General features: G+C 39.2%; 3 protein-coding genes across 6 annotated transcripts; 1 reads left to right on the top strand and 2 right to left on the bottom strand.

Annotated features, from left to right (window-relative positions):
* The first annotated feature begins 31,828 nt into the window (after positions 1–31,828).
* On the top strand, positions 31,829–34,707 carry LOC137194604 (frizzled-8-like). The gene has a single exon (XM_067606660.1). The coding sequence runs from the start codon at positions 32,067–32,069 to the stop codon at positions 33,810–33,812; it is 1,746 nt and encodes a 581-aa protein (XP_067462761.1). The 5' UTR covers positions 31,829–32,066; the 3' UTR covers positions 33,813–34,707.
* Positions 34,708–40,006: 5,299 nt separating this feature from the next.
* On the bottom strand, positions 40,007–44,855 carry LOC137194603 (gap junction delta-4 protein-like). Of its 2 annotated transcripts, XM_067606659.1 has the most exons (3): positions 43,016–44,855; positions 42,349–42,578; positions 40,007–41,670 (listed from the first exon to the last, which is right to left on the bottom strand). In XM_067606659.1, exons 2-3 carry the CDS (start codon positions 42,401–42,403, stop codon positions 40,517–40,519), a joined length of 1,209 nt encoding a protein of 402 aa, XP_067462760.1. In that variant the 5' UTR covers positions 42,404–42,578; positions 43,016–44,855; the 3' UTR covers positions 40,007–40,516. The 2 variants fall into 2 exon arrangements, with proteins under 2 accessions (XP_067462760.1, XP_067462759.1); XM_067606658.1 differs by having other exon boundaries at positions 42,349–44,855.
* Positions 44,856–45,316: 461 nt separating this feature from the next.
* On the bottom strand, positions 45,317–70,318 carry LOC137194601 (cyclin-Y-like). Of its 3 annotated transcripts, XM_067606656.1 has the most exons (12): positions 69,851–70,316; positions 69,562–69,733; positions 54,367–54,441; positions 53,154–53,171; positions 52,826–52,860; positions 52,410–52,504; positions 52,255–52,290; positions 51,853–51,910; positions 51,313–51,432; positions 50,512–50,678; positions 49,582–49,744; positions 45,317–48,222 (listed from the first exon to the last, which is right to left on the bottom strand). In XM_067606656.1, the coding sequence occupies exons 2-12, from the start codon at positions 69,713–69,715 to the stop codon at positions 48,106–48,108; spliced, it is 1,038 nt and encodes a 345-aa protein (XP_067462757.1). In that variant the 5' UTR covers positions 69,716–69,733; positions 69,851–70,316; the 3' UTR covers positions 45,317–48,105. The 3 variants fall into 3 exon arrangements, with proteins under 3 accessions (XP_067462757.1, XP_067462756.1, XP_067462758.1); XM_067606655.1 differs by having other exon boundaries at positions 69,562–70,316; XM_067606657.1 differs by lacking the exon at positions 53,154–53,171 and having other exon boundaries at positions 69,562–70,318.
* Between the last annotated feature and the right edge of the window lie 1,771 nt (positions 70,319–72,089).

Below are 72,089 nucleotides of genomic sequence, written 5' to 3'. Positions count from 1 at the left end.
TATCTTTGTCATAGTTTTCGTTAGTGACATTTTTTCAGTGACGAAAACAAGACAATAACTAAATAAAAACTAATTTATGACGACAAAAACTATGAGAAAATCTATCGATACGAAAGAGAGGGAGAGACGAGTTGGGAAGACATCAGACATGTGAGTAAATTTCACTTTTGAAAACAAGACCCTTTGTAAACCATGTGGAGCAACAAACACAATGAACTTGAAGTGAAATTTGCAGATGAGTCATCCTGAAACTCATGCAAGGGTAAGCACATTTAAATGTTTTTTTTCAAGCTAACTCTATCATATCAGCTAACCTGGGCTGGTGTGTTTTTGCATATTCTTGTCATACAATACAAGCTAAAAGAAACCACCGCTATCCCGTACTGATTAGAGAAGTGAATGACCCAGAGTTGCTAATCTTAGATCATAAATTAAAAGACTGCTTGACACGCTAAATGTTAGACATACGACGGGAGAAAGGAGTAGAAACAACTTGGAGCTGTGTGTGCGCACATGTGTGTGAATGAGAGAGGGGAGAGGGGTGGGTGAGAGAGATAAAAATCAGACCTTGATTTTTTTTTTTTTCCCTCCTCTATTCAACCTCACAGATACAGAAGACTTCCCATGACAAGGATGGGCCACTGAATGCATGCGAATAAAACTAGTGCATCCCAGCAGAATATTTCAACAGCTCTTCTAAATGCTTCTAGGTACAAAAGTGAGTCTAAAGAACAACAAACCAAGGAGGAGGAAATAGCAAAATGGATCGGGCACACAGGATTACTGGTCACAATGACTGAAGATGAGGATTTTGCTCTAATGATGGAGACAGTAGAGTATATCTAATTATTCAGGGAGAGTAGGTCTAATGCTCATTGGTGTTATTTTGTTATTGTCTAAGAGGGTCCTCTGTGAAAAAGCAAGGCCATGTTCTTGTTTCTTTTATATGAGGCTTGGTTTTATTTGTATTTGATTTAAAGATGAATAAAGACATGTTTCATATCACAACAAACTGTGTCCGTAATGCATGTTCAAATATTAATACCATTCTATAATAACAAGTTAATAGATGTTTCCTCTGGGAATCTATAATGAGCTTGTAGAGCAATCTGTGTATATGAGAAAAATTAATTGGAAATTCTAGAGAAACGTTCAAATAATGTATTACACTTTAACTAAACAAAATCGACTGTAGATATAGTTGTTTAAAATCTTAAGATATTTAGTCAGCTAAAACCAGACTAAACCCTAAAACAATTCAGGTGACTGAAATATGAGTAAAACTAAATGGCATTTTAGTCAAAACACTATGACTAAAACTAAATCAAAATTTAGTATCAAAATGAACACTGGTTAAAACAGTAAAACCCTTTTGGCTTGCCTTGTCATGACATTCTATATTCATGTCCTTTGGCTTCTTTTGCAGCCTTGTTATGCAAAGCCACCATGTCTTGACTTGACTTGACTTAGCCTCTGAATGAATCGTGGCCCAGCTGTTGACTAATAGTCCACATTCACCACTAAAAAAACACCATGTCACCACTCCTTGTGTCCAGAGTGTGGGTGGTGGGAGCAGGGAGGGGCTGGCTGAGTAAATAGGATGGGGGTTGGGGGCAAAGCAGGAGTTGTAGCATTGTATTGTTTGACTGACAGTGGGACAGCGAGGGGGAACGGGTGGTCCCGGCCCCTGAGACAATGCCTGAGAACATGCAGCCTCTCGGCTAAGCCCCCCTTTGTGTGGCAGAGTGGGAAACCCCTTACAAATAGCCGTCACCATCATGATTCATACCTTTATCATGACTTGGGAATCTGCTCTGTGGATGAGATGTCATGTTGTTGTGCACACAGAAGTCAGAAGTACTAACTAAGCATTTTATATTATTGGCTCGGAGGGGATGTTGCAGCATCATGTTGCAAACTGGGGTTATTAATACACAGCAAAAAAAAAAATCCCTTCTACAAAACAAGTTAAACATGCTATAATCTACAAGTTTGCTAGTATCAAACAAATAAAAATCTGCTAATGGGGTAAACAAATTGAATTTGTAAGATTTCTTGACACTAGCGTAAAAATATTTCTGCTACAAAACACTGTCTGACCTTAACACTAGTGAAAAAGACTTGATGTAAGCAATGAAACTCCAAAAGTTAAAGATAAACATGCTTGATTATTTATCCCTTATTCCGACTCAAAACATTGTTTGCAGTGGTGTGTTTGTCTTGAAGCTCTTCCTGTTGTGTTGCCATGTTGGGTTTGCATAGTTCTTAAGATTGGTGTGATTCTTGAGCTAAACAAAGCCAGCTGGTTTTGTTTAATTGATATTTGAGACATTATCAAGAAACCAAAACCTAGTATATGGCTGGACTGTGTATGAAACGCTTCAGTCCTTTTAATTTGAAACAACACATACAGGAAGTGGCGACCAAGCCCCCAGAATATACGCAGGGCTTTGAATGAAGCCAACTGGCTGTGTTCAGAATCGTATATATTAACATACTGCCTACTACATACTCAAATGAACGTCTACTAAATGAACGATTAAGTATGCCATTACCAGTGACTGCATCACATGACTGTATTGATTACAACAGGTGTTATTTGGATAAAATTACCACATGTTGGGAATCTAAATCTAAAAAAATATTAAAATTTAATAAAGTGACATATTAACAGTCCTACAGTAAAAATTACAACAGCCTTATCTCCACCATTGCTGCCAGTTGGTGCAAAATGCATTCTGGGATACTTAGCTAAGTAGCCATACAGATGTGTTTGTAGGTCTGGCTCCGGTGCTGCGGTTGAGCCAAAAAGTCATGACCAGTTACTCTGAAACAAGTTGAATAATCTAATGCAAATGTTTGACAAAAGGGTTTGTCTTTTGATAAGGGGAAAAAAAGGATTTAATAATCTTTAAATGAGATAAGACTTTTTCAAATTGTCCATTTTTCTGTGTAAAGGTGGTTCAGGGATTTGGGGCTTAATGAAGGCCATCAGCTTTATAAAGTTAAAGTGAGGGAAGTAGGAAATGTGTAAGTGTGCCCTGCTAACTGTTCACAATTTGCAACAATTAGGCTTTAAATTAACAAACACAAATAAAGGCATTTCTTTGTCAGATTTGTATTGAAATGTGCAACTGTGTGCATTTGTAGTGACAACATTTTCTGGGGTACAAATTTTTCTTGAAGTTGGACATCACTTAACTTTTACATAATATCCTTTCACTTTTTAACTGTGTCTGTTTCCATCCAAATGGTCAGTGCAGAATTGCTATCTTTGTCGTAAAAGCTCCAATAAACAAACTGTTCACCTATTTTTTGTTAACTTCACTGCTAACCACTGTTCACAATGAGAAACTCAATGCTGGCTTTAGGAGGAACACGCCTCCTGAAGTTGAGGCTGTTTATTCAGGAGCTTAGGATTGTATTCAGTGAGGAGCAGCGAGGTGGGGGAAAAACACATCAGAGTATCTGCTTACATTCGGCCCAATTAACAATACAATGGTGCAAGGATTTGCAAAGAATCAAGTTGGCCTATTTGTCAGCATACATCTGTTAATTATTTGTGTAAATTAGGTCCCAAACAATAATTATCACCTACAATTAGATCAGGGGAAGAGGAGAAGGAACTGTCATTAATTGTGTTTAAAATGCTGACAACACCAATTAGCCGCTAAGTTCGTCCCTGCTGCTGCCACCCAAAGACCGCTCTCCCTGTTGTGGGGATGAAACTCATTACGCTTCCTCCAATACACAGTGTGCCCAGTCATACTGGTTCAGCTAGTCAGCCATTCAGCTCCAGCACATAGGAGCACACAGAGCTGTAATGTAATCTGGCATGAGGTCATGAAATTTGTGGGCAAATCGTTCTCAGCATGGAAAATGATACAGAGAGGGACAGGCACTGTTGGAGAGCCTGTGAGAAAACAGAATAAGCAGATGACCACTGAGTGTTGATATGAAGTAGCTGTCTTGCTCCAGCAAACTTTTTAGCTGTTGAGTTCATGAATGTCGGTCAGATACGGCCGTAAAAAAAGAACAAAAACATATGCACATATATAAACAACAGATGCAGATTAAAATTTTAAAACCATGATGAGCAGCCCACTTAAACACATCACCTGTGTTTTGGTTCTCATAAACTTACACACCTTGGCAGCAGATAAGAGTGTGCAAACACACTAAATAATCATGTTCCTGAATGGGAGTGCCTGTAAAATATAAGGCAGGCCGAGCTCAAGAAGTTTCAGCATAAGTTGACTTGGTAACACTTAATAATACAGCCCACATTTTACGGTGTAACTTCCTTGTATGAATCCGCACATATAAAATATTTTCCGGTTCTTACTGGTACTTAAATGTAGGTACAGCGGAAGAAAACAAAACAACGAGAAACAAGGGAGTAACAATTGGGGTTTTTAAGTGTAACTTCCCAACATTTACCATGTAACTTGGTGTAACTTCCTCGTATGAATCAGTATGTTACATGTGTATATGTGTATTAAAATCAAATGTTTTTGCTCATGGCAGGTGAGAAAAAATAAATAAATAAAAGATATAACATCTCCTAAGATAAAAAACATATTCTTTTATTACACATATTAAAAGTGGAATACATGAGCAATAAAACACACCTTCAATACTCTCAAGAGTTCTGCTGCTAGAGCCTTACATAGTCTAGTATGACCAAGGTGGATATTTTTAGCAAATGTTAGCAAGCTTCAGATAGATATTGCTGCAAACTAACATTTCAAAGTGACTTTTCTGACTTAATGACTACTTCCTATCTTTAAACTGCATTAATTGATTGTTTTTGGCCACATGGAGGCAGCTCAACAAGCTGTAACACAATGTTATCAACTTATAAAGTTATTATAGCCAACATGTTAGCAACCCCTCGCCTATTTACACACCCAGCAGACACTGTAACATTATTATTCACTTGAAGTCATTTTTCTGGCCAACTGGAGAATGTAAGTCCAATATTCACTCTCCTTTTAGCTCTGTTTTTGTCTCCACCACCTAATAAGGGAAATATCTGGTTCATCAGCTAGCCACTGACTTTGTCTGTCTACCATTTGGTGTTGGGCAAGATGAACTTTTGGTGTCAAGTATGCCCACTAATCAATATTAAATTTAAAAATGTATGAAGTCAATTTTCAAAATAGAAACCCCAGAATCTTAAGTGCAGTCGGTGTACACACACTGTCAAAAATAAACCTTTCACATACAGCATTTCCACCATCTTGATTCAAACATCTAGTCTGGTTGGTAAGCATGACCTCTATGTGTGTAGTTTACACCTCACACGCTACAGGATGTTTCTTGGAGAAGAAGATTTACTGTTGAATACTGTCAACTGTAATGATGTGAAGTAATGCACCTCTAACCTCTTTTGTTTAGCTTGGCAGACACGTGAATGCCTTAGTGAAGGACATTGCAGAAGTTGCAACTAAGGAGGAGAATGTGTTTCCTGTTGACTTTCCACACCCAGATTTTCCTAGCCCGTTTGCAGGTTTGTACTTGTGACATTAACCTGTAAAGTTTACCTTCACAGATGTTAGTGTTGTTATTAGCTGCTTTGCTTCCCAACAACATTTGTCACGCTTGTGATCTTGACATTTTAGTAGCCTATATGTTACGTCATTAAATGTCCTGTCCATTTTTATATGCAAACCGCTGCTCATTTATGGAGAAACTTACCGTTGGTTTTCCTAAACACACAGATGAGTCAAAGCAAAGAACCTCATGAGTCACAACTTAAGTAACTATGTGTAATACTCTTAATTGCATCATAATGTATGAGTCATTTTTTTTATAGTTTTTGAATGAAACACCTCTATGAGGTTATTATAATTATGGCCTTTTATCATATTTCATATATTACAAGGCAGCACTGTCAATGCTTTCGTATTGAGGAAACCCAATACATGTTTCCAAAACCTCACTACAAGTACAGATTTGGTCATTTGCAGGCCAAATGACCAGATATTACAGTTACATATAACTGTTGTTCAATCGCCATTTTAATTACTATATTTCAGTGTGAATCAGGTCTGAACTACATGTTGTAAATACAGTCATTTAAAAGCTGAAAAAACATCTAAAAGCTATTCATTTTTTAAACAAATGTAGCTAATTTCTAACCCAAACATCTCAACGTCTTTTTACCTGCAAATCACCAAATCAAGGCTTACATAGTATTACAAGATGATCCAGAAGATGAGCTGCAAATTTAGTTTGCTTATGCTCAATGTTAAAATTATTGCTTGCTGTATGACCTTCATTTTTTTTCCTGCAGTCGAGGTGCCACCCAGTACAAGCTTCCTCTACCGCTCAGCACTGAGTGGATCCTCTACAACAGCTCTTCACCAAAATACATTATGAATACATAAAGGTTTTCCAGCGTTAAAGGCAAGATTCTGCACCAACAAAAACACTCTTCCAAAAGAAAAGAAAGGCACAACTTTGATCCCAGCAGCTGATTGAACATTAAAAACAATGAACGATAAATGATTCAACATTTGGATCGATATCCAACAACCTCCAACAATGCAACAGAAAATCCATTCTTTGTCACAATACTCTAAAAAAAAAAGTGGGGAAAAAATCCACACAATTATACATGTATAATACCTACAGGCATATCAGTCATTGAGCTACACTGAAGAAAAAAAAAACAAAATAATTGAAACAATGGACTAAATTGGATATCACTCCATTTAACAGATGCAGCTAATTCAACAAATTAACAAATGAGCCAAAACACGGCGCAATAATGTGAACAGAGTTAATTTTCATTAAATGATAACACATTCCAGCCAATTCAGGTTTTTTTTTATTTTTTTTTATTTGCGTATTCATAAATTCCGGGCACGGTCGCATGAACCTCAACCTTTGTTAATATGAATATATTGTGAGACATTTGCATAATCCACTTCATAATCCACTGCAGCACTCGGCGGTAACAAAGATAAGGAGGGGTAGCCACTGTTTCTCCTGGGAACGCTACACAGATAAACGGAGGAAAAGAGACCCACTTTCTGCTCCTATTATGAGATAAAAAAAAAAAAAAAAAAAAAGAGGAAAGCTTTGCAAAGTTTTCACTTTCCAGTGCATTTCCCTTTTAGAGACAAACGGTGGTGGAATATTATTTGTATGTTTTTTTTTATTTTTTTTATTTCACAGACACTGAAATTTACTGAATTTCCACAGAGACGAGATGCATGGGTTATTTATGTATCCGCCACAGACACAGCATGCTGATTTCATTACCCCGCTGCTGCTTCACTGAGACGGTGAAATATGCTTCTTGCAGAAAATGTTTTTCACACAAAAATTTAAAAAACTCCAGTGTGTAGCGGGAAGGAATCACAGGGCGACAAATGAGCAAACAGAAAGCAAACTCCCGGCTCGTCCTGAACATCACTAATGAGATCCTGTTTAGCTTCAATATGGTGAAAAAGTGTGCGTGTGTGCCTGCACCTGTGTGTGTGCACGGCGTTGTGAGTGCATGAATGTGTGTGTGTGTGTCGTGACTGAGGCAGTGAAAAGCTCTCTTAAGTCCCCCAATCTTTCCAAATTGGCCTCTGGGATGACGCCACCACACAACTACATCCATCCCCGCTGTGCTGCATGCATTCCTGGTGTGTGTGTGTGTGTGTGTGAGTGTGTGTGTGTGTGTGTGTGTGTTTGGACAATGGCAACACTTCCTTTTTGGCCTAATAGGCAGGGAGCCCCAGCCATTGTGGCCTGATTAGGGCTCCCATTCAAGCTCTCTGGGATTTCTAATTGCGAGGCCTTGTGCGTCAAACTCCCCCTCACTTCCCACCCCGCTACACTCCCCTCACGACTACTGTAAGACTTAATGAGACACAATTACTGGCCCCTAGGAGTCCTAGAGCGAGCCAATCACAAAGAGAGACAGAGACCCCCAGTGAATGGCCACTCAGTGGAGAAAGAGACAGAGAGAGGGAGCAGGAGGGAGGGGAGAATCACAAGCCCTCATTGTCCAGAGAAAGCACAGAGAGAAGCCTTTTTTTGGAGAAATATAAATGTTTTTATTTAATGCCGGCTCATAATTAGGCCCCTGAGAGGGAAAGGGAGAGCCAAAGGAGTGGAGAGGGCGGGGAGTTCAATAGGGAAAAAGGCCCGTAGGTACAAAAGACGAAGAATGACATGTTAGACGTGCAGAGGAGGAGGAGGAGAGGGGAGGAGGTGGAGGAGGGAGGGGAAAGGAGAAAAGAAAAGGGACAAATAGATACTGAGGTGAAAAAACATAGAGGCAGAAAAAGAGAACAAAACCAAGTGGAAAAACTTGACAGGACTTTCTTCTTTTCTTTTCTTTTTCTTTTTCTTTTCTTTTTTTTTTTTTTACCTTTCTAAGCCTATTTGGCGTGGGAAATGGCCTGACATTGAATGATGCATGCCAGGCAGAGTGAAAAGCCGCTGCAGTCGCTATGTTTCGCAGGTTTGGCACTTCACGTTTGGCTCAAGAGGTGAAATATTCCTCGATGTGAGGAGCCTTTCTGCCAAAACTGTGTGGGAGGCAATATAACAGAGACTACGAGAGTTTGGATTTAGAAAGAGCCGCAATAAAAGAAGAGAAAGGCACGATTTGCAGGCAGTTCTTGACTGTATGGGAACATTATCGTATTATTCCTCTCGAATAGTACAGATATTGTTCCAAGCAGTCATGTCTGGGGATTTTGAAGCCTTCTCATGGAAAAGAGAGTTTATTGCGAAAGCTGAGCCTCGGTATGATGTTCACAGACGAGGAATATCTGAGACAACAGATATTGCTGACCAAATAAAAGCCTTTATGTCAATGAGATTTCTTGAGAAATGCTGCATTAATTCATTATGCAGTACAATAGTCACCCAGCAGGAGAGATGGCAGGTGTGACCTGACACACACACACAAAAAAAAAGAATAAATAATAAAAAAATAAAAGGCTTTTAAAGATGTCTGAATTGATTTTCTTAAGATGCACTTCTAGACAGAAAGCACTGCATAACATTCTCCGGCAGTGGAAAAACCTACTTGGACGATCTTTGTCTTTTGGCAAGAATTTTATCAATGAAAATCTCAGTCACAAGTCTTGCTCTCGGCTAAACTAAACAGTCAGACAACAATGTCAGTGCATGTTCAGCCTGCACGCACACACACACACACACACACAAACAAACAGACTCACGCATATATCCGACTACCACTGAAAAACACCCCTGAAACAACCTGAATACATTTTTTGTCAGAAATTTCTTAATAGCAGAAATCATTTTATTGGTCATGTTTATAAAAGGATGGAGCCAAAGTATGCAAACAAGTGTGAATTAAGTGCATCAATTAAGGAAAGAGAGACCACTAATATAATGGTTGCATCTCATTTTAGCTTCATTTTCATATCTTCTTGATTGTCCATCTTTAAAGCAACACAAAAATTCAACATCAACACACCTGTAGCTATTGTTTTCTATGAAAGTTTGCACATAAACGGCAACGAGATGAATGTCAGGATTCACCGCTGCCCTATTTTCAGTGTGTCTTGTGAGAGGCAGCGATTCTATCTCCTTTGCTCCCTGAGTCACATATCCAGCTATCATTAGACTACTTATTCTGTATGTCTGATGCAGCCGTTTCTGAGACCCAGAAATTGATTGGGGTTGCCTATCAAGATGGCATCTAGTTCCCTTAATTCTGTATGGATACACATCTTCATTTAAAATCTGTTTTGCATATGAAAAATAGCTTTATGTGTCGACAGGAAGTGTATAGCAATGACATATAAGTCTGACTTCTCCTCTCCATATAGCTCTATAGTTGTCAGCTGTGTCTTAAAAAGATCACATACAGTCTTAGAAATGATTATGGTACCTGCAAGTGATTGGATGCTGCACGTGATTGGGCTGCGTTGTTATGTGTGACCTGTTATGAGACAGCAAAAGACACTACGGAGCAGTTAAACTGTTCCAGTAGTGTAGCCGTCATTAGAAACTCATGTTGCTTTTGAGAGGGAAGGACGGCTCATTTCACTAAATGTTTCCTGGATTCCACTTTCTTCACATCTCTTCCTCAAGTCTGTTGAGGATCTAAGATGTTGAGGAAAAGTCATTTAAGACAAATGAGACACACATTTTTCTCCTGGAAAAGGTTTGTTGAATTAAACCTCCAACCTGTAACATGTTCACCCTCTCTCTCACTCACTCACTCACTCACTCACACAAACACACACTCACACACACACACACACACACACTGCATTGGCCCCATGTTCCTTTCAGTGTGTGCAGCCTCTCAGCTAGTGACTGAACCCCCTTTGTTCAGCAGTGACCCTCTTAAGCGCAGGTTGAAGCCTGCAGCCATTCCACTTTGGATTTGGACCCTATCGCGTGTCACACAGCTAAGTCGACCAGGACCGGGCCTCTTCACTCAGACACACGGCAACAAGTATCCATTCACATTACAATGAATGCTGCAGCAGGGTTTAAGCTAAAATAACTACATCACCAAAATTACAATTGACCATAGAGGCGTCCAGAGGTGAAAACTGCAGCACCCTGTGTAAAGATGCAATAAAAATCAGTTTCTCATCTTATCTTTTGTGTAACAAGTAATTTTCCACAATATAACAATGAGCTTCAGTCATGTTTTTTCCTTGAGTCACAGTAAATATGATATTGTGAAGTCTGACTCATGAATGCATTGTTCGAAATGAGCAACTCGAAGTGAAAAAAAAAATCCATTTACAAACATGAACACATCTTAAAACAGCTGCACATTTTTTAATTAAGTTGTCTTTAATGAAAACTTCACTAATTAGCTGCTAATGTAAGATATGCTTCTGTAACTAAAAGTAAACATAAATGCACAGTTTAACAAGTGAGCTAATGCTGCGTTAGCATTTCCAACTAAATGCAATTAAGGTCTTTTTCCAAGAAGCTTAGATATATCTATTTTGTTACAAAATAGTGCAAAAGTACTGAAAATGAAGCACAAATTGACTCCTCATCATCATAAAGCCTAATTTGATCCTATTTTACACATTTTAGCTCCACACCACCAGTGCAAAGCTAGATAACTGTAACATAGCTCATACATTGTGCATTTTTAGAAACTGTCTTGCAAGTGACATCTTGAGATGTCAAAGATGAGACATCCTCCAAGTGGGTGGCGTTCCCAGTGCTAACATGACTTGAGTGTGGCCAAGAGGAGACACGGTGGCCAAGTTAGCCGATCATTAATCTGATTGCTCTTGGATAAAACCACTTTCCAAAGTGAGTTAATGTTTCTTTTTAAACCAGATGGTGAAGAGGAAAATGTCTTTGTTGGCAGCATCGGGTATGATAAAACAAGCTCATAAACATAAAAAACATGATATGACATCACTTACTGTTGCTGCTTTTGGATTTATGGAGTTTGTATGGAGTAATGGAGTAACTGCTGTTGCTATGCTGCGGATTCGTGCGTGGTGAATTCATTGAAAAAGAGTCAAATAAATCAAGAAAGTTTGAAAAATAGTTTGCCGCACTGACTAATCTGTCAGAAATATGCAGATCGCTGCTCAGGTGTCAAGATGATGCCACATGATGCAACGCGGTTCTTGATTCAAGTTCATTTGCGCTGGAAACAAGAGAACTTATCTCTCCTCATTGGGAGAATTTGTAAAGACTGAGTATCAAAGATCTGTTGAGATGGTTTATTTTTGGAGCTGCCTTCATATAACTGTCAGCCTGTTGCTGCTGGAACAACACTGTCTGACACGTACAAAGTGGAATGTGTCTTTGTCAGTTTCAAGTGGCTCTCTGTTGGTTTCATCAGCTTAATCAGGTCCAACTGTGACTTAGATTGACAGGTCATATGTCACACTTGGATGTTTCACAAAGCAGCACATATTTCCTGATGTAGCTTTTCAACCTTTCTTTATTTATCCAGGAAAAGTTTACTAATCCCTCATGCTTTTTTTTTTTTTTTTTTTTTCTCATTGCCCTGATTTTCGTTCTTTCAGCTTCACATATTCATATCTGGGAGCAGCTCAGTGTCGCTACAGTCTTCTACTGTTGGCCTTTTAAATGTATTTTTTACTTTTTTTCATTTTAGATATTTTTTTCACTTCTTAAGTGCATCCATACACATTTTATAGGTTCTACATAACGATTGCATTAAAATATGTCCAGTTTTATTGTAATCATTGACTTTAAGTGTTTCATTGTGTGACTTTTTAAATACAATTGTAAATCACAGTGGCACTTCACCGATTTTACACATCGAGATAAGTTAACTTGTAATGGCTGAGAAAATAACACCGATGATGTCATTTAGGTTATCTCGACTTGGACTTGGAGACTACTATTTTTTAATAGAAACCCTGCGTCACAAACTTCAAGTGAGGAAGTCTGAGAGATATCGGCTCTTACCAGGCTCGGCGAGTTTGACAAAGATTGGCCACCGTGCTGCATTTTGGGAAGTGTAGAACCTGACGTTTATGGAGTTTGGTCCCATATAGGGTTTAAAAGTCAAGATATTTCAGCCGATTTTGAGTTTTATTTTCGAAACCGTCTCTATTTAGTCCCAACTTTATGAAAGTGCAATACTAAATCTCTGGAGCACTCACGTCTTTTCAATATTACAGGAAAAAGGAAAGGGTGGGAAAAATGAGAGTGAGAACACACTTACAACAACAAACAACTTTGACTCGGGAGAAGTTACAAAAAAAATTTAAATTTATAATTGTAAATCGTAACACAAACGCACACAGTGTAGCAGGTGCTGACAGGACGGTGTATTTCATGCTGCTCCAGGAGCCGTATCCATGAGGGGTGCAAACTGGAAAAAGAAGCATCTCCCATCTTCTTTTTTCTTCCAAGTCACAAACATATCCATGCTCGAGCATAAATGTATCAGGCAGGGCCGTTTTCAAGTGCTGAATTGAAGTTAGCTGAAATTGTTTGGAAACATAATGACAGTGATTGAGAAGGAAAAAAAGTAGGAAAGTGGAGTGGAAAGTAGAAAACCTAGATTAGAGTGATTACAGAATGCTTTGAGCGAGGACCAGATGTTGCTGCTACTCTAATCACATATTCGGATTCAAACCAGTGAGTTTTCAACACCAGCTTCCATCTCCAGGCCCTCAGGCTTGACTTCATACTTGCAGGTGCACCGTCCAAAGATTCTTTAGACAGTAGATAGTTCGAAAAAATATTTTTTTTTTTAGAATTTTCTTCTATTTTCACACAGTATCAGATTATTAAAATGTTAATCCTCCGTATTCCTTTTATGAATTATATCTCAATCTTTGTTGCTAAGCGCTTGTGGCTATGGTGTTTCCTGCACGGCACGTCCCACAGATCACCTGTCAGTCAAACAGTGTGGGCGCAAATGTGTCATAGTTTTCTTTATATTTTCTGTTATTGAAGTTTTGAGTGTCTGTCTGTGTTTTAAGGGGGTTTTTTAAGCAAAAGCACAGGTGTAACTAATAACAACGTTGCTTGCTATTTTCCAGTCAAATGTCCCAGGAAGTCATGCCATTGAGCCATCATGGGCCATGGCGCTGACACACTGGACTAGAACGCAGCCACATTTATTTTTATTAGTTGCACCTGTGTTTGATGAGTCAAATTCTTATCCAAACAAACCAGAGACATGAGACACACAATCTTCTTTTCTCAAAAGTATTTTTCCGATTTTACAAGTAATACGTGCTGAAATAAACGGACCATGCAGGTTGACAAAAGAGACATTTCTCTGTATGCAAAATGTCAGATTATTTTTTATTTTATGCACCAATTACATAAATACTGCTAGAAAAATCAATTCTTGTTGCTATTTCTGTATGCACACGGTCACATTGCTGTTGTTTTCTATACTGTCAAAAAACCCAGAATACTACAGTCGTCTTCTGTCTTTGATCCTTGCCGACTACAGTCAGCCAAGTGTAATGTAGTAAACACCGCTAGTAAACATTAACAACTCCAACATGATAAATGATTACATGTCAATAAAGATTATCCAGAACACTATTATCAGTATCAGTATGGTTTCGTAGGTTGAGAGGCTCTCAGGTCACATGGTGCAATTACATGCATTATTTTATTCATGTGGTGAGTTCAGATACAAGCAAAATGTAAAGTTTAACACCTTATTACGATTGCAACCACTTTTAATTGAAGGTTTCCATGGCAGAAGACCAATTAACTCCATGCAAAACCAGTGCTACATTTTCAAAAAGTCAGAGGCTATCAGTTTAAAAAATATGGGCGTTTTTTCATGATTTCTCCTTGTTCATCTTCATGAGGATACAAAGGTTTTTAATCTGACAGCAGCAAAAAAAAAAAAAAAAAGGCCTGGAGCCAATCTGAGGATCAATCTTCACTTTGACTGAGAGTGATGTCCTTTATACAGACAGATGCAGCAGGCCTACATGTGACAAAACGTTATTGTCACATGTCACTTTCTGTCACTTTGGCTCCAACAGTTTCGACAGCAACACAGGAAACACTTTATGAAATGGTTTTATTCCAAAATTTAATGTTCAACAGCTGAAAAGAATGACTGATATCTCTTGCAAAATAAATGATACAAGTACAAAAACAAAAAAAAAAGTAAAAAAAACCTGATATGAGAAGGATAATCAAGTGTTATCTTAAAAAAAAACTAACACTCCTCATTAAAGCCACCATGGTGTCGAAGAGTTCAGAGCAGACTGCCCTTTGCTAATCATTACCCAACGTTTTAAATCTTTAAATCCCAGTCCGGTCAGACATTACCGTCACTGGGAGCGCTGCCAGTACAAAAAGTGTCAAACATTTACCAGACAATCCAGTGCTTCCTGCAACCCAAGCAATACAAGAGATGATAAAGACTTCTGATTTCTAATATGACATTCACACCTTCTATTGTGGCTAAATCAGAAAGATAAGACATTAATAATATTAAGATAACATGTTTGTAATTTTTTATTAAGTTATGCTCCCGGTGCTTTAATGATGTGTTTTTTTATCACCTTCCTCGATGCAAAATCTTTCAGGGTTGAGCTCATATAATCTATTAATATAAACATGAATTGCTTTGTCCCTGGAATGAAGGATCTTGGCTGAGAAAGCGCTCCACACTTCACACTTGATATAATTGACTGTCAAAGTGCAGGAAACAAATATGCCCCTATAAATGTGGGTTTATTATAGTTTACACCTTCAGACACATGATGTGATACTTATTGCTCCGGTGCAGGTTGAGTCATGCACCTCTTACAGTCCAAACCACATTGCAAAAGTGTGTTAATCGTCTGTGAATGCTATACTTGAACTGTTAACATGCAAACTTTCAGCTTTAGTCTTGAATAAAATATTTTTTTCTGGGGTCAGAAAAGAGCAAAATGTGACAGATGTTGGTATTTTAACTTGTGCTGTACTTGATTTCAAGATAGGCTACTGTACAGTACAAATACCATATACCTATTAAAACAACATATTGAAATTATTGTTTGCAGTGTGCAAGATTCAAACTGTGCTTTCAGCCAATAGCCTTGCTCGGTGGAATCTTACTGGTACAAAGGTCATAAAAATACAACACTGTTCTCCCTCTAATACTGGTTCAAAGGTCTTGTCATGACCCTCTTTGCCTCACAGTTTTTATGCTAGTGGACATTGTTTCAGCACTCCTTGTGTACTCTGTGTAATGCTGAGTGAAAGTTTTCAGTTCATAGGCAATCCGAATGTGGTATATTGGTTTAATAGCCTTCAGTTTCATTTGGATACACTTTTATCTCTTGAGTGAGACAAATGACATCAAACTGAACTGTTAAGTTGCTCTCCACCACGCTAGAAATGTTTGATCTCTTAAAAGGTTGATGAACGCGTGCAACTCATGTCTTTTTATTGTCATGTGGAGCGGTGATGGCCGAGTGATTAAGGTTTTGGAATCCAACGGAGACTCCCTGTGCAGGTTCAAATCCTGCTCACGGCATGGAAAGTTTCCATAAAGTGGTTAACCTGATCAACATCTACGGCATCAGCTGTTTGTTCAAATGTTTAAAACAGCTCAAATGTTCTGTTTCCTGACAAGTGGCCTCTTATGGTCGTTCAAGTATTAACTGTAATCTCTCAGTAGCAAAGGTGGGAGTAGTGAGAGGTTGTTGAAACCTCTTAGAGACGTGGTTGGAGTGGATGGTTGGGTTAACGTTCACATCGAGTCTTATAACAACCAGCTTTGGTTTCTTTTTAAACATGAAGCCAATAACCTGAACCTACTTTGTTCACAATACAAAAAAAAACAGAAGCAGGTACCACAACTTCAAGGTATATTATGAAAAAGTATTTTTTTCCCCAGCAAGTGTCACATGTCAACTTTTCCACTTCTTTTGCGATATTTTGTTTTTTTCATGATTTCTCACATTTCCACTCAGGCTTTTCACACACAAACAGGTGGATGGAAATGTACCAACCTCTCTCCTTCTTCCCCTCCTTTCTGTATACAATTTACTCTACGCATCTTCTGTCTTCATTGCCTCTCACTTCCTCTCATTTCCTCTCTCTCCCCCTTGCTTATTTTCCCTTCCTTCTTCCTATCAGCCACATTCCCTCCTCTGTATCTCTTCCACTCCCTCTCTTGTTCACCTTTCTCCCCCCCCGCCCCCCCATCTTTCCCTGTTCTTCTCTCTGCCCCCCCCCCTTTCTCTACCCTCCCCCGCCTCCCTCTTGCCTCTTTCTCTCCCCCTCCTTCATTTGGCTGAAGCTAAATGTCTTGTGTGAGATAACATCGCAGTAGGAAATTCCGCCTGTGTTGCCAGACTGCTCAGTTTTCTCCCCAGGGCTGGCAACAATGTGCGTCCTTCATAAGTGCCTCTGCAGCGCTCAGGATCTCCACTCATCCCCTGTGAGCCCAGTCAAAGACCCGCCGGCGAAACCCAACGCCGCGCTCCCAGTTCCACGCCAGACCCATGCAGCTAGCCAACGGGATTACTGCAAAGACACTGAAAAGTCCGGCCTATAATCTCACATTTACTTACAAGACTCCCCACAATGCAAAAGCACCATTAGCAGAGGTCATCATTTTCAATGATTATGTGTGTGTGATAAGTATCAGCCATCTGTTAGTCATCCAAAATCTCTGCTCAAAATATGAATGGAGTGGATTCCATTTACCATTTGTGATTTTCCATTGAAAGTTTTCTTTTAACAATGTTCCTCTAGACTAGAAAGACAGAAGTCTCCTGCATAACTTAACAATACCACAGATACTGTATATATGTTTTAATCATTTCAACTTTGTTTCTGAGACGTGGTCGTTTTTTGTCAGTTTGGTATAACGGGTGGCTTATAAATCCTTCAGCACCTATGAGCCGTGCAATCCACGACTGTGACAAATTCAGAATGCTTCATCGTTGCAACTGCAAAGACAGTTGTTGCCAAATTTGGGGGAAAAAAAAGTTGAATCAGGAAGTAAACTGATGGCAAAATCTTTAACGTCAACTCACTGTTAGCTGCAAACGTGACACAATTTGAAGCTCAGTGATTGGATGTTTCTTGCAAAAATGCATTTTGGGACTTTTTATTCTTGTTTGCACAGGCTTGTATCTTTGACTTCCAAAGAACCAGATATGTTCTAATGCAGATGCTCATTTTTTTCTCTTGAAAGCGCACCGACATTGACAGAACTCTTACATCTGGACCGCAGGCCACATGAAGTAACTCCTGCCACGTCCGACTGTATACAGAACCAAAAACTAAAACCTTTAGAGATTAGAATAAGATACATAGTTGTCTTTAAATCTGTGATTGTGTTAATGGTGTTTACCAAGTTTTTTTGTTTGTTTTTTCAGTCAAATGTGTTGTATTTGAATCATATGTCATCTATCTGCTTTGATTCAATGGCTTAAATGGGCATTTTCAGTAAAAAGATTACAAAAGCAGCTCTTTGGTGTCAACCTTCTGCAGTGTTTTCCTACTTTCAGCAGGTATAGGAGAGTCAAAAAGGACAAAAAGTAGAAAAATGTTTTTTAAACACTTGCCTGCAGAAGTGAAATCTCCAGAGACAAATTCTCTTGTTTGTTTTGCTTTGTAAGACACCCCTGAGTATTAAAACCCACAGCATTGCTGGCAAATGCACAGAAGCTGCAGATGCTCAAAGACATGGAAGTGCTATCCTGTAAGTCTTCAATTGTGTTTTAAGAGAGAGAGAGGCTAAAGCTGGTGTTCAGTATGCTCAGCAAGCAAAAAAAAAGATTTATGTAATGGCTATGCTATATAGCATACCATAAGAGCATATAGTGCAATGGTCAGTTTGCCTTCCAGATGGCTTCCACAGTGACCGTCGTCCATGACGGGCCAACAAAGCTCTGGGCCTACATCATTTTAACGGGCTGTGTCAAATAGTATTTATCTATTTCCTGCTATGTAAATACTGATTTAAATCCCTAAGTCTTTATATAGCCCTCACTATGGAGCACCACAACACACAGGGTTACCCCGGTAACTAAATAGTTACCTTCAGCTTGCCCAGATTAGTGGGTTGTTGTCTGGGCAGGATGAGATGTTTGCGCGCCGTATGGTATAAAAGGCTTTATGTATTTAGGGTTGTGTCTCTAAATTTGGAGCGTCGGTGCCATAAGCACTTGAGGCTCTTTGACGAAAAGGAAAGGAGTGTCTTGCTGTGTCAACGTCTGTGACCTTTGGAGCCGAGTTCATTGGCCGACCTCTGTTCTTTACACTGCAAATAAAAAAACAAGTCCACCAAAAGGCAGCAGAAAGTTTGAAGAAAAACAGGAAGACCAACACATGAAGCCTTCCCATCCAATCGCAGTGCTCTACAGATGATTGACAACCTGGAATAAATCCCTCTCGACAATGTGTTCACAAACAGAATTATCAAGCTCAACCACCAATAGATTTAGCCTAGATAGCAAGTGGAAAAGTACACCAGAAAGTGGATAAAATCATATTTCCAACCCACCCAAATAATATCTTTCAATAGAATTCAGTCAATCAAGTTGTTATCTTGAAACAAAGCAAATTAGATCAAAATATTTGAAGTGTTTTAGTTGAACTGCAGTCAAGTAAAATTACCACCCTCATTTGCAGACTAAATGCCATTAGTCAGTACAGATTGACATTTTTATGGGCGTCTGAACATTCGCAGACATCTCTCCTCGGGTTGGCTAGCCTTTGACAGTGCTATCTCACAAATGAGGGCTCTTGCCGCCGCAATCCTTGTCGACTGCTGCACTAAACGCACCTGTTGTCAGACTTATTTGAGGTGAGATAAGGTTAATTACGCTGTGGTGCGTACTTTATCATCGCTCAGAGACATACCTGGAGTTTGTACGGGGGCTGCACTTCCAGGGCTTCAGGAATGTCATTTAGGAGATTTAGGGTTCTTTTAGAGATAACTGAATTGTCATAAAAACATGCTTCATGTTCACCTGTTGTATAATTCTTTAATCTCAGCCAGCAGCACGAGTCAAAATATAGATTGTGTTAGTTAAAGTTATAGTAGTAGCAGTAGTAGTAGTAGTAGTAGTAGTAAAACATAAGTACATACTGGAGTTTCAGTACGTCTCTCAGTAGCAGCAGTGGTGCCAACAACCAAAGTAGTAATACCAGTTGCTGGCAGTTGCTGTAGTTATAGAGGTAGTAAATGTCAGGTTTTAATCATGTTATGACTAGTAGTGATTTTAAAAGTGGTAGGAGTAGCAGTATTACAGAAACAACTGAGTTGGAATATGATGACATTTACTTAAGTACAACATTAGATATTTTTAAGTTACTGATACTGAATATTTTCTTAACCTGGAGAGGAGCCTAGCAATTGTTCATCTGGTCTGAAAGCATGAAAATTCTTAAAGCTGGAGACGTGGGGATTGTCATTATTCTATTAAAGGATTTTCATTACAATATAACACTGTGACTGGGACCATTCCACACAATTAGTACTTTTACGGTTGTGCAAATACTTGTTAACATTCTTGCATTCTTGGAGTAAGAATGCAAAAAAAAAACTATTTTTACATTGTGGTATTCCTACTTTAACTTATTTAACTACTTGTTCCACACTGGTTAGCATGATAAGTATTAAACCTCTTTCACAGCAGGGTCTAAAGGATAGAGGATGTTGCGAGGCAAATTTGTGATTTGTGGTATGGGTCTCTACAAATAAAATGACTTGCCTTGACATTTGGACTTGTTATTGCAGGAAAAAGTACAGGTGTACCTTATAAAAATAACAATGACTAAATTCTAGTGAAGTATACCAGGAAGCCATTCCAGTGAATCACCATGTACAAAACCACAGACTGGGAAATGGGGTGGAATTTAGCCATCATCAGTGTTGTGTAGAGCCAAATTCGACTATGAAAATCAGATGGCTGAGAATTGAATTATTAAAATACTTCTGTTTATTATTACTGGAATAATGTATTTGATGTGTAGATAGTGGATTATTTGCTTTTAAAGTATGCATATATTGAGACTTTGTTGTTGCACAGTGCTAGCAGAGTGAAAACGTAGGCTAAACTTAAGACTGCATAACAACATATAACCAATATTTCAAAATGTTGACTTTTAGAGAGAAGCTCAGTAGGATTTACTGTGTGGATGGAAATGGAATAAACCAGATCAGAATCCCTGCCTTTTCATTGGATGTGTGAGTTTGATGTATTACTGAATATTGAAATACAGGTCAAAACGTTCTCCTGAGTGGCTGACTAAGGGGTTAAGTTTTAATTTTGCCCCAACAAAGTTATTAATTTCACCTGTGCTTTCCCTGATATGATATGTAAACAGGTGGTAAATGGCATTGCTAGCAAATCTAGCTGTGTTCCAATTTTTGCTGATTAAATCCAATACTTTGAATTATATTTAATGGCATGGATCTTATTTAAATTATACTGAATATCCTCTTGTTTATGTCTGACTTAGCTGCTATGTCACTGGTTTAACCCCTCCCTCGCTACCTCCATCAGTGTTCCCCATCTTCTCCTTTTCTTCTCAACACCGTCTCATCCATCTCACCCTCCCTCCTCGCTGCCACATCGACCCACGTTCACCCCAATAATTCACTCCTGTCTGTTTGGGTGAAGCGTTGGCACTCTCAGTTTACTGTGAGCCTGTCAGCGTGTGTGTGTGTGTGTGTGTGTGTGTGTGTGTGTGTGTGTGTGTGTGTGGACTACAGGGTTTACATTGACAATTGGCGTGGGCGGGTCGACAGAGTGGGTGGAAGGTTTTGCCAGGTTTCGTCTGGGTCAAGGTCGACTCATCACCTTCCTGTGGAATGTGTCGATCCTCCAGGTACAAATACATGTATGTACACTGCTTTCAGAAAGCAGCCAACACCCTCCGCTTTGTCCACATTTTGAGAGAGGAATGGGAGAAATTCCCAAAATCCAGATTGGCTGCACTGTTACAGACACAAATCACAAAGACTTAAAGCTTCAAATGTTGTCACGGGTGTGCATTAGATCGATTCAAGTATTTTCATATTTTATGACTTTGTAGACACACATGATCTATGAGACCAAATTACTCATATTAACCTTTAAATTGTCATAAAGCATTTGCTTGCACTGGTATCTGAACACACACACACACATGCGGCCTATGTAAACGCAGGGGAAAGCTGTTACTTAAGAGGCTAATATGGGTAAATATTAGCAAGGAGCAGTTAGTGTGCATGTGTGTCTGACTGTTTACCCTCCGTGCAGATGTGCGTATGTGTGTGTGGGATGTCCTTCTGAGTGTGCGTCTTTCCCGACTGTGGGTGTATGCGTGTGAGTGTTTATTAACCTGTCTATACAAATGTGTATGTTACTCAGATTTTTACCAAATGAGTAAAACGAGGCCACTTAAAACCTTCAGGAAATAAGCCAGGCCTTCAGACTCACACGCTGCGTACATGTTATTTTAAGCCCAAGTTACACATCATCTGATATCCGTCCTAAATGGCTTTTCCAGCTTCACTGCTCCAACTATTCTGAGGTAGAAGGACAGCGGTGAAAAGGGGCCACCAGGTTTACCAGCTGTATAAAGAGGAAAAAAAAAAAAAAAAAGACAAGGCCAGCTCCACTAAGAGAAGGGAAACCTGCCAAATCCCCAATTCCCTGAGAAGGAGAGGGCAAGGCCCAGGCACCACAAAGATGCTAGGCTACTTATCTCTTTTTAAAAAAAAAAAACATTTACACTCACAGCCTCACTACTTCAGGGAAGTTGATCTCACCACATTTTTAAGACTCCGTCTGATAAAGTGGATGACATGTTTTCAAGGCATCCGGTGTAAATTTAAGAATGAAGTGTTCAGATTAACATCAGTTAGTGTATTTAAGACACTGCTCGAATTCAGGGCTGTGTAGTGCGCCATTTGTCTCGATGACAAATTTGTTTGTTTGTTTGTTACTTTATTTACATGACTGACTCATTATGTCATCAGCTGTTGTGATATCATCTGTGGAAATTATAGCCATGTTACTAGCTAGCAACCAACACACTGGCTAGAGACCAAATGATTAGCAAAGGTAGTATATACAAACAGACATACTGATTATACAATGTTATAAAATGCTAAACTGGGTTTTCTCACAGTCAAAAAGATCATTACTTTAAAATTAAAATCTGCAGATGTGTCAGTGATTAGTTTGAATGATAAACTGGGAAAACTGGCATCCATTGAGCTGTACACATCACAGGCCGACCTTGTTCCACTATACAACAGAGTTAAGCATCATCTGTTTGCTACAGGAAACACAAGTTTTGCATGACATGGAACACAAATTATGCGTAAAAATCAAGCACACTAACACCAGTAGCCTATGATACCATGCTCACATTGACAAAGCTAACATTTGCTAATTAGCGCTAAACAGAAAGTACAGTTGAGGCTGATGGGAATGTCGTTAGTTTTTGTCATTTTTCTGTTAAGATTTTCTATATATTTCAATGTTGTTACTGCAGAAATGCAGTTTCTGCAGTAACAATTTGTGTGTGTTTTTAACAGTTTTGAAAAGTGTTTTAGCTTTTGAACAATGTACTGCAAATATAGTGTAGTGTTTTGCAGGTGGGGGAGTATGAATGAGAAAAGAGTTCATGGATTTTGGAAAATGTGGTCATTGAATGCATTTTGTGTGAGAGTAATGAAAAATGATTCACAGTTTGGTCCACATAGACTTCTGTTTCACTAACTGTGTGAAAAGCTTTAACAACGTGACTTCAGTTTTGACCAATGCATTTTAGCAATCAAAAAAAAAATGTGAATCACCCACCTTAAAAATAGACCAGAGAGGTCTGATGGTGACAGTGTTCTGATGTAGATTTCAATGTAAAATAGAAATTTTACATTGAGCTTTAAATGGTTCTAAAGTAACTTCTACTTCTCAATCAAGAACAGAGTTAATTTGTTTAAAATTTCCTCTGACACACATGGCAAAGCCGTCAGTCACCTCCGTTTGCAACAGTTTACTCCTGAAGCCCGAACACTAATGGCTTTCAACATGGCTACATTTCCCACCTCGCTGTTTCTTCCCTCAGAACAGCCTCGTTGACAAGCTCCCTCTGAGGTGAAAGCTGGTCATAAAACACAGCCAGCGACTCAGAGTTAAGCGAGCTCCAAGGCTGTCGTCACAGCTCTTAATGAATCCTCAGGTCTGTGCAGGACCAGAGCCGGGCCGAACGAGCGTGTTTACCATGGAGAAGACGTCATCGCTGCCGAAGAAAGGGCGTAATTATAAACATGCCACTGCTGTTTCCAGTGGTAGCGGTTTAAGAACAGACCTCCTGTCGCTCTAGGGTCTTAAAGACCCCAGGAGAACAAGTGGCAATTTAGTAGGGCTCGCCTTAACACTCTCAATGCGGGGTTACCACCCTCCAAATTTAAACTACAGTATGAAGGGATTACAGAGGGTGTAGGAGACAAACTGAGACAAATGGCCAGAGTGTGGCAGCTGGTTTCACTCCCTGAAAAACTGAAAAAAACATTTACATTATAACTTTTTTATTATTTTTTTTTTTTTACATTTGCAAACACACGTGTCTCTATAATGAGTTTACTTTTTCAAAACTGTTTCAAAACACAGTTCTCTCTTCACTGGCATTCAGCTCAGCACAACATTTAATTGCATTCGCATCCAAAGTGCACTAACGCAACTAAAACACTTCACCCATATCACAGGATCAACTCTTGTAGCAGAACCCTGACAACATTTTTCTCCTAACAAGAAAACTTAGTCGTTCATTACGCAATGACCTGAAAAAACAAACATGAAGCATTACGATATGTATCACTATTGTTCTTTGTTTTAGAATATTGTCTTAGAATAAACTAAGCTCTTATTACAACAAAAACAAAGACGTGATGCAATATGCCTCCGTTTTTTGCAGTAATTCTAAGTGCACAAAATGAAGCTAAAGTAATATCAGTAATGCAGTGCAAAACTATACATATTCACTATAAATACAGTATATGTATAGGTGAGCTACACATATAGAGATGCAACAGTGCTATTCAACCCTTCTCATCCACATCACACCATGTCTTCTCTTGTAATACACCTGGGCAAGAATCATTTTGCATGGCTAATCCACCCCCTGCAATCTTCTGCAGATATGTCCAGACATCCAGCATTCATTATGTCCAAGAGGGACATCTGATCATGTGGCTGGTGGTTATAAACTTTCCACCTCCATGAAGAAAAATAACTCCTCTGTGAGGCTGAGGAAAGGAGAATAAAAAAATGTTCTGGATTCAACCTCACCTGCCCTCTTTCCTCACCTGTTGCAAGTCAAAGAGTTGAAATGAGGCATTCAATGTTGTACGACCCAATAAGGAGTTAATGTATTTTTATTTTTCTATTTCTTTTTAGATGTAGATAAGGCAGAATGCAGTAGTCTGATTCACAGTGTGTTGTGTTATGTTTTGGTTTTGAACGTAAATTTAACAGTTTGGACGATAGTATGTAAACATGTGCAAAATGGACTGTAAATACACAGAGGTTTGGCGGTGGATGAGTGACAAAACAGTTCATTCATTCTGAAAGATGTGGTCTTTGAATGCATGTTGTGCCAAAGCAATAAAAAGTCATCCACAGTTTAATCCACATCTATTATGTGGACCGTGTGAAGAGTCTTGAAAAAGTGAACTCAGTACTGAGTAATGCTTGTTAGCAATTATATAACAAAAAAAACTGTAATCAGTCATCAGTTGTTTATTCTAGTCAATTTCAATCCATTGTATGTCTTATTGTCATAGTTTTGGTCAAGTTAACTGATAAGAAGTGAGTAACCATTCAAACTAACTGAATCATTTAACTGTATTAGGCTTTATACTATTATCTTCTTCCTGTATTATTTCCTGCATTTTCATTGGACGTCAGCCAATAAAATCCTTTTTCTAATGTCTAATGACTGTGGTCAAACAGATAAGCTCCTCCTTTAACAAATGTTTGTACAACTGAATGTTAAAGTCCGGGGTATCTGTAGTACATGTAAGCCTACTTCATATTTTAGACCTCTTTGTGCTTATCTAGTGACTGTGTGTGTGTGTGTGTGTGTGTGTGTGTGTGTGTAGCTTTAGGAAGTTGGTTAATAGTCCTGGCTGTCATGATCTGCCCTGCAGTAGACTGATTGGATGGGAGGGTTGTGTGTCACTATTTGTTCTGGTTAATGAGCGGAAGGAAGGTGAGCCAATACAATACACACACATTCTGTCAACAGAGGGACACTGTCAGGGGAGTGTGTGTTATATTAATGTTCAAGTTGTGTCAGGGGTGTTTTTTTCAATGGTACTTGGGTATGTGCATGAGTGTGTGTGTGTGTGTGTGTGTGTGTGGTGTTAAGGGTGACTGCCTTAAACCTCACATCCCACCTCAGGCTGATTAGTAGTTGCTCTTTAAGTAAACACAAAGCTAACTGAGGAGGAATCTAACCTGTGGAAGGAAGGAAGGGAGGAATCCTCCATCCATCACTGACCAGAGGCGGCAAAATGGACACACTTGACTGGGAACTTGAGTTTCCTCTGGTCATTGCCATGAAAGGAAAGACTTCCACTCTATAATGAGACACTCAAAAGTTAAAATAAAAAAAAACAACAAAAAAACAAGTAAAACTGACTGCTGACATCAAAGTAAACTCAAGTTGCCTTCAGTGTCTCTTGCTCGTGGTCCGAAAATTAAGTCTCAAGGAAGTGTCAGCAGTTTGAAAACACACAAAAAAAAACAGGTCTCCGAGAAAAGTATTGATTACTACGTACAGCAACATGATGTGTTAAGTGAGTTTCTAGCAGGTCATATGACACATCCAAAGTCTGCATCATCTATGCTATGGAATCATTGCATATTTTGCCCACATGGATGCATAGATATTTCTGAAACTCTTCATTCATTTATTTATACACTGATTATTTATCTGGCCACTGAGAACTCAGTGACAGCAACATTCCCTCCGAGATCAAGGGTGGCGTCTAAAAGACTGCGTCCAAACTTAAGAAAAGTAAACATCTTCAGAAGTCAGGGGGGCCTCCACATCTTATCTGGAAGCAATACATCAGATCTAATTACACTCAGGCCTCTTCTCCGATATGCATAAAGTTTTAAATCAACTAAATTACCCCGGGGGCCGAGGCAACATTTTATTTAAATGTTTATTTAATTGCCAGTTTCAGAAAGATATTCCAGAGGAGTCGCAGGGTTCAATGAAACTGGGTCAGGTTGGTTGTTGGTGACAGCAGAGTGAGATGCTGGCAAAATCAAGACTTGTTTTACTGTATTAAGAGAAGTTGATTGTGTCTAAAGCAATGTTATGTAATCTGTAGATTCATATATAATTATAATGTATTCAGGCGTATGTCTGTGTTTTGAAATAGTTGCTGAAAATCTTGAGGGCTTAATTTCTTTCTTTGGCTCGCTAACTGGTTCTTATTTTGAAGAGGAACAAAATTAAGGCAAAAAGCTGAATGGAGTGAGATCATCTCCATCAGGCTTCAAATCTCTCCATTAACTTCTAGAAAGTCACTCGTCTTCTGTTATTTCTGATTTCATTCCATTTTTATTGTTCCCATGCTTGTTTTGAGCCTAAATGATCATTCTTGGAATAGTCTATATTACTCCGAGTGCCAACAAATCTCACGAAAAGACCAAAACCAACAATGAATATTAGCTGTGTAGCCAAAGCCTGATGTAGAGTATTTTTGTCCTAAAACTATAAAACATATTAATGAGCCTCACTGCACTTCGTGACATGTTCCTTCATTACCATGATCTTGGCTATTTCATTTCAATCCCACATACACAGTCCTGCTGCTGTAGAGCTGCCCAATTCTGTTCCAAACACACAAAAAAAAAATGTAATGGTGGATTTTTATTTTAAGTGTACTCATAAATCATTAGCAATAAAAAAAAAAGATTAAAATACTTTATGTGTTATTTTTCCTGTCAGAGAATCTGAATACAAGAACCACCTATTGTAAAAACTGACAATAAAAAGTCTTGAGAGACCTTTTTCCGACAAAAATCATGAGTTTATTCATTTTTCATGGATAACTCATGAATGAATAAAGTGATGCTTTAAAACACCTTGTATTTATATTTTGTATTATTTTAACAAACATTCACATCCTACAGACCTCCAACAAATGTACTATTTATTCCTCTATAAGTAACGCTTGCAAACAATTGTATTGCACAGCTGTTTTAGGAACTTACCAAGCCTTTTTTATAAATCAAACTATAAATTTGTGACCCACTTTTAAGAACTGAATGCATAAAGGGTACACAATGTTGGTTTGGGACCGAAGGATTGAAGCAGTTTGTAACTTCTCCTTTGAAAACACCCACGTAAATAAATTTTTACTCACTTACTTAATGTTCTGACTGGCTGGCAGTTCTCCCTTTTTTGATTCAATTTTATTTCATCTTTTAAAAAGTTTGCAAAGACACAACCGCACTAACTCAAACACTTTTCATTGTCACCAAAGAACAATAAGTATCAGATCAATCAAGTTTGCTATTTTACTGTGTATTTTACTGTTTACTGTTTGTTTGTAAGTGAAAATTTGAATAAAGTGCTGAGCTGAGTTTTTAGAGTGAAAACATTTGAGGTTTTGTGCCCCAGCAATGACATAGATCAACATTAATTAATACAGTAATTGACACTGATTCAGTACATTATCTCACAGGAAGGATAGTAAAATTTGAGAGTATCACAAGGCAAAACTTCCCAGGAGAAGATTGCAAAGACAAACATTTCAGAGTTTCACAGCACGCCTCAGTAGCTCTGTGAGAACCCCCACCTCCCCCCCTCCCTCGCCTTTTTCTTTTGCATCATGAACTTTGAGAGCCCTGGGAGAATCGGGGGGAAAGATCTGGGGGGGAGCAAGAGAGAGGCAAGGAGGGAGGTTAGATAGAGGAGTGGTAGGGTGGGCAGCCCGGAGAATGCAGAAATTGACTTCTAAACAGATGCAGTAATTCCATTTCCACCCTTTTAAATTTGGTATGCAGGGGGCCAACGCGTAACCCTAAACCCACTATCACTGTTGCACACAGAAGGCGGGAGGCGTAGTCGACAGTTGGTGGCTGGGGCCGCCGAGTCTATCAGCCTTGTTAATCAATACGGGTTCCACTCTGATAGACAGCGATTGGTGTAACCGATGCTCAGCCTGCTATTCTGTTCGCCCTTGTGGGAGAAGGAGGCACCTGTTTTCCTACGACTTTCACCTGCGGTTCACAGCTCGGCTGGAGACGGCTGGCCCAGCGTGAGGCATCTGGATCAGTCCCAAGAAAGTCCCTTCGCTGTACATGGGAATGTCAGAGGAGTCTCGTTCCACCGGGAGAAAAATTTTCCACCTGTTCTGACGAAATGATTGCTGGTGTCAGAGTAAAACTAAATACTGAATATTGCTGAGGTTGTCGGCTATCTGAAACCATCAAAGCTGCAAAGCATTTATGAAAACATTTACCAAAATAACAAAGTGGGGTTATGACGCATCTGAACTCCAAAGAGGAAATGCTGCAAATTCAGTCTGTTTTCTTAAATTCTCTTAGGGTAGGGTATGTTAAACAGCATGAAATCTACCATGATTGGGTTCAGGAAGTCGTAAGTCTTGCAGTAAATTTACAATACCTCCATCGCTGCCATTTGGAACCATGAAAATGCAAAGTTACCTACTGCAGCTTCATCTTAAAAAAATACTAACCTTTTACAAATTGTATAAATGTGTGTGTTCTTTATATGTCCAGCAGTAAACATTGGACAACATTTTTTCTAAACTGAGTATATAGCTTTTAGGAATAAACCCTTTATTTTGGTGCGTGCACACTAGCATAGAAGGTCTGCCAGCAATCCATTTTTTTGTTAGCTTTTAAGTAACCTTTAACCTGAAAGAATTCAAATTCTCTGAAAAGTAAAAGTCAAATGTCTGGGAGACAAACATACTGTAGATGTAGGTGGTAGAAAAATATAGATAAATACAGTTAAAACCTAAAATATACCTTACACTGATGTTATGACAATAAAAAGGTTTAATCCTATTCTGAACTATCAGTCGAACCCTGCGCTATCTAGGCATCTATGAAAGAACTAGAACGACTTGATGGAGAAGTAAACACATTGGCTTCAGCTGTAGGTGATTGTGTGGTCGGGGGGGGGGTTTAATATGTTACTAAGTAGTTCTACATCGCTGGTTCAGTCTCTGAAACCAACAGCACCCATCACTGCCAAAAGCACCCCTGGGCAAAGACTCTAATTAGCTGAAGTGTACTAAAAGCAGTTGAGGAATGAGTGGCATGTTTTGTATCAAGTGTTTACTTATCAGAACTGAAGGTTGTTGGGTATGTTGTACAGAACATGGAGCCCTCTGAGACAAACTCTGAGAAACCTAGCCATGTATTTTTATGTTCTCGAACTAAGGAAGAACATGTGATGTCAGTATGTCTGTTCTGACAAAGGGCACCTTCACATCACACATTGGTAGTCACATCATACCAATATGATATATTGTTTTTGATCATTTTGCCCTACTTTTCAGCAAGATGAGTGTTTTTTGTCAAATACAGGGATACAGTGAGTGCTAAAAAGTTACAGTAAAGTATCTTAAATTCAATTTTGAGAGCATTTTTGTCACTACCAGTTTACCCAGCGCCCTCACAACCTTCATTTGAGACCCCAAACTGAGCCAAGCGTCCTTTAACAAACACCGGAGCTCAAGGCTAATTGGTTCAGATAAAAACCTGTGGATTGCTGCATGTCTGCCAAACTGTCCCTGCTCCATTTGAAGCTGATGAATCCAATAAGAAGTGTGAATCACTTTAATTAGTGCTATCAAATTGCCGTATCTGCACATGTTAGCTTATTTTCTTTGGGCTGAGCTCTGAAACTGTTTAAACACACACACACACACATACTGTCCTGTTTGTTTGGCCTGGTGGTGCGTCGCAGTAATCATCAGCCCAGCATGCACCGAGTGAAACATTGGCACCGGCGTTAAGACAAACAGCCCCCTCCCTTTAAACCAAGATGACCCCCTGCTGTGGGCTAACAAGACCACATTAACCTCCCTTACCACACACACACACACACATACAGACACACACACACTCTGTCTCTCTTTTTCCCCATATGCGAACATACTGTACATGCAGATATATTCTCATACTGTCACACATGTAGATGCACGTTCTCTCGTTCTTACACACATAATTAAACTCTTAGTCCACATGCACATCTTCACACATTATCAGATTCACAGAGACTGGAAGTGGAAAGTGAATGACGGACAGTATCAGACTAGTGCTCCCTTGTGGCTTTAAGAACCGTTTGCCAATGAACGACAGATGCATTTGCTTTTTATAAACTTTGCAGCTAAAATGAACCATGGGGGTTAGAGCTAAAAGACTTGAAGAAGTGTCCTTCCTCACTTTGCCCTGTGAAAATTGACTTTAGTCAAAGTTTTAATAATATCTGGGGACCATTTGAAGAAGTTTTGGATAAAGATATGGACTGTAAGAATGACTGTGAAAGTGCTTTACTTTCCTGCACCCTCCTTTACTTTTTTTTTTACGATAACGTGGGAGGCTGATGGCTTCAACCACTTTTAAACTAAAGATTTCTTCTTTGTTTAGATAAAACAATGGGAAATGATGTGTTGTTGTTTTTTTAAATCTTTAAAATTAAGTAAATATAAAACAAATTAAACATACATGTGCACTCATAATTAAGAAATGTAGCTTACGCTCACATCTTGATGTAAGTCTGCAGAGATTCATTGTTTTTTAAAGGACAGTTTGGAGTTTTAATCTGTCAGAAGGCAGTCATATTCAAGAATAAACCATTTCTAATTTTGAAAATGTACACACAGTGAGAGAGAGACGCAGACGTGAGTGAGAGAAAGACTTGCAGCAGTGATGTGGTGATAAAATCAGTAGATGCATAAAGTTTGACCTCCAGTTAGATGAACAAAAATGATACACTTTTAGTAAAGAATGTATTTATATTTTCCCCCTTAGTTGTTTAAATTTCATCAGTGCTGCTATTTATCCTGTCAGCCTAATAAATTGGATAGGTTGACTTTATGTTAGTTTACTCCCCACTGTCTGCATCCCTAATTACATTCCTTCCTAATGTTTCTATTGTATTATAACTCCCCCTTCTCGTTGTTTGTAAAGGGTAGAGTGTGTGTATTGGGGGGTGGTGTAAACAGGGACAAAGTGATTATAACCCTTCCTCCAGGGTGAACATTTTAAACAAACTCCTATAGAAGAAACCCTTGATTGACTTATTCTCCCTCTCCGCCCATGCTGGGGGAGTGTCCTCGCTCCTCCCGTATAAAACCCAACGCACCCACCAAACACAGAGCATGCAGAGAGACACACGGTGCTGCACCGACACAAAGGGAGAGCGAAGACTAGCAGTAACCCAGACTGTGTGAAAGTAAAGCGCTTGTTTTTTGGAATATTACGCATACTACAGAACAGCACAAACTGTCTGCGCTCTAGCATGAGTTCAGCAGTATCCTTGGAGTGATCGGACTTGCAGCTTACTTGCAAAGCGCAAGTTCGTTGGCACTTTGTCTAGGGACGAATCGCGCACAGAAACCAACGATGGAGAGGAGCATCCCGGGATGGTGCGTGCTGTTAACCCTCGTCCTGCACGGAACTGGCTGCATGGCGGCCAAGGAGCACCAATGCCAGGAGATCTCCGTGCCTCTGTGCAAAGGCATCGGCTACAACAACACCTACATGCCCAATCAGTTCAACCACGACACGCAGGACGAAGCCGGCCTGGAGGTGCACCAGTTCTGGCCGCTGGTGGAGATAAAGTGCTCCCCGGACCTGCGCTTCTTCCTCTGCAGCATGTACACACCGATCTGCCTAGAGGACTACAAGAAGCCGTTGCCCCCGTGCAGGAGCGTGTGTGAACGGGCCAAAGCTGGCTGCGCTCCGCTCATGAGGCAGTACGGCTTCCCGTGGCCAGATCGGATGAGGTGCGACCTGCTGCCTGAGCAAGGCCACCAGGATATGCTGTGCATGGACTACAACCAGAGCCAGACCACCACCGCGTCACCAGTGGTGGCGAAGCCAACCAACCACCCCTCGAAGCCTTATAACCCTAGGAAAAAGAACGCGTACGGTCGCGGCATCCCCGGGAAGCACAAACCAGCAGCCTCCCCGTGTGAGACAGGATGCTTCTGCCGTGCGCCCATGGTGCCGGTGACCAGCGACAGCCACCCGCTGCACAACCGCGTCAAAACGGGTCAGATCTTGAACTGCGCCATGCCGTGCCACAATCCTTACTTCACCCAGGAAGAGAGGACTTTCACTGCCTTCTGGATCGGCCTGTGGTCCGTCCTGTGTTTCATCTCCACTTTTGCAACTGTGGCGACTTTTCTAATCGACATGGAGAGATTTAAGTACCCGGAGCGCCCCATCATATTCCTCTCTGCCTGCTACATGTTTGTGTCCGTTGGATACATTGTCAGACTGATCGCCGGACACGAGGAAGTGGCCTGCAACAGGGAAAACGGAGTTGAACACATCCACTATGAAACCACAGGTCCTGCGCTCTGCACCATAGTTTTCCTGCTTATCTATTTCTTCGGCATGGCCAGTTCGATATGGTGGGTGATACTGTCTCTCACTTGGTTTCTCGCTGCAGGAATGAAGTGGGGGAACGAGGCCATTGCCAGTTACGCACAATATTTTCATTTGGCCGCCTGGCTCATCCCCAGCATGAAATCCATAGCAGTTTTGGCTCTGAGTTCTGTTGACGGGGACTCTGTGGCTGGGATATGCTACGTGGGTAACCAGAATTTGGATAACCTGCGAGGTTTTGTTTTGGCACCTCTAGTTATCTACCTGTTCATCGGCACCATGTTTCTGTTGGCCGGGTTCGTCTCTCTGTTCAGGATCAGGAGTGTTATCAAACAAGGGGGGACAAAGACTGACAAGCTGGAGAGGCTGATGATCCGGATAGGAGTTTTCACAGTTTTATACACCGTCCCAGCCACTGTCATAGTGGCGTGTTACTTTTACGAGCAGCATAACAGACAGACGTGGGAAATTACGCACAACTGTACGTGCATGACGGACCCGAACAGGCAGAGGCCGGACTATGCTGTGTTCATGCTCAAATACTTTATGTGCCTCCTGGTGGGCATCACCTCAGGGGCCTGGATCTGGTCCGGGAAAACCTTGGACTCCTGGAGGACTTTTTGCACGCGGTGCTGCTGGGGGAGTAAGGCCTCCGCGGGCTCCATGTACAGTGACGTGAGCACGGGACTGACCTGGAGATCCGGTACGGCCAGCTCCGTCTCCTGCCCCAAACAGATGCCACTGTCCCGGGTCTGAACACGGGAGGGATGTCCGCTCAAATGCATCTTATGTCATTTGACGCTAAAGACTTAAAAACCAGCGCATATCAGCTTCTTTGGGGACAAAGTGGCGCAAAGACTAATTTAAAATAATTTGGTTAATTTGGTAAATTATTCAAAGTGAATCACCGAACTGCCAGTTTAGATGAAGCTTTGGTCCTGAGCACTCCCCTAATGTGAAATACGTGTTGCATTTGTGGTCATAAATGTTCCATTCTGCTTATAAAAGTTATAAGATCAGTTTGGACTTATATATTACTTATGGAAAGTGCTCCCTCCTTGCCTTATCCAAATGACGTCCATGGGTTTGAATAGACTGTGTGGGCAGGGGAGGGGGGTAACTAATTGTGTTGGGATTGTCCATCAGCGTGTTGTAATTAGCACATTAATGAGCGCCTAATGGCTTCTCTTTAAATAATGAGACTGTCAGCAGCAGAACAATGTACCTGGCACGAAGAATGCAGAGTCTTATCTTAGCTTAATTGAATGCGTACAGCTGACAAGATCCCCCATGTCGATAGGTTACATGGTATAGCTAAGGCTCTCTTCTTCTTGTAAAACTGTAAAGAACCGCTGTGTCTTAAACATAAGATTCACAATGAGACTGCTCTGTTTGAAATCAGGCCAGTGCTGTGCTGTTTTTTTGTTGGGTTTTTTTTTTCGTCTATGAAATGGATTTACAAGTACATTAATCAATGCCTTAATACTGTCTCATACGGGTTGCATTAGCGCGTAAAGTGTATTTATATAATTATTGGTGTACATACATTGTACATTTGTATATGAAAATTTACGAGATTGTAAATATGTATAATTTTCACTTTGATAGAAGATTTTATTTTGAGAATAAAACAACTTTTATTGAATTTTTACTCATGCGTCCTGGTCACTCTCGTCAAAACTTTGTTCTGGGATTTGACACTACTATTGTTATTACAATGCATGCTCTGAAACACAAACTGAATATTGTGGACTGGTGTGGCAGAACGCACAATCTGGTAAACATCTCGGTATTGTGCGTAATGGTTGAATTATGACACGTGTACTGTAGATGTTAACAGAAAGTTGTAACCTGCATTTGGGGCCACACAGGATAAGAAAGCTCTATTAAATCTCCCCAGTGTTGCAGATCCGCATGCTGTGAGACGCGAGGAATAACATCGGCATGGCAATAGAGGCACCACAGGTGGTCTTCTCAGTTTAATGCCCCCTGCGCTTTACTCATGTTATTAACTCCGACTCCTGCCCCATGTTGAACCTCTTTTACATTTTCCGATTCTACACGGTTTAAAAGTCAATTAGTTGCACTCCTCAAGACTTATTTTCTTTGTTTTTCAAGCAGAAGAGAAAGATAAATAATCTTGTTTCCGGTGTAATTGGCCTTTTTCAGAATTTTAAAGAAATAAACATTAGAAGCAAAGCAGAAAATTATGCCAGAAGCAAAGTTTAGTTCATCTTAGTAATTGAAAAAAGTATCAAACGTTTCAGAACAAATATTTGTTTTTTGATATATGGCTTGAAATGCATGTTATTAAGCGGACAGTTCAGGTTACTCCTAATACGGCGGATTGTGTAGAGATGCCCGAGGCTCATAATTAAGACGTCAGTGAGGAGGGACAGACAGTGTACCCGCAGGCTTTCTGTCGTGCGTAAAGGTAATTACCGCCGTGCAGTGTGTGGTCCGTTTAGTGTGACAGTGTAGAACTCTTTAACAGCTGCTGAGCAGAGTCTCACAGACCAGCAGCTGTAACATCAGCATCATCAGTGAGGTCCTGAGTTTGGAAATGTTAAAAGTTTGTGCGTAATGGATGCAGGGGCGCATCGGAGGTCTATTTATAGCATAAGAATGTCTTCAAAAAAAGATTAGACATTCCATAGTATTCCTATAATCATTCATAAACTCAAATGATATTAACTATGCATATAAAACTACATGATGTGGTCGAAACCCTGGAGACGACTAAATTCCACTTGGGTGAAGAGAGATGACTATTGTTGTATAATGCTGACACCTGGTGGTTACAATTAAAAACTGAAGTAAAGCATAAAACTGAGCACACATCTCCAAAGTTGGTTTATGGAGCATTTAGTCTCAGAATATTCAGTTAGTCAAGCTACCAGATTGTAAACATGTCACTTGTTTCCGATGTAAGTTTGTGTAATAAACTTCTAATTCTTAACCATCATCATATAACTATGTCCTCAAATACTGCCTGAAATATGTTGCATGTTTAGAAACTTTAGGATCATCACAGTGGGTTTGAGCAACATAACATGAAGTTGTACAGTTGGCGCCACCTGCTGGGTGCTTAATAGTTTAAGACTTTATGTGAATGGGTTGGGTTTTTTGCCAGTGATGTCTGCTTTTATCTACCAAACTTCTTCATACAGAGACTTAAAAAAGTGGAAATATCTGAGTCAGACGTTACCACTAATCAATCAATTGCCTTGCATACCCAATTAACCATGATAGAATACAATATATTTAAGTAAGCAAATGAGTTACTCCCTGTAGAGGCTTAATTGTAGCAACTTTGACAAATGTCGAATTTATCTCCCCCAGTAATTGCATCAGTTAAGTTAAGGGACTGTTTGCTCAGTGCAATATTAACAAATTGCTGTGCCTGTTACCCACAAGACAAGTTGGCTTCCTCTTCGTGTGGTGTGTGGTGTGTTTGTGTGTGTGAGTGTGTGTGTGTGGTATGTTGTGGCAGGGGACTGAGCATGTCCCCCCCCCCCCCCCCCCCCCCAAGCCTAAAGCAAAAATCAACAGAGGAAATGGGTTGAGAGGTCATGTCTGATCCATCTCCTTCTAACATAAACAAGAAACCGACTTACCGGTTCAGGAAGAGCTCATCACAGAGAGATCCTATTGGTGCAACCCAGAGAACCCAACTCCTCTTCATTGCCTCCAATTAGGATGTTTATGAATGCTGTCTTTGTCTAATGATCTAATTACTTGTCAGACTCTGGTTGGTTTTGAACAAATCATGTTAAGATGTCTGAGTGGCTTACACAGGCTATTAAAGGTCACATAGCAATCATAGCCTATTATTTCAGAATGTATACATAGCTGGGTGGGGAGCCTTTTGCATTCAATAACAGCTATATGTCATGTTAATTCACTATGCTGTCTAAAACAAACATTTCTTCTAGGCCTAACTGACAAACCCTCGTGATAGACAGATGACCTCACTGCTTTCTGCCCCAGAGCATCCTGGGACCAACGACCTAAATCACTGAAAACCATAAGCTTTTCTCTCTATATATATTTTAAAGCCTATCATTCATCTCACTGGCTTGTGAAAAGTCATGCAGGGTGAGGGGTGTAGATGTGAGAGATGAGAGGTCAAAGGTTATGTTTGTCATTACTGCTATTTCTGCAGGGGTAGAAAATAGCAGCCCAAGAAGTATATCCTCAATCAGAAGTAGTGTTACATAACATAAGGAGAAATACAATGAATTAATGAAAGTCATTGTAATAGGTTAGCACACATCTGAATGGGTTAAATCAATTCTCAAGTGGCTGTTTTCCACCTTAAGTACAATAGCAGGAACAAAGCTCATGTGTTTTAGTTTGGCAACAAGTCTGGCTACGTTTGGGTCGTAATTGTACCAAGGTTGCAAAATGAATTTAATTGGTCTTTAAAAATGCCACACGCAACATTTTTAGCTTTCTCCAAGGAACAGGCACTTGTTTTCTTTAGCTGATCTTAGCTGATCTTAAAGAACTTGACGTGCTTAAACCCATGTAGCCTTAATTATTGTTTTAGTGTTTTTTTTTTTAAATTACATTTGCTTAAGTATAGTCAAGAGCAGCACAGCTCTTGTTAGCCACACTCCTTGATGAACTGTTCAGTGGTAAAATCAAAGCAAAGACGAGACATATAAGCCATTCAGCCTCCCTTTACAGAAAACCAACACTCCTGGATCAGTCTGTCTTTTTTTTCTCTGTACAATCCCTCTATCATTAACATCAAAGGAAGACAGAATGGATTTTGTTTTCCAAGCCATGGCCGTTAGGGAGCACCCTAACTACCCATCCCCCCCCCAACTACTACCAAAGGTGAAGAGGATGCTGGGTAATCGATGTTTCTGATGCCTCTGACATCTTCTCTGATGTGCTGTTGTGGTCAATGATGAGTTTTCCCTCCTACTTCTCAATCTCCTCCGTCTGTCACCCTTGAGATCGGAGAGTGTTATTGCACCTGAGGCAGGCGCGGGTTGATACGTTAACTTCAGCTGAAGAGGAGATCGATGGGAAGCGAAGGCACCGACTCCTAATATTCTGCTCTGTATTGATGTCTCAACACAGAATCCACACATAAGGCATTTTGTCTTTGAGTGACATATCAACCAGTTAAAGAGAGATATTTTCATGAGGAAAAAGTCATCATTGGTAATATATGTGTGTTATGGGAAAAAGAGCTGTGATTTTCATACAAATTAATAAACCAAATCACTGGGGGCCACTGTGATTTGAGGTTATTCCTGTCAAAAAACCATCAACTGCACTTGTTACCAATGACCACTAGATGGTAGTAAAAGTAACATTTTTCTCAGGTTATGTGATGCCAGTAGAAACCCAAGACAGTCCTTGTGTTCCCACCATGAAACTTGTATAAAAGTCAAAAAACAATCATCATTATTTACTTTATATAATTTTGGACAGTGTGTTGCATTATATCTTAATTTTCTGTCAGAGACTTTTTTTTTAAATCTATAAGACATGCCATCAAAAAGTCCTATTTATAAACCCATGTTTTAAAGGGGGTGGTGCAAGCAAAATGCTCCATATGATCTTATTATAGATGGTCCGACAAATTGGTGCCTGGAGCATGGATTGTATCATGACTGCACCATGTGTTAAAACAGACATGGTGGCTGGGATTTTGCCAAGGACACATATCTAACCAAAGTGTTTCTGTGTGAGAGTCTTAGCTTGACAACAGACGCATACTACATATTTGGGACACTGTTTTGTGTGAATACGGGTTGACGCATGTGTAGGGTCACCAGGTTTGCTTGTTCGACTTCTTGACCTCCATGAGTGACAGTGCGGTCCTTTCTCTGAGCACCAAGCTGACCACTGGCCAACCTGCTAATGTTTCTGCATGTCTTAGCTGCCATAAATACCAAAGCAGAGGAAGAATGAGAGAGGTATGAGGCATGTGTTAGGGTCATGGATACAGTGGAAGTAATGTGTCTCAGGGGTTGTGTTACTGCATCATAGTCATTGTTTTATCCAAACTGGAGTATGAGATCAACAAACATTTTCCAGAACAGGGCCATCTCCACATATGAAGATAATAAAACTACTACGATTCAGTGGGAAAATGTTTGGTCCCAGGATGATGAAGTAAATGCAGTTTCAGAGTCTTTTGTGCCCTTTGAAGGTCATGTACAGAGGCATACAATGAGTCAACAGTCACTATTCAAAATAAAGACTAATAGGAATCCACACAAAAATACAGAAAGAGCTGTAAAAGACCACAACAGATGCAAATGCGAAGATGACTCATGTAATGAAAATGGCAGACAGGTGATCAAAAAGTGCAACAGAAAATATCAAGTGGTCATCATCTATTCTGACTGAAACTGTGGTCACTTTTTGCAGTTCTGCCATTTATAGTGTTCAGGCTCCTTTTCCTGTGTTGAGTTTTATAACTTTTGCTCCCAAAAACATTATTTTGGTGATAAGAAAATATGTTGGATAAATCAACTGTAATCTCTCTTATGCCAACATAAAAAGTAAAAAAAGTTCTAGTAAAATATGTGGCATGTCGGAATGTTTTCACTGATGTTTGTCACTGATACTGCGCATTTATTAGTGAGGCAATATGTGATATTTTTAATATTGTACATCACAAGACCTTATCTGAGCAGGGTTGGCTTGAGTCAGGTCATGGCTGGGTCGTCGAGCGGTCATGTGAGAGGTCAGAGGTCAGGTCAGTGTGTCTGTTATGGCTGCTGGCATTCAGTAATCCAGACAACAGCTGAACACTGGAACCCACAGCTCCTTCAAGGTCAGACAGTGTGTTTTTGGAGTGACTCATTTTCTCATAAAAAAACAGAAACAGCTCATGGTGCTTTAAAGAAGTAAAACAATGCCAATCATTTGAATTTGCACAAAAATTTTTATTAATAATTACTTTTTTAAAAAATGTGCTTTCTTTCAAGCATGCAACAAGAAAAGCTACACATCAGTTGTGTCACATGAAATCTTGCATCTTAAAAAAACAAAAATTAGGGGAAGATAAGATAAGATGCCTTTTGCCCTTTACTAGCTCTTGAGAAAAATATCTGGCTTTTTACAGTAGATTGCAAAAGCAACATATATAGCTTGTTAGATTTTCAACATTCTTCACAAGATGCTAACAAGTGGCTAACTTTGTCTGTCTGCCATTGATGCTGGGTATGTAGTGTAGTGCATACTGCAGCTGGACACAAAGTTGATGAGGGCAGAATTTTGGAAAACCAAAATAATGAGCTAAAAGCAGCTAATGGGCTCCATAGAGCTGAGAGGAATTGCAGAGTCCGGTAATAATTTCTTGTTCATATTATACTGTATATAATTAGTGCAGCTTTTAAATTACAACAGAACAATAATAGTTTCTATGAATTCATGCATTACAAAGATTCAAGCAAAATATTTGGGCTTCTTTTCACCTTTCCTGTCCATTACACCCATGCCCTCTTATCTTGAGGAGAGTCACTGATGTCAGACTGTTGGCTTGAGTTTGCCTCCACTGGGGTGTACTGGCCCAGGTTTTTGACACCCATGGGTGTTGGCATACTAGTGCTTGGTAGTGGTCCCCTCTCTGGGCGAGGGCACAGCGGAGGTCTCAGGTGGCTGTGGAGGACAAAGTGGGTTGGTGCCAGAGTGCTCATGGGAGTAGGTGAGCGGGACATCTCTGCCTTTGTATCTATGCATTTTAGGCTCTTGTCATCAGCAGTTATACCTGTTTTAAAGGTGGGTCCTCCAGTCACCTTTGAATGAAGAAGCTCAGCATTTGGCACAACACCAGCAGTATGTTTTTCATCTCTGAGACCATTCTTTGAACTTCCACTTGGGCTGGTTCTCCTGCTTAAAAGGACATCAGTGTCTTCAGATGCAGTTGTCGTTGTAAAGACGCTGCTTTGCTCTCCTTTACTCATCTCCTCTATCAGCATCTCCCTCTTCCTCCTCCATCTCACCATCGCCTTCATGGAGCTCACCAGGTCAACCAGACTCAGTAGTATGGACAAGGAGGTGACGCCTAGCATGAAGTTGAGCATTAAGGTCTTCTCTGTAGGTCTGGAGATGTAGCATTCGACTCCAGATGTGCAGGGAGCCTCGTAACAGAGGAAGCTCTTTGGAACAGACAAACCAAAGAGAAAAAACTGCCCTGCACCGAAAACCACTTCCAGAAGGATCCGTAGAATCACGACCAGGAAGTAGGCGCAGTAGAAGCGTGGCGTTCCCCATTCACGCGGGAGGTCATTAAGTGGAGCTTTATTCAAGGACAGTTCTCTTGAGGAGCTCGAGTTATCCAGGGTGAAAGGTGAACCTCCTCGATTCCTGTCACTGTAGAAAGCTCCAAAGTATGGATAAGACAATATTTTATGCATGATGTAAATTGCAAACATCAAATGTGGAAGACAGAGAAGAATAAGGTGGAACAGCCACAGATGGAAGATGGATACAGGAGCAAATACGTCAAAACAAACATTCAAGCAGCCTGGCTGGATGGTGTTGCAGATAAATCTCTCCTGCTCATCACGAAAGAGGGTGAAACCGGCTAGTAAGAGGACCAGCAGACGTAAAACCAGCATCAACATCCACCAGGTTTTACCTGCAATGGAGAGAAGATGACCAAGTAATTTACGTTATAATGAATGTAGATCACTGAATTGACAAATATGGTGAAATTTAAGTGAATCAGTGGGAAAATTACAGTAGGCTTTGTCTTTGCAGAACCCAACAACATTTATGAATGAAAAGAAATTGGGATGCAATGTATTTTCTTTATGGTTATAAAAAAGAAGACAATGGATAAAATGATTGTTTGCAGTTACATGAAAATGCACTTTTAAATTAAATAGATGAATATCAACAACAAAAAATAATTATTGATTATTACTACAGATTTTTCAAATAACAACTGCAGGATTACGAATACATTTATTTTTAAGATTAAATCAAGTCCATTTTTATTAATACAGCCCAATATGACAATTTTTACAGCACAATACATCTTCTATCCTTAGACCCTCGATTTAAACAAAAATTCCCCCCAAAAAACCCTTTAACGGGGAAAAAAATTAAATAAACTTCAGGAAGAGCAACAGAGGAGGGATCCTTCTTCCAGGACAGACAGACATGCAACAGATTTTGTGTTCAGAATAACAGAATAGACCAAAATAACTAATTTACAGGATGACAAAATTATTGCTAGGTAGACTCTTACTGTAGTAACACTGCTTCATTTCTAATATTTTAACTAACAAAGATAAACTTTGAAGGGACTTACCCATAAAGGAAATATTATGACTGATAGTGATGAAGAGTAGATCTGCTGCTCCCATCGTGCTCACTGTTCAGTAAATAAAAAACCTGATCCCATAAGAAAATAACTCAAATTGATTTTGTAGCCAGGAGAAGTCCCTACGTTGCTGTCTCCTTCAGCACAGCTTGCTACTAAATCCAGTCACCTCCAACGTTGTGTTACTGCTCCTCAGTCTTGTCTGTTGAGGCCAGGACCTGTGGAGAGAGCTATTCTTACCAGGCTGCCATCAAAGCATTGCTGGGATGTCGAGGTGCCAGTCAACCTTACTGGAAGAAGGCAATCATCATTATCATTAGATGACACACAGGACACAATTACTTCAGGGATTCGTGTAGCTGTGTGTTTTATTGCTGACCACATTTGCAACAGGTCATTTTAACAAAGTGCGTAAGGTATTGAGCCCTTTTTAAGAGCACCTCATTTGCTTTCACAGAAAAGAAAAAAAAACAACAAAAACAAAATAGGGCAGTGGGCTATGACTGTTGACAAAAAAAACAACTAATAAATACTTATCTAATAACTATAAACCCATAAAAAATAACCTGGGAATGTACAATGCATAATTGTAAAAGACACTTGCATTCCAAAAAGTTTTCACCAACCCCACATGGAACTTGCACGCTAATGTTACCTTGCTATGCAACTGAGAACACAGCAGTCGACGGTTCCTCTGGGGTAAATGCTGCATTGAACTTAGACTGATCTTCTTCTGAGGCAGAAGGCATAGAAATATTATCTTCAGTCAGCTTAGAAAGCTGCTCCCAACCAGGCTGAAGAGGCGAATGATAGTCAGGAGGCTAACATTACAGCTAATGTTACTAGCAAAGAGGTAGCCAGCGACAGTGAAGGAGCCACCACCACCTGTGAGAAAGAGGATGATGTCGATAATAGCAGGGACATTCTGCATTTAAGTCTACTTCTATGGAGCCAGAACCAGAAACACAGGCTGCTAAATATGAAGAGGAAGTATGAAGGTATTATTGGAGCAAAACAACTGAGCACCTGTGACAGTGACAGTGGAACTTGTAGTTGTAGAAAATAGTCACACATGTATCAGTAAATTTGACGTCACAGAGAAGAATGCTGTAGAGTTGCGAACTTATAGTTTTTTTTCTCTTCCACAAACTCAACGCAACAGTCACACCTTCTCAAATTCTTCATTGCAGGTGCACAAATCCTTCTCTATGAATCGCAAATTAAGAAACTCATACACTCACATTTTTGCTACAGTTGCTGCAGTGAACATGAACATCACACACCCTCATGAAATACTGTGAAGTCATCCGCAAATAGGTATGTGAATTCGTGCAATGAGGGTTGCACACCCTGTAGAATATTTTCTCACAAATACATTTTTTTTTCCTTGGATATTTTTCCAGAACAAACAAGTCAATAACTACAACTGCTTCCGCGCTCTCACTTTTGCACCACATATGTCCGTTAAATGTAGAGCAAAAGATTTGTGCACCTGTAGAGCCAGGGGCGGGCGCTGTTTAGAGATCTTAAAACCCTTTTGGCCAATCAAGGGAGCTTGTTTGAGAAGGGTCCGACAGCCGGACCTTATTGGTTCGTTTGGGCTCCTGTCGTGTCCCTGGGTGCCCGAACAGAAAAAAACCCCAAAACTCCAGCCTCAAATCTCCAGCTAGTAACTTACCTGACCTTCCCGACTCAGTAGAGGAGCTGGCACCTGATGTTTAAGGTATGTTTTCTGATATCACTTATCATTATACTTTTGTTTATACAGTAGTTTAAATATGCATGCTGGTCAGCTATGACTATCTTGCTTCCTGAAAGGTACGCTAGCTAACAAATTACATTGTTACGTTAGCTTACAGTAATTAGTCGGCAGATGATACACTCAAACTAAATTGTGCATTGATTCTTCAAATTCTCCTCCGTTATCCCTAAAGATCACTGTAGGTCTTTGCAGGTTAGTATCATGAGTATGCACTGAACATGAGATTAATGGTGTTTTCTAAGTGAGTGAGTGATAGCTCATATTTATCGGAGCTTCCTGGAGCTGGGCTGTGACTGAAATATTTTATTTTAATTTTAGGTTTGTTTTATGCAAAACAGAAAATTGATTTAATCAAGGTGCTTTGGGCTGAAATGTATTGGTGAATGTTAACTAATACTGGCTTTGTTTCTCCATCCATTTGAATTCTGTGATGCTGTTCGTGAGAATTGTTAATTGCAGTGTTTTTCAGTCCTGGTCCTGGGGATGTTTCTCTCCCTCCCAGTTTGCTCCTGTGGAAAAATACTGTGGTTTCTACAGGAGACGTTTCTATCTCTAATAATGATTGTGAATGCCTTTAAAAAGGCAAAACAGGAGAGAATCTGCAGCTAAGTCTAAGAAACAGGAGGGACCACCTGCAGTTTGTATTGGAGTCAATGAGAACCAGACAGCTTGTTCACTATAAATTAAGGTTTAGATCTCAATAACTAGAACTCCTATGGGAACTATATGTACATTTTGAGAGAGAGGAGGCTTATGGCAATATTGTAAGGGTGATTGGAGAGTTAAACAGACTGATGAGATATGAAAACTGCTGTAAGAGCCCCTCACTTTGGACTTAAATTGCTCTCTAGGTACAAAAAGTATCACAACACAGAATACAACTTTGAAAGAATGTTTTAAGGTTTGAATGGGGTCTGAAGGATAAAGGGATGTCCGAGCAGTGACAAATGTTCAACGGTTTCAAAGTGACAGAGGTTCCAACTCAGTTGGGTAATTCCTCCCATAGACTGCCATTCTATATTTTGATGTTTAAAAATTAATATAAAATTGCTGGAATATGCTAGAAAACAGACAAGTAATAGCACTCATCTGCTGAATGAGCTGCACAGTTTGTCATTTGAATGGGCAGCAGTTGAAAAGGTCCAAAAAACATATTGAATGTAGAATAATAAGAAGTAGCAGAATAATAAAGAGTGAGAAGAACAAAGTTATTATTAGTTATTATTATTATAAACAATTATTAGACAAGGGCATTTTTTTTATTAAAAAACACAATTCAACACATCCATAAATAATTCACCATCATCTTATCTCAGCTGTTTAAACTGTTTATACACTGTACAAAGTTATTTTGCAAAATTATTATATGTTACTGCTTTAGTTTTCAGACAAATGAGAAAAAAAACAAATATGAAAATCTTATAAGTCGATCTGCCAATAGCAATTAGATTGAAATTAGATGCACAATGGAGATAAAAAATAATACATTTGTCAGCAGTTTCAACACAATTAAGTACTTGGCTCAGCAGTCAGGGTTTATCTTGACAGAATTCACTTCGGTTCATAACGAGAATTCACTGACAAGAAGAAAAGTGTGCTAAAATGTTTATATATATATAAATGTATATATATAGTATAAATGTAAATGTATTCCAATTTCTGTTTGGTTAGTATTCCCAAATAGCAAAAGGATGTCCCTGAAATTTAAAGGCAATTAAAGTTTATCTTTGTCTTGAATGAACACACCCTTTGTGACTTATTCAGTATCCTTTTACTGATCCTGAATGATCCTGATTCTGAATATCGGGGCATACACCGCAGCCTGCACCTTTATCCAGGCACACGCTTGCAGATCAACAGAACACATGGTGTTGTTGGTCACACACTAGCGATAGTAGATCACTAGTAGATCATACCCGTGACAACTTGATGTTTCTAACGACAATAACAAAAAAAACACATGCTAGAAACAATAGAGAAAACTCTTGGTCCAAAGCATCAACAAAAATCTGTGTTTCCTTTCCTACAGCAAAAGAGATACTGTCTTATGACCTGGTAATTCCAAAATGTGAACTCAGGAAAACAGCTTTGTTTGGTTTGTTTCTATTGGAGTTTTGAAAGGGTTTGAAGAAACACCTTATCCCAGAGATATCTGTATGTATGAATGAATGCACTCTTTCAATCTAAGTTAAATTATGAACAGCAATCAAACAGATTTTTTTCAGTGACAGCACTGTGAAAGGGTCAGTCGGGAAATAAAGACACTGGGGTATCAGCCGTTTTTCATTTTAGATTTTGTTCCGATAGTCTGTAGATGCAATATTGTACTATGAGTGTCATCTACTGTAGTTTAATAATACTGAATGAATAAAAATTAAACTACTACAGAGTGTATTTTGTCAGATCAATATACCCAGATTTTGGCGATGAGTATTTTGGAGGTTTTTTGGTTGTTTTTATTCCACGGTTGAGAAGCAAAAGCATGTGACCAAAAAGTTTGTTTTACAGTGACAGTAATATATTTTGGTGCTGAATTAATTTTGAAGGTGCTACAACATGTTTTATTATTTGCCGAGTGTCAACATATCTGACCATCACAGACTTCACTGTCAACAGGAAAACCATTCACAGTGATGGTCTTTTGATTAACAGGGACACTGTTTTGGGAAAGACATGTTGATGTTGAATGCTTAAATGCAATTTTTCAATGTTTTGAGCAGCACAAAATAATTACATTCACCTCCAATGTACTCCAACAGATATCACTAGAAATTTGGGTGGACCTTGGAATCACAACAACCCGGATTGATTGTTTTTCTGCAATGCTCAAATATCCACTAGATGTCAGCAGAGAGATGTGCTTTATTCTACTGAAAGCCTCCAAGCATAAAAGTTGTAATTGTCTTGAGAGAAAAATAAATTGACAAACTTTTAAGAACTCTTAACAGAGTCATGTTAAGATATGATCAAATTGTAATGAAAACTGAACACTCTGGTCTATACTTGATGTTATACAATCTGAGAAAAAAAAGTTTTTTATTGTTTGATTGTGCGTAACCCCAAAATACGAATGTACTGATCACACTAATATCTGTGGGAATGTTGTCACAATTCTTTATTCATTCTGGCCCTTTCCATTTGCAGTGTTTGTCACTCTTCATAATTCAACCTTTAGTATGACTCAAATGAGGATCATCACTATCACTCAAAATGTTAAACAGACTACCTGAGTATCAAGAGGTACGCTAGAAATACTGTAAACCTTGATTATAAAGGTTCCCAAAGAAGAAAACTTGAGAACACGGTAGAAATTCCTGTGCTACACGAGTGTTTGTTTTTTTTAATTCTGCAGGTACTGCGGGTTCAGGCAGGTGCAACTTGAAAAGTTCAAATAAAAAAGTGAAATAAATAATATTCTTCATTGTAAAGTTGCAGTGCCATCTCAAAGGCAGGTTACTGTATGTCAGATCTTTCTAATTAGGCCAGACACAGATGGTCTGGACTAAACCAGAAAAATGAACAGAAAGTTTTTACATTAAGACAGGTTCACAATGCCATGTCCTAAGTGGTTTTCAAGGCTGTCTTGTCAAGGACTTCCTTGGTTGGTCCAAAGCCAGGTTTTTCTCCACAACCAGCGTTTCTTCTCTCTTTGTGTCTTCATGTACAGAAGAGTTGAGGCACTGTGAAGGCATCAGGTTAAGTTAGAAAACTCTCCAGAGTTCACCTCACCCTCTTCCCAAAAAAAACTTCGGATGTGGTTTCGATTTCTGGCCTCCAATTTAAAGATCTGAGGTTCAGAGGTTAGTTTCAGGTTTAAAATCACTGTTTCACAATGTGGAGTTCCACACTGTGGTATCCAAACTGCAGTTCTTCAGCTAGACAGGATCATGCTGATCTGTTTCCACTGTGCTTTTTCAGTTTTTTCATCCAGCCAGTGTCCATAGCTCGATGCTAGTGTTCAGTATATGGCAGTTTAATAGTGGTTAGGAGAGGATTGCGGGAACCCATCTGATCCCACATAGATTGTCCATGCTGGCCGAGCGCTTCCTGGCAGCTCTCCGCACGTCCTTGTACTTGTCATCACATAGCCTGGAAATAGCCTGAAGGGATGGCATAAAAAGGACTTTTATTGAAGGAAACAAGATTCCACTGCCATTTTCCTGTATTGTGCAATCATTATAATAACTCAAAGACAGTGTGTTTCAAATACAACAGTTTTTGTTCGCAATGATTCTTATTTTAGATTATTAACGCCACAATGTGTTGAATTTTTAATCTGATTCTAGCATCTTTCAAGTTATTCTAATGGTTTAAGATTTTGTGACACAGTCGTGGAGAAAATTAGTGTAGCCTGTCAACGGACGCTTCAGTTGGGGTTGAAATAACTCCTTGAGCACTACAATTGACCAAAAAAGGCCCCCTTCACCAGTAACAGCGGATTATCCATGAATCCCAGTTGTCTCTGGTGAAAGTTTGTAAAACTACCCGAGTTACTAGCTGAGTTATTTCAAACCCGGCTGAAGCGTCTGTTGACGGGTAAAAGACAAAAGTACTTGTACCTGTAGGTTTGATTTGTACTCATAGATTTGATTTAAAAGCTATAAACTTGGGATTAATACACACAACTGAGTTCTGTGTGAACTTTTTTCACCCACAAACAGATAGATGTGTAACTGCAAACCTTTGTGCAAATCTTCTTTATGCACTCACACGTTTGAAATATTATTATTTGTGTACATCTTTTTCATTTGTTCACAAAATGTCATGCACAGCTGCAGATCTCCTTACGGATTCAAAAATCAAATCTATTTGTTCACATCATTTTTACGCATTCAAACATTTGAAACAAACAAACAGAACGTGTTTAGACATTCTCACATTCATACAAAATGTTTTCACACATTCAAATATGGTGATTACACAGCTACAAGACTTATGACCCTAATTTGAGCTCGTACTACAGCACCACAGGAGCTAAACTTTTCCAAAGAGAAAGTCCCTTTTTCACATTCCTGTTTAGATTTCCACTACATCTGCAGATCTGTGGGCAAATTAGTCTGATAACAGATTAAAAACCACGGTTTGTTTGAGACTACCAAGAAAAAAAAACGCAGTTATGATGTTGTTATTTGCAAGTTAATGTTGCAGGATTGTATATTTGATTGGATTTTGTAAAGGAACCATGCAGAAGTGAAAAGGGAAACTAAAAACACAAGAACACCTGTCCGCAAAGTAGCAATGAGCAGGTAATGAGAAACATTGTTATCTACAACAGTCTTTTTTGATGCTAAAATTAGGGGCTGCCGAAGTCAGATATTTTCAAATTTTAGACATAGTAAATAACGATACTGTAGTGCTGATGATGACTAAAGCAGAGCAAAAATGTTTGAAATTAATAGAAAACAACACAAAGACAGTAATAGTTCGGATGGATGAATTGCTGAATGGAAATGTCTAACCTCTAGCTTTTGGGCCTTGTCCCTGCTGAGTGGCTCCAGGGGGAAGCTGAGGTTGTTGGACTCTGAAAGTGATCGCAGGTCAAAGTAATACTTGGCGTAGACACTGGAGGGCACGTTGATGTTAAATTGCAGGAGCTCCAGAAACTGGCGCTCCAGCTCATTCCTGTTGGAGAGAAGGTTCATTCATGAAATCAGAGAATTTCTGCATCGCCTGAATAAATGGCTTTCTCCTTACACCCACACAACCTATGATAGCTACAGAAGATCAAAGCAAGTCCATGGTTTTATCTAGAAAATTTAACCGTTTTTTTACTTAGCTTTGTTAATTTCCAATTCCTTTATCTTGAAAGGTTTTAATGCAAAGCCAAAGTAGTCTAACATAAAATAAAACTGTAAGAAATAAAGAAAAGAGACATGCTCATATATCAGTTGTAGAAGATTGAGTGAGCAGACATTCCTCTTTTCTTCATTTTAAGTCCCATCCTGAATCACATTCATACTGTACACAGCTGCACACACAACTGGGAGCTGCACAGAGCAACCACAGTTTGCTGTTGGTCACTGAGCAGACTGCCTGGATGTCACGTGCTTGGCTCAAGGGCTCAACAATAGCTGGGCTCAGTGATTTTCATTTTCTTCCCTCATGTTTTTTTAGCCTATCTAGGGATTAATACCAATAAGTCATTGGTCAAAACCCAAGGCCAGAAAACCATCTCAAAGGATTCATTATCATCCTCCTTTTTTGTTCATGCTCTGATCTAATCCTGATATAAATCTTAATCCTAAACCAAAATCCCAAACTTAATGCAAAGCACATTTCTTGAGGTCAAAACAAGCTAAAATTAATTTTGAAGGTGTTAGTTCACCAAAAATATTAAGAAGAAAAATGCATTCGTATTCCACCAGACCCCCCTCCGTGTGGTCACTTACATGTCCTCCACTGTGATGTCCTTAAGAATCTGGCAGTAGTCGACGTTCCAGACAGCCTGGTCGTCCCAGACCTTCGAGGCCAGCAGGATGGCACCCAGAACGATTCTCTTCCAGTTCCCCGGACAGATGTCGATCTCTGCATACGTCAGGAGCCTCTCCAGGTAGACCTGCACAATCGCATGTCTCTCAAAACTGACCATATATACACTCCTGACTGAGGCAGCAGTAGGTGTGAAAGTAAGGCAGTAACACATCACTTAAAAAGACTAAAAAAAGACACTTTCAAAAGCCAAGCCAAGGCATCAGTTACAACAAGATGGACTAAATAGTTAGTATCACTCTATGGTGTCAAGAGGTATACGTTTACTCTTCATGTATGACATCCTACATTCATCAGTGATCTCTGAGACTCGCCAACACATCCAGACAACCTGGTATTTTGGATGTGCAGTTAACATCACCAATTTACACACATCCCTGGCTTGTCTCACCACATCAGGGTGCAATTTTCCCTGAGGGCTAAACAAAAGCTGCATGTGTTTGTGCGTGTGAGGCTACAGTTTAAGCCAGGTCCCCATTTTACCTCTTACAAAAGCTTTCTAAAGAAATCCTCATGATTCATGTTAAGAGTATAGATGTCTATGTTATGGTAGAGTGCATGTTTGACCTCCAGGAAATACTTTATTATATATATATTTTTTACTTTTTTCTTTATTACATAAGACAGGACCCTCACAATGTACATATAAGTATGGCTGTTTTGTGTTATGGTTGAGCATAAAGGAGGTTAAAAAGTCGTACCAGTGTGACGATGGCGCACTCAGCCGTGAGCTGAGCGGCACTGAACAACGTCCTGACGAACCGATAGATCTGCTTCTGCTCTGGGTCATGTTGGTCGTAGTCCAGCGGCACCTCAGATTTCTGACAGTACAGAGAAGAAGAGAGAGAAGGAATCAGAATCACAATCTGTTTAGTAGCCAAGTACACAAGCATATAAAGATTTGTCTTGGTGTTTGCTCTCACAAACTCAATATAGAAGAACAAAAATGTAATATATAATAAAATTAACAAAGTAGAACAAAAATTAAATTAAAAATCAAAAATTAAATGAAAAAAAGAGGTGAAGAGAGGAGAGGAAGACATATGGGGAAGGAAGACAGGAAGAAGACAGGTAGAATTAAGGTAAGAGGACATAAATGAGGATAATTCAAAAGAACAGTAACGCTAACTCATTACAATAAAACCCAATATTAACAAAATTAGCTACAACAGATGCAACAGATGTGCAAAAATAGACTGAGGGCACTAAATGTGCAAAACTGATGAAATTAGACATCTTACTGAAAGAGGGTGAAGCTTCTCATCAAAGATATCTAGGAGCATTCCTCCTTCTGTGTCTCTGGAACAAGACACAAAAGTTAAAAAGTTAATTTCACTGTATCGTTAAAGTATTTAGTATAAGACAAACTTAAAGGACCAGTGTGTAGGATTAGTGGCATCTAGTGATGACGTTGCAGATTGCAACCAACAGAATAGGTTACAAAAACAAACACTATGACCAAAAAAATGCAGTATGTGTTGTAGAACATCAGTGTTGTCGTCTTCTTCTTCTTCTTCTTCTATCATTATTATTATTATTATTATTATTATTATCTTACACTTTGGGTTTCACATAAAAAACCCTGCTATGCTTATTATCAGGTCCACTTACTGAAAGTCTTGCAAATGATTGAGAGTCCTCACCTGTTTTTTATATGATAATAAATTGCCAGAGCGACACTGTAAAGAGAAAATACATAACTATGTTTATATGAATGGCATTTTTTGACAGAGATGTCTGCAGATAATAATTCATTTATCTTCCTTTGTGACAGGGGTTTTCATTTTCTTGTTTTTACCATTTGATGGTATATTTTAGGTTGGGCTGGCTGACCGTGTTGTCATCTAGAAAGATGGTGGAGCAGGAGCTGTATTTCCGCCTCGTTGTTCCGTGCTACACACACACACACACACACACACACACACACACACACACACACGGAGTGACTGTTATTAGAGTGTACATGTTTTTGCCTGACCCACATAAAGCATGCCAGGGTGTCATGCACAGGGGGAATGAGGAGGCCTAAGAGTGTGACTTTATATTTTCAGCTTCTTTTGCACACACCATGTAGTTCATTCAAAATAAAACAGATGGCAGCTAATTTTGACTGAAAAATATGAAATCATGACCTTTAAGCATCCAAAAATATGATTTAAACAGTTCTTCAGAATTAAAATTTGTTGACACGTTAAAAGAAAACCTCACACTCACATTATTGATGAAGAGGCTCTTTCGTTTGTCACGCACTGCAAAAACAAAGACAGGTTTGTCAATGAATAAAATTTCTTGTGCACTATCAAAACACTGCAGTTGTGAACCAGTAACACACACTGTTATCACAAGAAACAAAACACACTTAACAGTTAACACACTTAACAATGTTAAATGCAAAACAAAAGCTTTTTATACACATTACGAAGTCACAGCTGAGGAAAGTGTTAGAAAGTAGAGAGAAACACCCAGAAAGTGTTTATAGACAGGATGAAGAGGCATTATTAGACCACTAGAGGGAGACAAAGTCACACTCAGGACTACTCACCATTCCTGCTTGGCACCTCTGAAAAAAGAGGAACCAAAAGACTCTCTTATGTTTACAGAATCACTGATTTTCATGATTATCAGTACTAAAAGAAGAATACACTGTACTTTTCAGCAATAGCAATCAACACTTTGATTATGTCATACATTTTATACAGACACATTTTGTGGTGAGACATAAAATTCAGATGCCCACTTAAATATTTTTATAATCAACAAAAACCATGAAAAGACCAAATTACATGCAGCATTATGATTCTTGAACTTTATTTGTTCGTTAACAGCTCCTTTCGTGCATGAAATGCAGCTTAAAGTGCTTTAAAACGTGTGGTGTTTTGGCAGGAGCTACTATAATTCAAGCCTTGGCTACAGAGACAAAACTTGTTAGTGGGATTAATTTACTGTTGCTTTGGTCTCTTTGGGGGATTAGTTGATTAAAAATAAAAAATAAAAAGATAAAATAATGCTAGCTTTATCCTTTAAAGCCACAAGGAACAGGAAGGATGAATCACCAACATGTGACTTTTTTTTTTCTCAAGACTTAATCTTGCAAATGACAAGCAATCTCTAATGTTTATGAGGAAAAAATTGTATTCTTTCATTTATCATGTCAGACATAAAAAAAAGATTACCCAATATGATGATGCAATACAGAAACTAATTTCCACATGTATATAATGCTAAGGCTTGAATTTAACAGGAAAAAGCATTAATCAGAGGTCGTTTCCCCTATTTCAACATCACAAAGTAAGTATTGTCTTGCTGTTTGTTCCCCAAGCCTTCTAAGGAAAATGATGATCTCATGCTGTTATGTTTATGACTCTTAGAAACATGTTAATATTTCCTCTGTCGCAGTATGACCGAACCCCACCACAAGATGCTGGAGTCCCATTCAGACGCCTCGGGGCAAATGCATAAATTAACAGACATCAGCTAGCCACAAAGAAACATGAGATCATAGAGTATTTCTCGGTGGAAAATCCCAAACTTTTTTTTTTTTTTCCAGAGCCTCATTATCTTAATTGCATGTGAGGATCTTGGTCAGTGTGTTCAGTGATAATCACAGTGCAGCATGTCAAACTAAGGCAAATGGGTCTTATTCAGACTCAGACAGACTAACTTTGTGACACTGATGGGTTTTAAATCTTGTTCTCATTCAAAGGACCATTTAAAACTGATAAATCAGTCAAACTCTATAAACCAGACCTACTCACCATCGTTCTGGGACTTGCTGAGGAATATGGTGCTGGCCCGCGGATGGTCTGATGGATTATACTCCATATTCAACTCTGTCAAAACACAAAGTGTATGTGTCACTTGATGAAATGGCAACAATAGCTAACGTCATTAATGTCCTTTCAGTGTAATTACAGTACAGCAACGGAAATTGTTTCTGTATTAAAAGGGCAATAAGTACAGTTTTTACTGTCCAACATACAAAATAACCACATTAGTCTGTAGACAGATGACAGAATTGTTGATCATTACCAATGACTTAATAATTTCCTCACATTTGAGATTTCAAAACTAGACCAATATGCAATAAAACAGCTTTATCAGGGATTTGAGGTTGTGCTCTAGTGACAGTGTGTCCACAGAATGATGGAGTTCATTAAGAAAACTGCTGATGTTTATTGCTCAATAATCCAAAAATTCAAATGATTGCATGCTTGAAAACATTTTAGCCATGCTAGCGGTTGAACTTTAGGGATGTTGGTTGGTTGGTTGGTCAGTTGGTCCACTACTTTGGTCCAGATTGAAATATCTCTAAATATTGGCTTGATTGCCATGAAATATGATCATCCCAAACAATGACTTCAGATGATTTTGGTGATCTCCTTTTCATCTTGCACCACTGGCAGCATGACATTTTTTGGTTTTACTATTGCATGAATTACAATGACATTTGGTGCAGACTTTCATGGTACCCACAAGATTAATTGTAAGGACATTTTAGAGAACATTATACCTGATAAAAATCAGCACAATAACATTTTCACTGTGAGCATGTATAGGCTACTGAAGTTAGTATATAGCTCAAAGCACCGCTGTGCTAAGTTCAGACTCACAGAGCTGCTATCCGCTGTACTGCTGGCTGTACATTCTTAGTCTTGTTATAATATAGAGTAAATAAAATAAATAAATATGTAGAATGCTAAAAGCAACGATAGTTAATAAATGATGAGTATGTTGTGTCCAAGCTAAACGTTTTCTGCAATCACGCGAGTTCTCTATTAAGCCTACAGTGCATCGTTCCATGTGTTCTCCCTTTGTGTAGCTGTATGCTTATTTTTTTGTTCCTCTGCACTCACAAACACATCCAAGCATGATTCATGTTCCCACCCAGAGCTAATCTGGACTACACTGTCGCCTGGAGGCATGAGCCACAGACTTGTGTGCGTTTGTGTATGCAGTGCATATTATAAAGCACGAGGGAAGCACTCTGAGAATATGCGCCCTCATCCTACATGCTATAAATTCTTTGTTTCCTTGCAGATGACAGTAGCGACCCTGAAAAGACACAACATTAATTATCTGAAAATCCTATTTTGTCTCTTCAGTGGTGGTCTTTTTTCACATCCAGCACCAAGCAAAACCACAACAAAACATGCTATGATGTTCAAAAAGAAAAGATCAAGTTTACAGTCAATGTTCAGGTTCTAGTTTGAGTGGATCTTTACTGTAAATCCTTGCAAGTTTTAGTCCAGAAACACAACATCTACCATGTTAAAAATCCTCAGTTTCTCTCATGTTTTTCTAATTAAGCCAAAAAAAAAAAGCACATTTTCCACTGAGATCTTGCTGACAAAGCAGCATAATTCTAAACAACAGCACAGTAGTCTTAGTATTTTGTGCTCATGCCCTGAACTCTGCATTTCAGTAGTCCAGTAGCGCTCTCCATCAAGTGAGACGCTTCCTAAGTGGCTGCCTTCGGTGAATTCAGCATTTAAAAAATGCCTGGCATGCAGTCCGCTCAGCCAAATGTTCTGACTCCTACGATATGACTGTTCCAGACCCAGATTAAGATCCAGGCTATTTGATTACAATGCAGTCGTTGGGAGAGCAGCACCGCCTGTCATCTGTCTCAATGACAACAGCTGTAGAATGACTGATTGTATTACTGTGTGACTGAATTACAATAAGAAGATGAATTAAAAAACTATTCCTTACTACACCTCTTGTAATTCTGCGGTTGTTACTTGATCATTGGCTAATGGCTCTGCAGCATGCTTCATGACTGTTTGGACCCACAAAACTCATTTGTCATAACAACATTTACAAAACTGCTTGTTTGATATTCTAAAAGAAACAATCTTCCTTATTAGTCTTAATTTTACAGATAAAATGCTTTTGTGCAACAGCAGAAACATGTTTTGTATATGAAAATATTATCAGAATGATGGATGACTACTTGCACAAAAAAAAACTGCAGGAATGATGGATGTTAGTTTGTTTTGGAGGAAGGAATTGTAGCTTTTTGAGAGGTGTTTCTAATATTTTGCCCGCCAGAAAAACTGATTATAAAATTCATGAAGGCAGGACTTATAACAGATCTGTTATGTAAGAGTGCATTAGTGTCAGCCTTTTGTACCTATAAACTGGTGTGTTAACTCTGGTTTGATGTTAGGAAGTAGTCCTATGAGACTTTCTGTAAGGCGACTCTGAGGACGCCTCCCTTAGCAGAAGTAGCATCTCGACACACCTGCAGGTGATGAGCTGATTGACGCTCATTATTGGTGAAAGGTTAGCCTAATGTATCATCAATAATGCCCATTTGGATCAGGTTCGTCAAACTCTGTGACCCCTCAATAATCCTGCAGTTTCCGAACATGTTGCTCGCTGTTTTCAGGAACACATACAGTACGTCTGATTAGTTGTGGCTGGAGGCTGCAGCCCACCAGGCTGAATGGACTGAGCTTGGATTAGACTTGTGTCGGTTTAGCACCTTATGCAACAGTAATCAGGAGTATCGCTCCGCCCGGCCGGTTTCAGCACATTCACATATTAAAGCTTAAACTGTAGCTGAGCTGATGTTCGATGTCTGCGTGTGTATTTGTGAGTTGGGATAACTATTACGGGTTTTACATTAAAAGAGAAACAAAACTGATTTCTGCTTGACTGCCCAAGAAGTATTTTGGTCTCACATTTTGAATCATAGACTCGGGTTGCACATGGAATCATGGAGCTTTTATAGTGAAAGTGTCTATTTTACACATGTAAATAACCTTGAAAAATTAATCCCAGTGGAGTTTGTTTCTGGCTACTTGTCATATCTACACTCACCGAGCACTTTATGAAGAACACCTGTGCAATCTAATGCAATCCAATAGAACAAGTCTGCCATAAATTCTATTTTTACAAACGTATACATTTTCAGTCTTTGTTGACATTGTCAGAGAGGTAATAATTCTGTTTTAGTGAGATCATAGCAGGTGGTGGTGGACTAATGGAATGCAAGTGTTCCTAATATTTTTCCTTCCTCATGTATGTTAATGGAGTGAACAAAGTATTAGTAATACTTTGGGTGTTTCTATGGTTACAGTCATGTTAAATGTACTTTTTGTTCTGTAGAACTGAAAGAAATCAGTTTGTACAAAAACAAAACTGAGCCATTACATCTTCTGAACAGATTGTTCAGTAAGTATTTCCCCCTTTCTCTACGTATCACTGTTTGGACGGTGACATTCTTCAGAAATGACAAAAAAAACATGACACTGTGAGGAATAATTTGACAGCTGCCACTGATGTGTCAAATATATGACACACATGTCAAACAAGAGTGTCAGTCTAAGGCTGCCAGTCACACACAGCTGACTTAGCTTTTATAGAAATAGAAACTAACTATGACACTTGTGTTAGTAATCTTTCTAGAAACTAAAAAAATAGCAGCAGCTAACGCCAGGCAGTTTTAATCAGTAAGCCTATATGACACTGGCAAGGTTAAAAAGGGTCAGTCTCATAAAACATCACAAGTCACAAATCCAAATGAACAAATATTATAAATATTATAAACAAACCAGTCTTTCATCAGGCCTGTAAATATCATGTCAACATGAAAATTCAAGGCGATTGGCGGCCTTGTATACAAAAAGTGATGCTTTTTTTCTTTATGTTGATATTAAGCAATACTGATTGGCAGATATTGCTGCTGCATCAGTACTACAATTAAATCCAGGCTGGTGGGTTTTACGCAGAAAAAGTAAAGAGATATTTTATTGTGAATTGCATCACACTCAAAGAAACACAGTGTATTTCAAAGTTTGTCTTGTTTTGGATGTCTGATTGTACACATATTGCCTTACGTGATCCGTGAAGCATTTTTAATTAACCTGATTGATAAAGCATTTCTGAATAAATCTGACAGGATCTGCACGTAATAAGCCTCCCAACTGGAATTCCCAGAATGCAAAGCAGCTGGTGTCGAGTGTTGATACGCGATATCTGCCACCTCAAGTAAACTTTAACGAAGAGTCGCGGTCGTTATCTGCACAGTGAAACGGGAGAAGATCGGCTAAACTATCAGCTGGCAAGCCCACCTGTCTGTCGCGCTGCTCTTACATAATGAATTAACAACAGGCACACCCTGCTCTTAACAGACCTATACCTAATTGCACTATAGAGTTCCCAACACTGTGTTTATTTCAGTTTCTTTTTCAAATTTGGATATTTACCTTGTTTTTTTTTAATTGTCACAAAATTTCTTGTACCAAAACCTAATAATGAGCATTTCCTCTGCTGTATGTTTTTATCCATATTTTCCCTCAAGGACACAGCAGCCAACAGAGCTGTTGAATGACAACACATTTGTAGATTTTGCAGCATTTTATGTGATTTGCATCAAGCATCTTGCTGTGTCAGTCTCTCAGAATAAGCTGCAGTATATACTTGAATGTGTCAGTCTCTGCTATCAGTTACCACAATATGTTCGTATGTTATATGTTTTTTTTACATCAGGTCTAACAACCAAAACATCCTTCAGGGTTTTGATAGATTTTGAGATTATAGAACAGAATATATCTTTATTGTCCACCAGGGTGGAAAATTGTCTTCAGCTCACCAAAGCATGAAAACACACTACACATGATTCTTACAAGATAGAAGCGGTAAATAAGCAGTTGAAAATTACCCTGTAATGAACTATAAAGGGTCCAATATTTTCTTAAATGGCCCAAAGGGTCAGATAGGACATAGAAGAAAAAAGACATTCTTCAAGTTGCAAGACTAAATGTGTCATCTTAAACCTTCTACAAGCAATGCTTTTGATTCTACCAATGAATCAGCCTATTTTAGCTAATTTTTTTTGGTCATGCAGCTGCTCATAGATTGCATGATTGAATCTCACAGTTCTCACCAACTCACCAGTTATAAAAGTGCCGTGCATGGAAAAAAAAACTCAGACAAGGCAAAGTTATCTGCTGACACCGAAATGGGAGAAAGGCGAAGTAAATGTCAAGCTGGTTAAAAAAATTAGACCTTCTAGCACCTAAAGAGGCAGATATTTTTCTCAAGAAACCAAAACCGAGCTAAAAAGGACCATGAATATTGGACTTATGTTCATCTGGTGGACAGAAACATGAATAAAATTGCTCTGCATGCTAGATATGTTGTGTTTCTGCTGTTCTACTAAGTTCTACTATTGATTTCCTCTACTGTATCTTGAATTAAAGTCACATATTGATTAAAAAATAATCGCTATTATTTTTAAATTTAAAGAAAAAAGGTTTTATTGTTCTTCTTTGTACTGCAGTTATTAGACTCCGGCTACTGGAATTATTTCCACCTCCACCACAGCTCTGCCTCTGCAAACAGTTTGAGTTACAACTATAGTGCGCGCCGATATGAATGTGATCCCGGTGTTATTGTTGCAGGCTGTGGTAGAATGAACCCTAATTCGCTCCCATGCAGTCAATGAACATGATGTTCACTGTTCAGTCATGCGTGTTAATCTCTGCTGGTTTCATCTTAGAGGAGAGTTTAGATTACTTTGAAATGTGCTACACCTGTAATGATATATATATAATATATATATTATAATATAATAATAATATACTGAGTTAAAAAAACTCTCAAATACAATATGAGTGTTTTTCATCTTTAATAGAAATGCAGTTGTTTCACTGCAAAATGCTCATTTCTAGCAATACTATTTTACAAAAATGATAAATGCTCCTCTGCTTATTAAGAATGGATGATAAGACCTGGAATCTACAAAAGATAAACTTTTTAAATATACATCTGTGCATGATATTTCTGTGTTGCTTCACTTCTAATATGTTTATTCTGATTAATTACAGTGTGACCAGTTAAACATTCTGAACTTCTAGTTAAACATCATTGGTTGTTGTCACTATTATCAATCGCAATCAGCATTCAGACAATTTATTTATTGAACATTGACGTAGGTTAAAATCTAGGTCAGTTAGAGATTAATAATGTTCATTAAAAATATCAGACTTATTGTTCAGCACTATTTCTAGTGTTTAACATTTGTTTTATCTTCATTATTATGTCACCCTTTAAACAAGAGACATTAGAGTTATTCTAACCCCCCTTCTACTGTGTCAACACACACATACACACTGAGCATAGGCCTTGAACGGTAGCGGGCCAAGCTTAAACACACAGTCCTGACCTACACACACACACACCTCATATTCCTGGGAGAGAAAGAGTTTGATGGGAAAGCAGAGATCACATACACATACAGTACTGCTGTACATCACATGGCTGCTTTACTGCTGCTTCTACTACAGCCTCTAATACTACCTACCACATAGTCTATGCTACAAGTAATCTTACTGCTAATATTACTACCTCTACCATGACTACTGCTGCAGTATTAATTCTACCTTACTACTGCTAGAAATTCTAACAATCACAGTAATGTCATTAAGAATATTCTTATCTGGATTCTATTATTTTGTTTAGTTTTATGTCTAGAATCTGCATTTTTAAAAGCTGCTTTATTTACTTAATTTAAAAGATTCTCTTCTTTTTAAGAACTATTTTAAAACATAAGCTGCGTGAAACTCGTTGACAGTGTTTTTGAACATTTTATGCATAAGGGGGGAATAACAAGGAATTCTTTATTATCACAATTTCTCCTTCAAAATTAAATATATTGTGAGCATATTACACTGTGAACCCCGTATGGTTTATTGCTGTTATCGTCGTTTTGCTAATTAAGACCTTCGGAAAATAGCTCCTTTCTAATCCTGAAGGAAACATAATCACTGGATTGATCAGCTATGTCCTCATTACACCAATTATACCCCTGATTGATTAGGTCTCAGCAAGCACAAGGTTGCTGAGAGATTCGTCAAGGAACTCATGTGGTCAATAATACTGCATGAAGCGATGTGCTTCTGTTCAAAAGGAGCTTTATGTTCACGATTCCCAGCATGAAAAGAACCAAACAGTTACAAATTTAAACTGTCTTTCATATTATTAAGTCAACCAAAGGTGTATTTTAAACATCTTTTGTTTCTGTTATCGCTTTCTTTTCATTTATTGAGAGGAATAAACATATTGGAGGGGTTTGTTTTTTTTCCTTTCACATCTTCCATCTTTTGACATTTGACAAGTACAGTATTAGCTCTGTTTGTTTGCCCCTTGAGTGACACTGGAGGGGAAGCGGAAATGTCAAAAAAGATGGGAAAAAACAAGAGCAGTGACAACCCTGACATACTGAAACAGAAAGATGTCAATGTGACACTGAATGTGCGCTTATAGCCAAACTGCAGTTAACCCTGGTTAGGAGGGGAATTACAAAGCCATGTTTAATGATGTATATTCAACTAGACACCACTGTGGTTCTGAGAGTGGTATAACATTGTCGGTAAGACACAGCCTGTATTCATTTAAATCAGATTGTCTTTTAAGTGTTTTCTGTCTCGACACCTCAAAGCCAATACGCCTTTCTGAAGTGATAATTAGTGGGATGAGATGGTCCTGGTGGGGACTGTGCAGTAAATTAGACACTCATTACTAGTCAATAAATCAACTAAGGAGCCTCTCCAGTGAATATCCTGACCCTGAAAGGAATAATTTATCACCAACAAAACACATATTCTCTAGTTTCCGTCCACTGATTTGAGTGTTTTACCACAATATTTCCAACTCTAACCCTTTAATAGAGTTGTTTCCTCCTTGCCAACAAGCTGAGCAAGTCATCTATTCCTGGTGAGACACATGACTGCTGCTGCTGCTGCTGCTGCTGGTTGAAAAACAGTATATATAAAGGACAACTATTATTCATGGATTAGTCAGATCCATCTTATTCTCACATACTCCCCTGCTCGCCCTTATTGCAATGCAGCACTCACCTGCAATCCCTCACTTACCACTAGTTGTCCCCAGTGTGTTTCCCATCCTAACACATAACCTGATCAGTCACCTGCCATTAGTTATCATGTCATCAGCCCAACCATATATATTCCCCAGCTAGCATTCATCTGCCTGTTTTTGATCTCTGTCTGCTTTGTTATCCGAGTCTGAAAACATTCTCTGCCAGATTTTACCGGTCAATCAATTTATTTGACACAATCATTTAAAAAAAAAAAAGCAGCAACAAAAAAAGCAAAAAACAGCAACAGAACATGTGAGAGGCAACCATCACAGTGCCTAAACTTTCCATGTAGCACTTAACATGTATGTAACATGCCTGTGTCAATAGATTAGTAAAATATGACAAGAGAAGAGAATGAATAAGAGGAAAAAAGGTGAAGGCAAGGTAAGATTCAATTATGTGGGATGTAACACACCAAATAAGATAGTATGTCTCTAAATTTGTATAATAACTGAGGCATTTTGAAGAAGAGAGAGCAACCAGACGGGGAAAGGAGGGTTAAAAGTTGTGAGAAACATGTAAATGAGAACATCGGTGAGAAATCGGTCTCATCTTTCCAACGTATGCCACCAAAGCTCCACCAATGAATGTTTATATATGCAAAGATAAACTCTGTGATTGTAGATATCACACTGTTATTTTAGAAGAGCTCTCAACTCAATAAATTGGAATAAATTTAAGTAACCCACCATGTTCATGCATTTACTGTACACATCAATAACAACATTTTAAAACAAACGTCAGAGCATTTGGACGTTTAATGGCTGTAGCATAAAATTATAACCCTCAGTATTTTATTACATTATATAGGCCTATGTGATGATTAACTTAATGGCCATTTTGGAGCAAAACAAACAAGGCGAATGCTAGCTATTAGCATCCACAGATATTAGCTCTAAAATAACATTTGAATTCAACATTAACCAAACTCTTAAACCAGTCCAAATGACCAACTGACAATCACAATACAAGCTTCACCAGACCAAACAATGTTGACTCTGAAACTGTGGAGGAGTCATTTTCCTTCCACAACTCCATGCACTGTACTTAAATAGAGGAGCATCAGCTGACGCACGATGCCTCGCTGAAACAACAGTCATCTTAAAAGAGGAGACACAGTGGGCTTTGTCAAAGAGAAGCAGATCATATGACAGCTTTGTCTCTCCGTCTCTCGCTCTCCATCCATCTTTCACCTCCAGGGTGGTTTGTGTCTCTCCATATACAGAACATCTCCTCTACCAGAACGTGTGCGTCATTTGGTTGAACGTTTTATTTTCCATTTCACAGCAGTTTACAACAACTTTAGTCTTGTTTTATTCTTGTATATAAAACAAAGTGGAAATCTGCAATTGGACATTGCCAAAGTCCTGAGGAACAGCTTTACAGCCCAATTACTAAATTATTTCACTATATAAATGTAAGTTACATTCACATATAGGCTCTTGTATAATGTATATAATGTTTATTAACACACTTGCCCAATATTTGTTGCAATGGCATTAGCCTAAAGTTTAAAAAATATCCTGTGATGGAGAACAAAAGGCTCAGCTCTATAATAATGCTCACTGGCATATAGAGCCCCAATAGCTCCAAAGGGTGATTAAACACGCTGATAAAAACTGTCTTTCCACAATAACTGCACCTCTCAGTGAAAATATGAGAGTAATGCAAAACAGCAACAGAAAAAACCCCTCATTCTCCCAAACTAAGCTCTTTCCTGAAACTGTAGCCAGCAGTTTAGCTCTGGACAGGCTTTAAGGCCCCCAGTCAGCTCAGAGCTTGAATGACGATGAAGTGATGGCGTTATGTAGTGAAGTGATTATCTGTTCTTAAAAACAGAGGGTGCTGGGAGGTCATTTTGGGACTCCGAGACTATAATCCCCCCAAGTGACATAATAAAGCACACAGAGACAGGCACAGCTGTCTGCTGTTGAGGAGTGACAGGAAAATGGCACCGTGAGTCTAACTGAACGTCCACGGATTATATTAAATATTTCATTTTCCATGGATGACAATACCAATACCAACGTAACACACAATTTCCCTACTGAGGTCATATAAGGTTTATCTCTGTTGATCTAGTTTTGATAGCAGTCTAGCATGGGTTAAAATGTCTGTTCTAATTGTTAATTACTTAAATAAAGCACCCGAACCATGTTTCCATGCAAGGCAAACAACAATTTTTGAATTCTACAAACTTTCCAGGTTTATCATGACTCATTGAACCCTGTAATCCTTTTTATGTGTGACAGCCTGTCCAAACGAGAAATAATAATTCCCTACTAAGCAGCTTGTAAGACTCTGATCCAACCTGAGGCACTACTCTGAGGACATCCTAACACAACTTTTGTGCATCGACACACTGTTTTCTAATTGCTGTCAGTTGCTGTCTCCTAGTTATTCACATCTCTGTGGTGGATGTGAATAACCAGGAGACAGCAACAGATCACTCATAGTTTTCCTACGGCTTCGTAAGTGAGAAACATGTCTTGCTCTAAATTATATTATCATATTAAATTAATGTAATGTTTATCAACTGTACATATACTGTATGTGGCTCAGTGGTTAGCATTAGCTTGAACACAAATGGGGCTTTTGGGGTTTAGTGCTGGAGTGACATATGAATTAATTGATAAGGCAATTTCCACAAAAAAAGGCAGTAGTTGTCACTTATCAAGTTAAAATGCCCAACAGTCACTGGTCCAAACTTCTCAAATATAGTTCTAGTTATAAAGTTGGGCTGCTTTTCTGTTTTATACTGTTGTAAATTGAATACTTTTGCATTTTGGACTATTGGTCAGAGAGAAACAACAATGTGAAGACATCAACATGCGTGTTTTTCACTATTTTTTGGGGTTTTTATCGACTGAACAACAAATCAAATAATTGAAAAACAACCCCATGTGCTCACTAATGGTCATCCTCTTGGCATCCTTTTGGCAGTGACACTGGTTAACCTGACTGCCATCAATTCCTGACGATCAATTCCCATTGCGTGCAAAATTCTAATGGGCTAAAAATCTAATTGTATCGCACCACAGTGCACTTCAACTGGAGCGTTACCAACTTTTTAATGCACAAAGTCCAGCCCATTCAATCAAGAACCAATAATGTCTCTGAAAGCAGGACGTCATACTTCTAAATTGAGGCGTTAATTCTTGGCAATCATCTCTCCCTGGAGGCTTCTCCTATCTGCTCCTCACAGCTGCCTCCCTGGGCTTTTCTTTGGAAGGGTGAAGAGTTTTTTTTTTCTGATGCTGCAGATCGTAATGAAGCTCACTAATCTCCATCATACTGTCTGTGAACTCATAACAGAGCCAACACATTAGACACGCTCTGGTTTCAATCACCGCACCACAGAAGCAGACGGCCCTCTCAGCACGAGTCGTCTTTATCCCTTTCAAGAAGAATAGGTTGACAGTCAATCATGTGTCTTTGGATCCTCTTCATGTCGCTTGTTTTCTTGTCTCTAACCAGAGCATCTGGACCAACAGTCATACAATATACGCATCTTATTAAGCTAATGATCCAAAATATTTTTAGAGAAAGAGAAAAAAAGACAAACATTTTCACTTTTCTACGTTTCCAGTGATATGACACCACTCCTGCCAGAGATACTGGAGCCATATTGGCAACATAAACACCAACTGTAATACGAGGTACTCCAGTTAATAGCATCCACAATTGGCATACAGTATCTAAATGTCATACACACATCAAGTTTACAAGACGAAATGACATCATTGATCAATGAACAGAAGGTCTCCTACTATGCTGAGTGCAATTAAAAGGATCTACTAATTTTGGCTTTTAACAGCAAAGTGCACCAGTGACTCTAATTGTGTGTAATCAGCACTGTGGGACAGTGAGACAGTGTCCAGTGTTCACTTCTTCTTGTATGACTAATAAAGAATTCAAGTACATTTGTAGAATTTGGTTCCAAATGACCCATAAAACCTTCCGTAAGTCTTTTCTCTATTACTGGGCTGGATTATTTCACACCTACTACGAGAGCCTGAAAGACTCTTCAAATATACTCGGCATGAACGAGGAATGGGCCAGAATAGCGAGCTAGTTGCTCACAAGCTGAAGATTTGACTGTAGACTTTGGCACACAGATTTGCAATGGCATGTTCATACTGGAGAACGACAAATTCAGGTTTTGCGGGGTCAATACCAATATAAAATTTGAGAATATTCTGTGTTTTTCTTATTGTCAACAAATTTCACTGGCAGAGCCAAAAAATAACAATGAATTGATTCTTCTTACAGGTTTTGTGTGTGTATCCAAAACCTGATATATCTTATTCCTCTGTGCTGTAGACCTCCGTTGTTGTTCAAAAACTATTAAAAACACATTGATGAGACACACAGCTGCACTAAGGAACATGTTCCTTGGCCCCTAAGAATATGGGCGCAGTAGTTTGCTTAGAAACGGCATGCATATTGAGTTTTGCCAAGTGATAATGCAGTTGTTTATGCAGGGTTTGGAAGCGTAGGCTATATTAACTGGTACTGAATTAATTAACTAGATCGTTTTAACTGCAGGATCATGGATACACATTGATTTGATTGATTGATTTTAATGTGCAATGTAGAAACACAAGGTTGCCCTGCTGTGTCGCATTGCCTCTGGTACAAAGAGGTATTTATTTTAATCATTTTTAAATAGTTTGTGCTTGTTTTTTTACACATAAAAAAATAGACCTGCTGTACAAAAATAGAGATGAGCCACATGACGCCTACACAGGTGTGCGGGACTTCCATGGTCAGTGTAGCAGCTGAGTTGATTATGATGGAAGCACTCTGCTACGGCACTGCATCCATGCCCAGTGTATTTTCGTCGTAATGGTGCAGACACAATGGATCCGTTGACAGATGTCAAGTTGACGGATCCCATTCATTTTCCATGGAGAGCCGGAGATCCGGCCGTGCAGCGCATGATGGAGACGGCACACCAAGTTGACGGACCGACCGCTGTATCTGAATTTGCATAATCATGACTTGACTTCAACTTTATGCAAATGAGGTCCATCATCATCAGCGCAACGCAGCCGGCTCACGAATCTCAAATAAAACTATCAAACTAGGCTGTGCTGATAAAATATGAATCAAGATTCTGTTACTGCATCGTCTATCATACCCATCAAATGTACGTTTAGCTGTAAAATGAGAAAGTTTGTGACGCAGCCGCCATGTTGAAAACAGCAGAGCAAAAACCAAGAACTGCCCAACTCGCAGTACGTCACCCACCAGCCAGAGCGTTCAGTGGTCCGGTATGTCCAGATGTGTTGTCGCAGGATTCGGTGTGTCTGCACCATAACAGAAACCCTATTTTCTCTACCGAGTAGCTTTCTGTACGGCAGACACAACTGAGCATGTGCAGGAATGCGGTTCAACAGTTCTTCAATTATGCGGTTCTTCTTACAGTGCTTGGTTAGCTTGTTGTGCTACATATCACAACCTCTTGACATTGTACATTGTAAATAACTTTAGTATACAGTCAAGAGATTGTGATAGGTAGCACAAAAAGCTAACCATATCCTTTAAACAAAAAAAGAATAACAACATATTGTGATAATTTGTGATTTTTGGTTTTGTGATGATTTGATTTTGTGGCACACAGACCCACAATTACATAATCATGTCACATCAAACAGATACTATATAGATAAACTAAGCCTTTATACAGCAACTATGGTAAAAAAGGAAGGAATAGATTTATCTTAACCAAAGAAACATACTAGTAAGCCAATCCACAATGCAGTTTAATTTAAATATCTACCTTTCTTTAGACTCACTAGTCAACTGACTTGTGTGATTATGTCGTTGGAGTTGGGAACAACAGATATCTAGGGCTGCCACAGATGCAGCCGACATGCTGCCGAAACCCAAGACAGAATGAGTCGATATGTTGATATGGTTAAAAGGTTTGGGTTCAGTTATTGTTGGTCTGATATCGGCAGATGGTGTATTCCGCCAAACAACATTTCAAATCATACAGCCGTGTGGAAAAAGTCTGCACACTTTCTGAAATCCAAAAAAATAGGTCTTGTACAGTTTCCGAGAAAATCCATTTATATGTAATGGTTAGCTGTTGGCTGAAAATAAGCAAGCCATTCAGTAGATACTTTCCAGTGTGAATGGGTCAATTGTAATGCATATTAGCATGTGTCAATGGAGGGGGCTGCGCTCCATAGTTGCAGTTTCTTTCATGCACAGGGTGAAAACAAAGAGCAGCACAAAGGAGTCTGCCCTCATGAACAGGATGTTGTCTGTAGCTCCATATTTCTCTGCAGGACACATGGGAGAGAAAATGCACACATGACTCTTCCATGTGCCCAGCCGCACTGATGGCTGATATATTTCGACCAATCACTCAATATTACTCAGGGGATGAGTGTGAAAAGAGGCAGCAGCTATTTCTCCAGGATATGAGAGAGTTGCAGATTTTATCGAGATCACCAAGGATTTTTTTTTTTTTTAAATGCCAGTAATATCTGATTTTGTAGGCTTTAGTGATCCTTTTATTATTTAAATGGTCTCCCCCTTTACAGGATTATAGGCTATATCTCTATAACATTATAGAGCTCTTAAAAGAGTACTCTAATCATTTGTCCTCTGGATTATTTCAAATTCTGCTCTAATTTCCAATCCAAAACACTTTTCCACTCTCATGTTCAATACCAATCTATTATTAGACACGTTTAATGGTCTTTAGAAACCACATATGACCATAAGTCAATACAATTTTCCAATAATATTACTGTGGCATTTCTTTTTGTCCCTGATGCTCCTATAATATTGTGTCTCAAAGTAGCCTCTCTCGCTCTGTATTGTGTTTTATGATATTGTTTCGTTGCATTTTTTATCTCCTAGTCACTATAAATTACCTAATATTCTTCTATAAACACAGAACACCATCAATCACATGATTACTAGATGACCTGACTGGGGTTTTTTGCTACTAATCGTCACATATATCATGCTGACAATATACATGAAAGACTAATAATGACTCTGGATAATGGGGGTATTTATTTATGGGGTTTTTTTTTACCGTCGACGTTCTCCCTGTCGCTGATGTGCTGCAGGTTGCATCCCGTCTCCTCCCTGCTCAGCTCCGACTCCTGGTGGTACGACTCCAGCCTGGAGTGGGCATTTCTGCGGAGCTTTGGGCTGGCAGAAACGCAGCAAGAGGTCGTGCTCCCCATCTTTCCCCTTTATCCACCCTGGAAGTAAGAGGTGTAGGCCTAAATGCACTATCCTTTTTTTTTTTTTTTGCTGAAAAGAGAGCTGAAACGATGGGTCACCAACCCCACCGAGCCCAGTCGGTCACCATAGATCACCAGAGCGCGTAGGGTGCATCCGTAGCGGAGCCCATGGATCCTGTCAATCGTCGGCGCCCACGGACGGGCTGTCACTTAGGGGTGAGTATATGTCACTTCCACCGGTAGTAGCAGATGTATGCAACGGACCGACCTGCCACCGCTATCCCAGGCATCGTTAAAGAGGACGCATCCTGCTCCAGGCTCCAGAGATGAACGGCGACGGGCACGGAGCGGTGTGAGGATCGGTGTTGTGGCTGGCTGTCAGGGCGATAGACCGTCAGGGAGGGCTGCAAATCCCGAGAAACGGTTCCGGTTCAAGTGGGTGGTTACAAATGAGTGAGCAGGGAGAGAGAGAGATAGAGCAGGGGTGGCAGAGCAGCTGACTTAATGATTTATCGCTGATAAGGCTGATTGATTTTTTATTATTATTAGCGTATAATAGGCTATAGTCTATTCGATGGGTTAATTTGGCAGCATACGTTTTTGCCGTGTCAAGTAAATAATACAAATAATATAATTGTATATTGCATTTCAATTGATTTTAAATAAACTCTGTCCATGGTGTGTCCGTGTGTGTGTGTGTTCATTTTAAGAATCAAATGGCCTCACAGGGAATGATGAAGAAACATGCATGGGTATACGAAAGGGTACTTAGACATGACCTCGTTGGAATTAGGATTAGGTTTAGTTTTACGTCAGGGTTACATAGAGTTAATTTGTGTACTGAAAAATGCTGTCAAAATGGTGTCATAAAAGTTTCTAAAACTGCCAGATGAGATGTAGAATAAATCTCATGGGTCAACTTTCAGTAGGCGAGGTCAAAGAAGACATCAGGAAGGGACTAGGATCCAAAAATAATAATAAATGGTGGTGCTTTTTAAATTTTTTGTTTCATTCACGTATAATTTATACATTTGCCATGATTATTGTTCATTAACAGGCTTGCAAACTGGCTAAACTAGACAGTTGTATTATGGTGGCCAAAAGCTGCAAAATATTTCAGGAAACAAAGTAGAAAGACATCGAACTCCTGAGGCCAGATGTATAAACAAAGCATCGACACAAAAGCAAACACCGATTCCCAAACATAACCTGGAATTTAGGGGAAAAACTCCCAACATGCACTGTATTAGAGTTTAAAACTCAACAGCTCAACAAAAAACTACATTGCACTTTCATGTTTTGTATAACATAAAGTTTATGTGACATTTTAAAGCCCTCAGTGAGTCATAAGTGTTTTCTGTAATAAAAAATTAAAACAGTGCTGACCGTGGTGAACAGTATTAATTTAATTTGGAAGCAAAGTGATTGGAAACACTTGGCCACTGTTAATTGTGCTGAAAACAGTTAAAGGGGTATTCCACCGAGTACCGTAGTACTCAGCCTGTGAAAACTGTTATGTAATGTCTCCTGTGGCTCTGGAGAGAGCTCTCCAAAGTCTGAGAAAATATCTCAGGTTGGGCTGTTAAATTTTAACCGAAAGCCTACAAACTGCCATGCAGAGTCTGAAACATGTTGGCATTTACCAGCCAGTAACGGCATCACAGTGTAGCACAAGACTCTGTCGAGTTACATCATGAGAAATGTAGGATGTGCTGTTTTTTGAGCTTGACCCATATTAGAGAATAATAGTCAGGATATCTCGACCTTAGCGACATACTATTCTTTTACCATCTGTCAACTTGAGGAAGTACAAACTACTCCTTGCTGAAGTACCGCTTAAAATTGTTTTGAAGCATATGACAGTGAAAATGGTCACATCTCCTGGCCAACTCATGGTACTGCATTGTTGAGGATTTAATGAAACAGTAGCATTACAATCCTGCAACATTGTCAGACTCACAATCGACAGTTTTATTAAAACTAAAGGATCAAAATCGATGTAGCAGAACCAGGAATCACCTTTTTTATTCCATGCATTTTTTCTTCCTTGTCAAAATCTACAGCCTACACTACCCACAATGCAACTCAACTCTTGACTGCTCAGAGGTAAATGCTAGATTGGATTGGCCAGAGGGACGAACTCTCACGAGTGTGGTTAGGGTTAGGATTAAGGTTAGGGTTAGTTAAAGGTTAAGGTTAGCATATAAAACTCATGAGAGTTAAGCAAATCATCCCTCCGGCCCATCTAATCTAGCACCAACCCTGTTCAGATTTGGATATGTAATGCTAGTAAACTAGTGGCAAATGTAGCCTTGATCAACTAGCCTTACGCGGAGATGTGAAACGGCCAACAGAGGTCTGGTAACTTCACCTC

Source organism: Thunnus thynnus, chromosome 12 (assembly GCF_963924715.1).
Source record: "Thunnus thynnus chromosome 12, fThuThy2.1, whole genome shotgun sequence".
NCBI classification, from domain to species: Eukaryota; Metazoa; Chordata; class Actinopteri; order Scombriformes; family Scombridae; genus Thunnus; species Thunnus thynnus.
Note: the sequence above shows the minus strand (reverse complement) of the source record. Positions and strands in the feature narration are given on the sequence as shown.

Excerpts from the sequence above, each read along its gene's own strand:
- LOC137194603 (XM_067606658.1), bottom strand. The coding sequence starts at position 42,403 with ATGGGAGCAGCAGATCTACTCTTCATCACTATCAGTCATAATATTTCC. Across the intron at positions 41,671-42,348 it reads TCATAATATTTCCTTTATGG|GTAAAACCTGGTGGATGTTG; the intron begins GTAAGTCCCTTC and ends TCTCCATTGCAG.
- LOC137194604 (XM_067606660.1), top strand. The coding sequence starts at position 32,067 with ATGGAGAGGAGCATCCCGGGATGGTGCGTGCTGTTAACCCTCGTCCTG.
- LOC137194601 (XM_067606655.1), bottom strand. The coding sequence starts at position 69,715 with ATGGGGAGCACGACCTCTTGCTGCGTTTCTGCCAGCCCAAAGCTCCGC. Across the intron at positions 54,442-69,561 it reads CGACAGGGAGAACGTCGACG|AGTTGAATATGGAGTATAAT; the intron begins GTAAAAAAAAAC and ends GTGTTTTGACAG. Across the intron at positions 51,911-52,254 it reads TATTATCATATAAAAAACAG|AGACACAGAAGGAGGAATGC; the intron begins GTGAGGACTCTC and ends GTCTTGTTCCAG.